The 69,095-nt window shown below is 41.8% G+C and overlaps 7 protein-coding genes and 2 long non-coding RNA genes across 10 annotated transcripts in view; 2 read left to right on the forward strand and 7 right to left on the reverse strand.

The window, feature by feature from the left end:
* Positions 1 to 3,802: 3,802 nt before the first annotated feature.
* On the reverse strand, positions 3,803 to 7,276 carry LOC118792595 (cdc42 effector protein 2-like). Its single transcript, XM_036550475.1, has 3 exons — positions 7,081 to 7,276; positions 6,701 to 6,833; positions 3,803 to 5,243 (listed from the first exon to the last, which is right to left on the reverse strand). The coding sequence occupies exon 3, from the start codon at positions 5,147 to 5,149 to the stop codon at positions 4,589 to 4,591; it is 561 nt and encodes a 186-aa protein (XP_036406368.1). The 5' UTR covers positions 5,150 to 5,243; positions 6,701 to 6,833; positions 7,081 to 7,276; the 3' UTR covers positions 3,803 to 4,588.
* Positions 7,277 to 13,330: 6,054 nt separating this feature from the next.
* Positions 13,331 to 16,820, reverse strand: LOC118792567. The gene is made up of 3 exons (XR_005005605.1): positions 16,660 to 16,820; positions 16,219 to 16,310; positions 13,331 to 14,315 (listed from the first exon to the last, which is right to left on the reverse strand). It is a non-coding gene; the product is annotated as an uncharacterized LOC118792567 (long non-coding RNA).
* A 2,963-nt stretch (positions 16,821 to 19,783) lies between these two features.
* On the reverse strand, positions 19,784 to 23,022 carry LOC118792658 (GTP cyclohydrolase 1 feedback regulatory protein-like). The gene is made up of 3 exons (XM_036550552.1): positions 22,893 to 23,022; positions 22,274 to 22,368; positions 19,784 to 20,282 (listed from the first exon to the last, which is right to left on the reverse strand). Exons 1-3 carry the CDS (start codon positions 22,926 to 22,928, stop codon positions 20,153 to 20,155), a joined length of 261 nt encoding a protein of 86 aa, XP_036406445.1. The 5' UTR covers positions 22,929 to 23,022; the 3' UTR covers positions 19,784 to 20,152.
* Positions 23,023 to 26,688: 3,666 nt separating this feature from the next.
* LOC118792506 (regulator of microtubule dynamics protein 3-like) lies at positions 26,689 to 33,973 on the forward strand. 2 transcript variants are annotated; one of them, XM_036550375.1, is made up of 6 exons: positions 26,689 to 27,454; positions 29,008 to 29,176; positions 30,058 to 30,213; positions 30,574 to 30,838; positions 31,989 to 32,069; positions 32,590 to 33,973. In XM_036550375.1, the coding sequence occupies exons 1-6, from the start codon at positions 27,256 to 27,258 to the stop codon at positions 32,659 to 32,661; spliced, it is 942 nt and encodes a 313-aa protein (XP_036406268.1). In that variant the 5' UTR covers positions 26,689 to 27,255; the 3' UTR covers positions 32,662 to 33,973. The 2 variants fall into 2 exon arrangements, with proteins under 2 accessions (XP_036406268.1, XP_036406269.1); XM_036550376.1 differs by having other exon boundaries at positions 29,011 to 29,176.
* Positions 33,974 to 34,244: 271 nt separating this feature from the next.
* Positions 34,245 to 42,646, reverse strand: rad51 (RAD51 recombinase). Its single transcript, XM_036549894.1, has 10 exons — positions 42,477 to 42,646; positions 41,291 to 41,399; positions 40,667 to 40,804; positions 39,468 to 39,585; positions 38,159 to 38,250; positions 37,543 to 37,637; positions 37,190 to 37,303; positions 36,567 to 36,696; positions 35,862 to 35,983; positions 34,245 to 35,216 (listed from the first exon to the last, which is right to left on the reverse strand). The coding sequence occupies exons 2-10, from the start codon at positions 41,372 to 41,374 to the stop codon at positions 35,093 to 35,095; spliced, it is 1,017 nt and encodes a 338-aa protein (XP_036405787.1). The 5' UTR covers positions 41,375 to 41,399; positions 42,477 to 42,646; the 3' UTR covers positions 34,245 to 35,092.
* A 1,178-nt stretch (positions 42,647 to 43,824) lies between these two features.
* Positions 43,825 to 50,407, reverse strand: knl1 (kinetochore scaffold 1). The gene is made up of 17 exons (XM_036549328.1): positions 49,805 to 50,407; positions 49,559 to 49,709; positions 49,362 to 49,423; positions 49,173 to 49,271; positions 48,898 to 49,013; positions 48,274 to 48,364; positions 48,040 to 48,156; positions 47,837 to 47,924; positions 47,043 to 47,126; positions 46,875 to 46,914; positions 46,627 to 46,731; positions 46,380 to 46,480; positions 46,017 to 46,085; positions 45,773 to 45,882; positions 45,189 to 45,310; positions 44,554 to 44,679; positions 43,825 to 43,921 (listed from the first exon to the last, which is right to left on the reverse strand). Exons 1-17 carry the CDS (start codon positions 50,405 to 50,407, stop codon positions 43,825 to 43,827), a joined length of 2,181 nt encoding a protein of 726 aa, XP_036405221.1.
* A 5,608-nt stretch (positions 50,408 to 56,015) lies between these two features.
* Positions 56,016 to 56,686, reverse strand: LOC118791888. The gene is made up of 3 exons (XR_005005579.1): positions 56,655 to 56,686; positions 56,265 to 56,304; positions 56,016 to 56,076 (listed from the first exon to the last, which is right to left on the reverse strand). It is a non-coding gene; the product is annotated as an uncharacterized LOC118791888 (long non-coding RNA).
* A 735-nt stretch (positions 56,687 to 57,421) lies between these two features.
* Positions 57,422 to 62,264, forward strand: knstrn (kinetochore localized astrin (SPAG5) binding protein). Its single transcript, XM_036550629.1, has 9 exons — positions 57,422 to 57,525; positions 58,460 to 58,526; positions 58,623 to 58,758; positions 59,276 to 59,305; positions 59,391 to 59,484; positions 59,877 to 59,991; positions 61,098 to 61,150; positions 61,722 to 61,796; positions 61,892 to 62,264. Exons 2-9 carry the CDS (start codon positions 58,466 to 58,468, stop codon positions 62,027 to 62,029), a joined length of 702 nt encoding a protein of 233 aa, XP_036406522.1. The 5' UTR covers positions 57,422 to 57,525; positions 58,460 to 58,465; the 3' UTR covers positions 62,030 to 62,264.
* Positions 62,265 to 62,412: 148 nt separating this feature from the next.
* Positions 62,413 to 69,095, reverse strand: part of adgrg11 (adhesion G protein-coupled receptor G11) — a 7,258-nt gene continuing 575 nt past the window's right edge. Inside the window, exons 2-14 of the mRNA XM_036550611.1 lie at positions 68,389 to 68,442; positions 67,569 to 67,622; positions 67,202 to 67,388; positions 66,924 to 67,083; positions 66,441 to 66,578; positions 65,347 to 65,454; positions 65,185 to 65,224; positions 64,875 to 64,975; positions 64,495 to 64,619; positions 63,926 to 64,194; positions 63,736 to 63,826; positions 63,297 to 63,580; positions 62,413 to 62,685 (exon numbers count right to left, since the gene is read on the reverse strand). Of these exons, the coding sequence (XP_036406504.1) occupies positions 62,549 to 62,685; positions 63,297 to 63,580; positions 63,736 to 63,826; positions 63,926 to 64,194; positions 64,495 to 64,619; positions 64,875 to 64,975; positions 65,185 to 65,224; positions 65,347 to 65,454; positions 66,441 to 66,578; positions 66,924 to 67,083; positions 67,202 to 67,365 (1,617 nt within the window). The 5' untranslated portion in view covers positions 67,366 to 67,388; positions 67,569 to 67,622; positions 68,389 to 68,442 and the 3' untranslated portion in view covers positions 62,413 to 62,548. The remainder of the gene's footprint in view (positions 62,686 to 63,296; positions 63,581 to 63,735; positions 63,827 to 63,925; positions 64,195 to 64,494; positions 64,620 to 64,874; positions 64,976 to 65,184; positions 65,225 to 65,346; positions 65,455 to 66,440; positions 66,579 to 66,923; positions 67,084 to 67,201; positions 67,389 to 67,568; positions 67,623 to 68,388; positions 68,443 to 69,095) is intronic.

Consider the following 69,095-nt stretch of genomic DNA (forward strand, 5'->3'; position numbering starts at 1 on the left):
CAAGCACAAACTATTTGATTACCTCTGTAAAAGCCTCTAAGTCTTCAGTAGTGCAAAGGGTTTCAGGTATCTTCGGCTCATTTTGGTTTTCGCCAAATTGGCTTGTGTCCTGGAAACAATTTGTAAATAATTTGTAAGGTAAAATACAGGGAAAATTAGTTTGCTGTAGTTCGATTTGTTTTAGCTCAGAGTGGTGGAAACAGACATCGGATTTCACTAACATTTAAAACTCTTCTAAAGCAAATCTGCTTTAGCAAGACTGGAATATCAGCTTTAATGCATACTTACACTTTCTGTCCATGCGTCTGTCCTCCCCCCTGAGCCGATGTCAGGGGGAAGGAACCGACAGACAGATCCAAAGCCCTGTGGGTCCTCCCCTTCACAAAGTGACGCTAGCGAAGAGGTAGAATCGTAAGCATTACATTTTGCTCCTGTAATTACCCTTCAGATACCTCATTTTAGACAACGGAAGTACCTGGAGGAAACTAATCATCATAACAATAATGAAGACAATTTCATTTGTTTTCCGTTCCGTCACGGATTAATTTGGGGAGAAAAGTGACATCTTAGCTAGCAAGCTACTTCGTCAATTTCATAGTTCCAACTCATGCTTTTTTTACACCCGGAGTAGCTACCTAAACATTGATCTTGTAGCTAGAAATGTATGTCGATAATTTCGGAAAAAAATATTTAGCTAGCTGGGTAGTGCCATGTTGTTCGCATTAATTACACTCCTGCAGGAATACTCACAGTAAAATTCGTTGTCAAAAAAACGGGGTACTTGAACTAAATTTAAAAGTAGTAAAAATATGTTCAACCGCCAAAGGAGTCTTGTCATTTCCTGGCGGTATCTGGTTGTGGACGCGCCATACTAACACGGTCCGCAGAGGTATAGTAAGCTGTAGTATCTTTCTCAAGTGATCGAATTGTCTGAAATGAGAAACAGTCTAATTCCGTCAAATATATACAGTTGAGTACATTCGAATTATGACACGTAATAACGGTATTGTGACCGCACAATAGACATTCTGCTGAGAGAAGAAACGGGCTTGGATTAGTGAAGAGCCCGGAGATTCCACCTACCCAGGCCGAGGTCGCAGACGTGCACAGAATCAAGTACACTTTGCAGTTTCAAACAAACACAATGGTCAATAAACCCGATATTTTTGTCCTTGAAAGATGCATCAGACAAGCAAGCAAATTATCCCAAAATCAATGTTTGAAATATAAAAACAGTAATATTGATATGTGTAAAATTTTCACTTCATGTTCTGTCTTGCTACGGGCCTGTCAAAGGTATGGTGTTCCACAGATGTGTTGGTAGTAGGCTATTTCTTTTTTTTTAATAAACGGATTAGTTTATTTCATGAGGTAATACGTGTTATGATACAGTTGTGGCAGAGTATTGATATGAATTTCAGAACCAGCCTTTGAATTATCAAAAGTGTCCCTAACTTTAATTTTGAAAAATATGGACCGGATAGCCTATGTCTCTTGCAGCCAATTTCTACATCGATATGTAGAACTGCTGAAAGTCAGAAATATTTAAAAGTTTCTTTTTGTGCTTGAACATAGGCTACACTACTATATCTCTACTTCTTCTTTATTGCAGAAATGTTCACTTTTTGGCCTTTTTGTCTGGGAATAATTTTAGTTTTCTTCCTCCTGTACTGGCATCATACTAATTGCCTTCATGCAGTTAAAGGTACAGCCAAAGCAATCATCCCAGCTATCAGACACCATCCAGTTTTTTCATGCTTTCAGAATGATGTCACAGGTATTATGTATGACAGGAATTCTTGCTCACCAGAGAAACTTACATATCTGTGGTTGTTACTGTTATCTAATGCATTGATTCACTATCTTCTGATGTGTAGCTTCCTCGAAACACACAAAGCATGCATGGCAGGGTGAAACTGGGGATGGGTGGGTGTGTCTGCTGGTTTTTGTTCACACCAATTAAGTTGGTTCAGCTACATGTTTAGCTGTATACATTTATGTTTTTATATAATTGCAACTTTAGTTGAAACAATGCATTTGCCAACATAGTTTTAGAGAGTAGAGGGGTCAAAACCACATGCACTTCACAGGATGGGGGTCAAAGAGAACATTTTACCCAAACTACAGTCCCTCCGCCATTTTGAGCATCGCCATCTTTATTGGTCTTCAGATCTCATTCAAGCCTCCAAATCTGCTTCCACGTGGAATTAACTTAAGCCAGGAACTAAAGCTTTGTGTCACTGTCTTGGGGGTTCTCTTTTGTCTGTTACTTTATGTTATGAGATCTAATGAGTGCCACTAACCTGGTGTAAGTATGGGAGCTGGTCCTTTTGGTCAAATTGAAGACTCAAGCTCTCACGTAGCTCAGCCATTCCTTCTTTTTATTCCAGTCCCTCATCAGAGCACTTGGACATTGTAGTGTGTACTGTACTGTTTACAGGGGGTAATCTGATATGATCTAGAACTTCATCATCCTGTCATATAAAGTACATGTAAACATGTACTTTGCTAGATCAGCACTAGATCAACACCACTAACCAGATCCTTGTACTTTGTACTAATCTGTGCAGCGATTTCTATGGAAGCTGTATGGACTTTCACCAGTAGATGGCATGATTTCCCTTTTACCACCTCAAGTTGTTGACCTTCCTATGCTATTTGGAGCTACTGATGATGAATCTAACTGCTTCGTGCAATACCAAATAGTGAACACATCCGTTCCAGGTCCAGGTGCTTTATACGGCTTGTACATACAATAAAACCTACCGAAAAACACTGGTCCACATACCATACTGAATTCTGGGTGATACAGCGAAAAATTCTTTCATCCACCTCATAATCACTTGGCTGGTCGAATTGCCATTTCAACAAGAGGCACATTGCTGCTGATAGATTGTCGCCCCACGCAAATTGAGACACTGGATCACTTCGCAGAGTCACGGTATGTAATTGTTCGGAACCAGTGGCAGTTTCCTCTCCATTGACGGTGTCTCCGCCTCGCATTCTTTCCAGCTTGTTCGCTTGTGGCTAAAAAGTGTGTCACGGAATCTTTCCTCGGGCCCCTGCGTGTAATGAATCACTCACTCATGAGCGATTCATGGACAATCTCTGTATGTCCTGAGCACCTGCAAAGGTACAGTATCACTGTTAAACTGCTGGAGCGGAAACGGCGGGGAGGGTCAATTTCACAATCAATTAAACAACACCGGCGTAGAACAATGACTGGTATACCGTCTTGGATTGAGCCTGTTACCGAAACACAGGTTTACTTTGAGCGCGCCATAGCGGAAAATTTCTCATGACATCAAAACAGTTTTCGACAACGCATAATAGAAATACACACTGTTGATTACTCGCCGAAAGGATACATGTACTATCAGTGAATTAAGTTCCGCTGTAGTGCATTTTCCTTCACTTGAATACAAATTGTTCGCTACTACTTTCAGTGACGGCCAAATTCACAATGATGTGGGGAACAAAAACGAATTGTAATGCTTGCTTTAATTTACTACTCCAAGTGGTACAGGAAACACCATAGTGGTTAGATTTAACGCGCCAAAAGGTCGATAGTCATTTATGGGTGTGCCATGTCCCAGGGTAAATATTTTAACCTTTGGATCAATGTTATAATAGGGAAACATTTTTTTTCCGCATGGGATAAAGTTCACGTTCCTCTGGCGAAGGTAATGAAGTTAGTGAATTAAAAGTATGCGACTCCTGCCTATTTCCTGGTATTCAAATAATGTCACATGACCGTCAGCAGTATTTTTTTAATAAAAGTTTTTTATTGACATACTGCACATCGTTACCATAAACTGTGTCAATAAAGATTCAACCAATAGTGTAGCCCAGGGCTCTAAGCCCTTCCTTATAAAATGTAACGAAAGTCACAAACCACATGTGGTTTGCAAATATTACTATGACGTGGAGTCCACATTCTGACATGTTTTTGCATACTGTTAACAGTGAGAGTGCCGTCACTGGTGTCCATAATATGAATATTGCATATGCTTTCAAATCTAAATGACAGATCAGCATCATAGGAACACGTGTCTCTAGTCATCTACCTAATGCTGCAGGAGTTAAAGACAGTTCAAAGAAAGTGTGTGACAATAGTCCCATATCCATAATTGAACCTTCCACCCTCTGTCTTGCTATGTATGCCACAGTCTACAGCGCCAGGACTGCTGTCAGGCGGTCTTGTGACCACAGAAGAGCACAACGGTACATCCCACATCTCAAGAGAGACATGTCTCATTGGGGCTTTCCCCTTGGACACAGAAAAGATGTGCTTCCATTGCAGTCAGGCTACCAATAGCAGCTGCCATCATTCCACTCTTCCAACCAATAGTGTCTCAAATCAGTCCACTGACTTGGCCAGTAGTGGCTCAAATTGGGATCTAGGGGGGCATCCAGGTCTGAGTTCATAAAATGTCAGTTGTGTTCCTGGAACAAAATGCTCATGTTCTGTTCATACCCTGTAAGGGGATTTTGGAAAGGAGGATTGCACTCCATTGCTGGTGTGTCCTGGCAGGACAGAGAGAAGCCCACCACCGAGGATAAATAAAGAGCAGGGACATTAATGTTGTCAGTGGCTGAGTTTGTCCATCACTTGCAGAACGTCATCCAGGATAGAGGGGCCTAGGTCCAGGCTGAGGGAGAAGGGGCAGTCGTCCTCAGCTCCTTCGGTCTCGTGGTGGCTCTGGGGGTCCTGGGCAAGGCCTGTGTCCCCACTGGAGGTGACGCTGGGGAGTGTCTCCACTGCAAGCCGCTCGTCTGCCTCCACGCTGTCCAGCAGAGGCATGGAGTGGCACTTCTTGTGCCTTTGGTTAACGTGGTGTCCCACGTCCTGGCCCGGGACATCTACGGCATCGGGGATGAGGCGGGGGGGTTTCGGGGGCGGGGGGGTTCCGCCGGGCCGGAGGTCCTGCTCGCTGAACGAGGCCCGCGGGGGCAAGCTGTTGCCCCTCTTGAGGAAGGAGAGATCCCCAAAAGCATCACCGTGGGCATCAAGCCCGATGTGGGACAGGTGGCGGAAGTCACCCAGTGGTAGGCTGATCATGTTGACGGACAGTGGCTCCCTGCGCTTCTGTTTCCGCGGCCAGCGTGCGGTGGCCGACTTCAGGTACAGTGACGATTTCAGTGGCATCTTGGGAGACTTGGCTAAAGCTGGCGATCACTTTGTGCACATGTGAGATCACAACCTAGAGGCCACGTTCCATTTTACTGTGGACAATCAGGCCCTGCACAAAAGAAGCACAAAGAAAAAGTCAACTGAAAGTCCTCACCTGTTAGTTTCAGTATACAGAAGTGTGGAATTGTGCCTGATGTACCTCAGCTTGTAACCTGTCAGCTGCAGGTTTGAAGGTGTCCCGAGTGAACTGTTACGTGGCTCCCTAGCTTTGCTTTTTGTACTTAGGCCTATGTACAGTATATGGCTTAGAGAACTGTGGTGCACATTGTGCGTTAATGCATAACCAGGTGGTTTATCTGCCTTTTATGTGAGGGTGATTATGTCTATCGTGGAGCTGATAAAAGCACTTTCTTTTGTTCTTTCGCTTGTGGCGGTCCTTTTATTGGCCTCCTCTCCCTCAGTTCCCATCAGAAGTGAAAAATCAGTCGACATCAAATATGATGTTGCAATCAGGGCTTGTTCTGACTGGTATTGCTACACTCCTCAGTTAGTGGGTGTTGGATATCTTTTAATATTTGAATATAGTATTGCTTGCTTGCTTTGCAGAAGTATTGAAGAAGGGGAATTCCTCACACAATTTTTTGACCTTTGAACTACCCCACCACCAAGACTGTCATAACATAGTTGGACTCTTGCAGTTATTGCATGAAAAATAACATGGTGACTTTGTGGATGTTTTTTTTTTTTGTTTATTTTTTTTAAAAAACGAGTCTGAGGAGACCGTGTTTTGTAGATTAGCTGAAGATATGTATAATTGCCGCAGTGTGATCTCTTCACTGAGATATGATTTAAGTGAACTGTATACACTCTAAATACTTCAGAGTCTGTAAGCAGTTGACTTAACCATGCACTGCTGCTAAATGGTAAACATCTCATCTGTAACCAAGGCAACATTAGCTGTGTTGTTTTCTTATGTGACATAAAAGGTTTCATCATTGTATTAAACGATAGATAGATAGAAATGATACATAGCTATCTATGGATATACTGTAAATAATACATAGCTTGTTACACCTGTCATTTCAATTGGATTACATGCTTTTACATTGTTTTGCTTTTTAACGGGTTGATCTTCCTTATAGAAGACCAATATTTGTGATCTGCCATATTCTCCCATAGAAACCCACAATGCAAAGCCCATTTGTCTGGACCGGAGAGGTGCTTTTGCCTCTCTCAGAGCTGAAATACTGCAGACAGGTGAGAGTGGAGTGCAACATTCCTTTCTGAGGCGTAAAAGAAGTGTTACACTTATTTCAACTATGGAGACAATGTTTTCGGAAATACCGCCCCCGGGTCTCTCGAAGGCTGCAATGAAGAACTTGTTTTTCGATTCTAAGTTTTCAACTAGTAGCACTTTTCTGGTTTTATGATTTAAGGAGATGGTTAAGTAATGTGTACATGCAAAAACATAGGTAGGGATTACATCTTCTTACGTCTGGTTTCTTCAGAACTGTTTCAATTACATGTGATTGGTTTATTCAAGCTTTACAGAATTAAAGGGCTTACCTGTTAAAGTGTGTCCTTCCCTGTCAGATGGCGAGACTTGCACTGTCACCAGTGAGTCTGTAAGGAAGCCAGAGAATCCAACAGGCAGTCACAGCACTGATCCTGAGTAGTAGTTGGTCTGGAGCTGGTCCAGCTGCAGGTGAATAGAGAATCAGGGGTAGAGTAGAGTAGAGAGTAGAGAATCAGAACACACTGAGCAAGCTCCGTAACTGAGGGACACAAGGGGAGTGCTCAGCGGGGTGGGATCACAGATCTTTCTGTCATCTTGATGGTTCCTCATAATTACCAAGCCTCCTGTATTAGCCAGTCCAGGCAGTGTAAAGTTTAGTGGATCAACACTGTATTGATTCACATATTAAAAAGCAATCCCATTAACTCACCTTAGTCACAGATTGTTTGCGTAAAGTGATAAAGCTCTGTGTCCTCTGCTGGGTCTAATTGTGTGACATGTCCTTAGCCTTTGTGTCCCAGGTCAGCAGCCCTATATCCCATATCCCACACTTCAAAATCAGCATACAGTGATACTGTCCTGCTCCACACTAGTCCCCTCTGTCTGTGACCGTGTGACTTAGATGCAGGCAGGCACGGCAAGATGTGGTCGCTCGAGACCAAGCTGCCTTCTCTTCACAGAGGAGGGAGGGGGTGGGCACAGCCCATACGGCGTGGTGACACCCAGCTCACAGCTCAGCTCAGCGAGAGTGGAGTGGAGAGGAGGAGAGGGGAGGGAGTCTCTGATTCCCTTCCTCAGCATTTCACAACCAGCCACGTGGGCCCACAAGCCATTACAAGTGTGGAGCAGCGAAGAGCATTCCTTCTTCTGGAGCAACGGGGTGTCTTTGTTTGTTGCCTGGGGACAGAATGGGGAGGGGGGTTTATGTGCAGGACGTCTGGTTATCTTCATAACGACTTGACCCAGTTTTCCTGTTCTCAGCCGGTTTTCCCGGAACCTGCTCATCTATGAGTAGGGTGATTAGGGCTGAGACAAAGCTGGGGGGGGGGGGGGGGCGGTCCGGCACGCATTTTGCATGACAAGGGTCCCCTTGCTGTGGGGCAGGCTGACACGCCTCTCCTCAGGTCAGCAGGTCTCTTCCTCTTTATTTACAGGCGCCACTTCCTGCTTTTTTACTGAGGAGGCGTTGACAATCCAAGACACCCCTAAATCCTCCTGCACATAGGAGGGCTTGTAATTTTCAGAGAAATGTGTCCCCATATTTGTAGTGAAGAGTAGTCAGTAGTGTAGTGAACATTTAGTGAAGGTTTACATGCACTGCAGATTTGGAATGTAACTGCTCAACATTGTTATGCAGACGATGTTATGTCTCATGTGGCTTTTTGTCTGCCTTTAATGATGAGTCTTTTGTTTGTAAAATAAACCACTGCTGAGATTGTTATGGCCAGGGTTCCTGAAATGCTGTATAACGAACATTTGCATTTAGCCACTGTTTAGCATTCTAGTGGCCATGTATCACACCGCACACTTACTGATCAATAGCGAGAAGCTTCTCAAATATGTTTCCTGAGAACTATCTGTACACTGATCTGTTTTGCATGGAATGGCATTCATCTCAGAAACTACAGGCACGCGGCATGCAGGTGAAATTATGTGTGGTAAGAGTGCTGATAACAGTGGGTGCTTCCCGTCAGCCTCACCTGTCGCCTTCCACCCTTACAGCGAATGAGGAGTGGCGCTCTCAGAATGAGGCTTCCTGAAGCTGTCATCGCTGCAGAATCCAATGCAGGATCATAAAGTATGTTTGCTTAGCAGATGCTTTGTCCAAGGCAACCTACATGTCTTAAGGATGGGTGGTCCAGTTCAAGCTAAGTACCTTGCTCAAGGGTTCAACAGCTGTGCCCCACCTCGAACTCACAACCTGTGGGTTACTTATGAGCCCTGCTTTTTAACCAATATACCACACTAATGCATCACTTCCTGGTAGAGTATTCCAGTCCTTTATGAGTGTCTTTTTACCAGGACAGGGACATGGGGTATGTGTTTCTGCTGTCTCCCTTCCTGACTAGTCAAACCCACAGATTGTCCCCAGAATAAGGGTGGCTTAGAGGAGGTCAGTGGTCTGAAGTTATCTCAGGCCTGGTTAGAATAACTTCCAACTGCCTGCAACACCCTGATGGCTCAGTCTGTGAGCCCCTGCCTAAGGACTCATGCAAGAAAGGACATTTCCTCATGTCTTTGCTTTCTGTGCTTTTAATTTCATAATTATTGTGTGTGTTTATTAGGGATGTAAAGATACCAAAAACTCACGGTACAATAATGCCACGATAAAAAGTCTATGATACGATATTTATCACGATATTAAAAAATGACCTTTATTAAATAATAAATCAGCATTTTTATTTGTATAATATTTGTTTTTCCTTTTAACTTAAGGTGCTTCTGCTTTCCTTCTTTAATAAAATAAAATAAAAGTAGCCAGCCATGACCTAAGCATGTGCAAAAATTGGCATGAATTGTCTTTGTCAATGAATGATTGAGCTTATGTACAATACAGTGGCGGCTCCTGCCAAATCTCTCAGGGGGGGTGCAATTGTTGCGATGATGGCTAATGTGACCCGTTCAATGGGTACATTAACAGCTAGCTAACTAGACATTGTCACATTGCATTGAGCAAATTAGTCAGCTAGCTAACTTGACATTGTCAAATTGCAAACAAAGTGTTAGCTACTTCGCAGCCTGCTAGCTACGTTTTCCGCTCATACCAGCTCTGCAAAAATCCCCCCTTTGTAGATACTTGCTTGATGTTTAAATTTGGTCTGGGTGGTCCTAATTCTTTATTTGCCAATTTATCCTGATTACTACGATGACTGAACGGTATTTCTCTTAATGACACGATCGAGTTGCACTGATTTGAGGTAACAATAGCCATGAGGACCTTGAATGTGACAAGATCACTGGCTGCCCCGGCGATCCCTTCACCAGGTTATGTATGACAAAAGCACCTTTGTGTAAGCCCACCCAGAACCCATACAGATTGCATTGCAGTGCCTGCAGTTTGAAAAAAATTGCCTTAACATCAGAGCAATCTGGGCGATTTTCAACCAGACTGAAATCGCTCAAAAGGAGTGGTACTCCACGGAACACGACTTGACACTGATTGGACTATGATATTCAGAGGCAGGAAAAACTGTCTAGAAAAGTCACAGCTAGCATAACACCGTGGTAGAATGTGATAGAAAAATTCCCTCCCTTTCCCCCTTTGGTGGTGCATCACCCGACTGCCCTAAGGAACAAACTGCCCCTGGTACAATTGCAAAACAAAAACAATACAATTTTCGACAAGGAGAGATAGTAGAACGCAGCTATACTAGCGAAATAACCATGTAATATCCTGGTAGATTTTGTCACAATCCCACAACAGTATCGAGACATTTCACGATATCGCGAAATTCGATATATCGTTACATCCCTAGTGTTTATACTAAATGTCCTCGTAAATGGTAAAGGTCAAAGCACCTGTTGTCTGTGAGATGACGAATAATCGTTTGATGTGTGTTAAAGCATCTTTTCAAATTGAAAGTCACTGCCCCTCATTATTACGTGTGGCAGCCTCAGAAATTGCAGACCCTCACTCCTTTGATTCATCCATCATCCTCCAGTGGCTCCAAGTTTTTACTGCATCCCATTGATACAGACAAATAGACGGACAAAACAAGTCAAACACAGTGTCCATGGGTCCAGAGTGACAAGCACAGAAAGCACACCTCAAAGCCTATAGGGGGCGCTGTTGTGGCCTACGTCATTGGTGCCGCTGGTTTCACTGGTCTTCCAAGCCTGGTTTTCTGCACCACATATGAAAGAAACAGCATCAGTATGTCTGTGCAGGTTGAGTCCTTCACTATTCCATTACTGGCAGGTTTTGTTCTAATGGATTGCCTGCCCTAACCATGTAGAGCAGTAAGTAAGCCCCATTTAGAGGTAACAAAAACAAGCCAGGAATTTGCAAATAAGCTTTCTTATATACTTTTGTAGATACTTCCTTTGGCTGTGATTAACTCTACAAGTTGACAAGTAAAACCGAAAGTAAGAGGTGTTAAAGTCCTTTCAGTCTGGGCTAGAGTTTGGAGAGTTGAGACCTCTAATGCTGCCTGAGGCGATGTTGGTGTGCACCACTGCCAAGTCAAAAGGCACCTATAGGGGTTCTCTGATTAGGTAAAACCAAGAGAAAGGGGTTGGTTCTATAACTATAAAGATATACTTATATCTTCTACACTCTAAGTAGACTTCTACAACTCTGCCTGAGTCTCCTGATCAGTTGGCGCTGAGCAGGAACAACCAACAATTCCCTTGGGATAGTTTTCAAATCCTTAATTTTTCCAGAAGGTCTTGTGGTTTCTAAGCAGGTGTATCATTTGGTGAAAGCGTAAGCGATTGGGGGTTGAAACCCCCCTTCACGGCATGCTCTAGACCCTCTCACTATTGGCATGAGTCCAACAGAAACCTGCCCGTCCGACACATGGCTGGAATGCTTCCACGCATCGATGGCATTGCATAATGCATGCTGACAAACAGAAAAATGCAAAAACGCTGAAAGGAAGAGACAAAATGTCCAATGCCATACTCCAGGCCCCAGGAGCCGTATCTCATAAATCTTCTGCTTCTGCGGGTTTGGAGTGTGAAATATTTGATTAATTCGAAGTCCTGCGTACATATAGCCTGTTACGAAACTTTCTGGTGCTGTCATTTGTGTTTGCTTTGAGCCTGTGAAGCCCTTTGTCATTGTTTGACTTTGCACCTGTAACCTTCGGCATCAGTGCTAGTCCATCCATTAGCATTAGGGTATTTATTAACAACAACCAAATTCCTTCTCTACCAGTACCTTTGTAATAAATGGATTTTCCAGTTAGTTGATAGAAGAGCTGATTTTGCTGTCTGGCTATTCGGTTAATTTAGCCTTTTTGGGTACCTCTTGATAGTTATACACCTGCCACTATTCCTACGAAAAGTGTTTTATGGTTGGTTGGTCAATTTTGGAATTTTATATGAACACGATAAGGAGGAACACATTCTGAATCCGAGAGTCTGTAGAATTGAGCAATATGCCAAACTTCTTCAGTATTGCGTCTGAAAGGAGAACTCCAAAAAATGTTTCAAAATGTATGTCGTTCCTTATTTAAAATCTTACTTCCACCTTCTTTCTAGTCTCGATCTAAACTGTCAGGTCAGGAACTGAAATAAATTGCTAGATATCTGTCACCTGGAGATGATATTGCATGGATTCACTGCCCTGTTCATCCAACTTTTCATTCCACTTTATTGTATACACTCTGAATTAATGCTTTGTATATTGCTCTGCTAAAGGAGCAAAAAGTAACAGTAAACGAAATTATGAATTTTGGTTGTGTCAAATTTTATTCCAAAATTGATATTATGAATGTATTTTATTCCTTATTCCAAACTTCTCATCACATCAAGCGTTGCTTTCTTATTTACAGTAAATGTTTTATAGAGAATATTTTCAGAAGCGCTTCAGTCAATGTGTATTACAGGGTATCCTGCCTGGAACTTAATTTTGTAACTTTCTAGTCACAAGTTTAGTTTACTCATGACTTGGCAGTATGCTGTAGTGGTGAGCACGGCTTACAATATTGTGTGTGTGTGTGTGTATCCCAAACATAATCAAATTTGGGTTTGTCAGTATTACCTGTAAACAAGGGTGTGCACCAGGACTGTCTGAAGTTTGGTCTGTGGTAATCTTGTTTGTTTTTGTATTTCCAGTAATTGTCAAAAAGAACCGTGTTGAATGAGCCAAAAAGAGTCGTGAAATTAATGTGCTTTTGCAAGAGAATTTCCCATTTTGCATCGAATGGCTGGTTTGGTGATCTGAGCTGGTTAAATCTTCACCTGTCTAAAATGTGCCATGTCGTTGTCTGTGCATTGAAATGCTGGAAAGGTCTAGATATAAAGGTCTCCTAGCCTTGAACTGTTTGTGATTAATAAATTAATTGTCGAGCATGTTGTAATGTAAATACTCTGAGTGGGTCTGTGTTCCAGCTAATGTTTGCTCAACAGTCTGTTGATAAGGAACCTTACACACGGAGGTGCTCCAGGGAAGAAAACACTTCTCCCAGACCATACAACAACTGAAATTCATTGTGCTCACAACATCTCTTTCCTTCAAAGCTGCATTTATAATGAAAAAACATTTTATTGTTTCAAGTCCATGGAACACATACCAGTCCAGCATTTCTGCAAGGCATTTTCTAAGGACTTGCTGGCATCTGAAGCTCAGTTATTGGTTTGCAGGTTGGTGAATACGATCCTGCAGACTTGGCTGGCGGTTTACACGTGACTGTTCATTTTTAACGTAAAATTTACACAAATGTTGTGAAATGTGTGCGTGTTCTGGGATGTCAAATGGAAAAAAAATGTGAACCTGTACCTGGAGATTGATGAGATCACTGCTTAGGAGCAGCATTCATGTGATGTTCACTTTGAGAAATATCTTGCAGCTGGGTGCCTGAAGTGTATTTGTTACTTATGAAATGAGGTGATGACAGAGGAATGTTAACCCTGTAAGAAATATGCATAGCACTGACTGTACTCACAGGATACATTCATGATGCAAACATAAAGCACAGCATTGTTGCATAATAATGAATGCAAGTGGTATTTATTGCAAGTCTGACAGATCTTGATCAGGACATTTCATTTATTTCAGCAGGAGGGCAGGCTGAGAACCCAGTTCACTTTCATAGCAACGACCTGTGGAAATAAATCATAAATGACGGCAGGCTAGGGCCTCTGATGAATGTTTCATCTGAAGAATGGTATCCACAGTGCTGTGGCACTGGATTTATTGTGATTGGAGTACCCCCTGCTGGCCCAACAATGTCAACTCCACCATGCTGATAAACAGCATGTTTCTTTCATTCTTTTCAGTTTTTTACCTTTAATTCCCACCATTCTGGAACATGGTGCAGTTGGTCTTCCTATTCTCTATGCATTTGCCATTTTAATTTGCTTAGTTCTCTGTTCTTGAATGCGGGACATGCATCTCTAACATCAGCTGAAAGGTAAAGATGTTTCTGGAGAAAAATCTAATTCAGCTCTTCCAGCATTGCTGCCAAGTACTCCTGAGCCCAGCCTGGACCCTTATTTCAACAGTTAATGTGAATACACAGAAAACAAGTGCATTGTTACAGGCACCTTAATGAATTTATGTAATTATTATGGAAAACAAGCATGCAAACAAACCAAGTCATTTTTGGCAAGCTTTAAAATCAGGAATGTCTGACCTCTTCCTACACTCCCTCCCACCCTAGGCTGCAGTTCTGTGGTTGATCCTGGGAGCTCCAATCTCTTGTGTTAGGGGTGTAGACCAGTTTTTGGTGGCAGAACCTATCTAGCATTAGTTTTCACATTTGGCTGAAATAAAGTATGGGGTTTGGATTAGGGGTTGGTAAACTGATGTTGAATCAGTTACTGGGGGCTGAAAGCATCCACAGTCACTGTAAAGAGGGAAAGCTGGCAGCCTCCTTGTACAGGCACCACACCATTATGGTATTAGCCATTACGCTCGTGCTCAGCATCCGGTAACCACACAGCTCCAGCTTGTCCAGGACCTCCCGGGGTCGGTTTTCCACAAAGTACACACGCTGGCTGTGAGACACAACACCACCCTATCAATATGGTGTAAACAAGGGCAAACACTTTACATTCAGCATCTGTTTGTCTACATTCGATTGTCGCAACTTCATTTGCTGCATACCATACTTTTGACCAGGGTTAGATCAGTTCTGTATTGAATTGTGAATTGCTGATAAATTTCTGGAAGAATTTCTAGACTTAATTCAACAATATCCCAATGCCTAATTTATTTCATTTATCACAATAAGTAATGTTTACTTTGATTATCAATGGCATATTGTTACAAGGACTATATTCGAAATATGACTGAAGCATTTCATTTTAAAACACACACTTAAGATTTTTAAGACCCACAGTTGTTTGCTAATATTTAACGATAGGATTGTATATAGCTGAAATTTCAAATTTGTCAAACATTTGGAAAAATACATTTCCCAGAATACATTGGATCAAACATTCCTGAATAAAAGACACAACTGATCCTTAATCCTGATCCAGGCCTATAAAGAGATGCTAAAAATGCTTCAGGGAAAGGGAAGCAGAGGAGGGTGGTGGTGCTGTGAGATGTTTTGGCTTGTGCTTGTTACGGTAGTTTTGATTTACCGCCTTGCTTTTTCTGACCCTGGATTGTTTGCAGAGACTTCTTCTTGGTCACCCTTTCCTTGCTTTTGAAGACTACTTGGGAGTTTCAAACAATGATTCTGGAGAATTTTTAGACAATCTCTACACAGTCAGCAAACCCAAACCATCCTCAAGTAACACCTGCCAGTCTTGATTCACACTTCAAATTGGACTGGGACATTGGGTCATGAAAGAAACAAGCAGATAAGCTCACCTGTTTCTGAAGATGACTGCCATATCAAAGAGTTCTTCAGCCCCACCAAGGAATCAGACAAAACTGTCTGCACATGTGAACACTAAATTCACCCTCCCCCTACCCACCCATGGTTGAAGCTTTAGATGCAGTTCCAACTTAAACCTACCATGCTTATCTGGGGACACTGATCCACTGGTCTACTACATACCTGCCTCATCCACTCCTTTGGAAGGAATTTTCAGTGTGAAAGAAAAGATATTTAGACCAGAAAGATGCTGTTTAAATGGCAAAGTAAGTATACAAATGATTAAATCTCTCTGTTGAGTATTTTATGATTCCATCTCATGTTTAAATTCTGCATCCTAGAAGCTTATTCAGTTTTAATTCCAATTCCAATCCAGAAATTGAACTGGAATAAATTCCAAAAGTCTGGAATTTTCCTAAAGTTTTTCATTTCACTTTCTGGGCTCCGCATACCGAGAAGGAAGTGCGCTCTCTTAATAATATGCACAGCTCCTTAATAAGTCTTTTTCTCTGTTAAAGCGAGCCTCCCACAGTTTGCGGACCGTTTGCGTCTCACTGCTTGAAGATACACTTTTTTCGTTAACTGGAGGTACCTAATGATTAGATTACTCATTTGTCTGCTTTTGTCTACTGTCATGAATCACACTGTGAATGGTGAGAATGCACTGTGCTCTGGAACACTCACAGAAACCCTACGCCGATTAAGACACGCCCACTCCTGGAAAACTCTACCCAGACTCCACCTATACACTCCCACCCTGAAAAAGAAACCTGAATATAACAATTATCGAGCTGGTCTTTCACACTCTCTTTTTCGGCCTCTTAACATAGCCAAAAAAGATTGGCTAATCGGCTCTAAAAATATAAAATCTACGGAACATGTTCTTGTGAGGCAAATGTGTCAGTAGGCTATAAGCTACGCATTTACTTGAAAACAGTAATAAATACAGACAAAAACCAGCAGCATCACATATAAAATGGAAAAGTCTTTTCCATTTTTCCTGGATGTCAGTTATTTAGAGTCCTATTCATGAAGGTATAATTATGAATACCAGTAGGCTAAGGTCCACTCACTTGTTTCCCCGGACATATCCTAGTTTTGCTCCAAGCGCTTGCATTAAATCTCTATCGGATGTTGTGTCTCCCACTGTTGTAGGTCCAGTTTCCTGAAACAGTACGTACGTACACACACAGACGATTCAGCAAAATACAGAAATGAACTTGAACGTCTCTTCGGCTGTTTCTAGTCTTGAAAAACGAAAGTATTGCATGTTACAACGAAAGTCGTCCGAAACATTTTGCGGCCTACATATAAACTTAACACATACATTTTATATAAATAGTGTCAAGCTATTGACAAGACGAATAAACAACCTCAACTTCAGAAACAAGGCTACCCTTGCGAACGTGTAGTCTATTTTAAATTTTATTTTAGAAAGCGTTCTGATTGAATTCTGCAAAGTGTGCTTCTTGCGCGCATCTACGCTAGTTCTCACAATAAAATGAAATACTAACCAGGGGAAGCTCAGAGCTGACAAAAATATAAGGCATGACTAGCTTGCACGTTATCGTCTCCCGGAAGAAACTGTCAAGTGGAAACCGCTATTGTCAAACGTGTCGCTGTCTTGTCTTCGCCAGCACTTTCCTCAGATGCTCGGTTTCGGAACGGCAACACTGTAAACCCATCACAATAGACAAATCAGGGTATACAAATGTTTTTTTTTTTTTTTTTGCATCGTCATCAGACATATAACGCAGTACCTCACTGCACCGTCATTTTAAATTAATGCGTTAACAACCTCAAAAACAATCATACAGACGACACATAAAACATCAAGTTGACTTGACAAAATAAAATTCCAGTTATGCATTTAAGCACTATACATAAAAACAGGGGTAATCACTCTGTTGGATTTAAAAAATAAAAACATCAAGTAACTTCTGTGCCTTTTTTGCTTTTAATTGTTTTAAACCATTCAATCACTACAATATATGTTCCCCTGTTTCAACCGAAACTAATTGGAATTAGGCTAAGGTTTCATTTTATGGATGTGGTACATAGCCGGTAACGGCAACAAATCAGTAATACACACAATTTTTGTCTTATTACCATCATAGTAATAAAGCAGTATAGCCTATGTCAGACACCCTCAAATCATCTATAGTGTTGTGTCTAAGCAATACTCAAACTCATTTCTCAGTTCACCTGCTTAATTCAGCTGCGTAGTTCCATTTTTCGTAATTTCCTTCTCTCCCATTCCTGCTCCACTCTCCTGCCCTCTCGTGACATCACTACGCAACTGCATGCGAAACCTCACATAACGCAATATTCAGATAATCTAGTGAGCATTTAGCTGGAAGAGCTCATCCGTTCATCCATTGTCTTGAACGAAAGCCCTTTTATTCTGGTAACATTGTACAAGTTAAATTTTACTATTTAAGTTTCAAAACATTGCGTTCCAATAAAATCTTGGTGGTGGGATGGTGATTCCACAAGACAAGATTTTTCTTTTTATTAATTTTCTATTGATTGTCATTTATAATTTATCTAATCCAATATTTTAAATGCAGAAGGTCAAAATTCAAACTACTGTTATTTAGTATTACAACTAATGTTTAAGTAATGTGGCTTATTAATGTAAAAAAAACATTACAAGGTATCTTGCAGAGTTGTTTTTATTGAAATTTGTTGGAAGAGATAATGTTTGAGAAATAGACTGGATGGGACAGCAAAACACAGCTATATAAGGATATACCTCTAAGTAACCAAGAGTTATGTTTTCTTTGTTTTCTCTAAAATTGGATCAACGTTTAAAGTGTATCTTTGAGTTTTATCCTTACAAATTTTTCACCTAAAAAAAGGGGAACAACATTTTTGATTGGGATATCCAATGTCCCAATGTCCTGTGTAGCCATATTTATTAATGGCAAACAACTTCAGTATATCTGAGTTTTCTTTCAGAAACTCATAGGTATCATCAGCTAGCTGGCTAGTTTTCAGCTCTCTATCAAAAAGCATACTCCCCTGACATAAATCCCTACTGATATGAAATACTGAACTCTGCATGGCCAACAAAAACAGAGAAATAGGAAACCCCTGCTGTACTCCCCTTCCAAGGAAAACCCTTAGGGAGGTTACATTTGCTTATTTAATAGGACTGTTACAGCCATTAAACAATGTATGGTATAAGACAAAAGTACTCTTAAGATACAGACAAAATGAAAGGTACATGCATGTACTTCAATTGAGAACTACTCTCAAGCCTCTTCCACTAACCCATATCCCCTCTTGACTGTTCACTTATTCTCAAACTCTCCCTGTTATTGAACATGTACATTTTACGTTGCTCTAACATCCCAGGGTTCTGCATTTGTATGAGACCTCAGTTTATGAATTCTAAGTTCATAGACTGGATATGTCACTTATTTGAAGCATGTAAACTCAGCTCTTTTACAGCAGTGACCTGGGGGAACAAGGTGGGTAGGGAACGTAAAACATTTTGATGCCAGTCAATTGTAGGAAGACTACAGTTACCACTCCAACTCTTTCTAAAAGTACCATGGAATCTTTAATAACCATGGGAGTCAGGGCCTCTCTTTAACATCTCATCTGAAAAATGGCACCTATGCCACAGGGTATTGGGGTTATGACGTCTGGAGTGTCTCCTGCTGGCCACTGTTCTAGGTTACTGCTGATATATATACTTTGATCTCCCAAACCATACCTGCCCGCTAGTGGCACATTAACACCTGACAATTAACACCTGGGACATGGTATGTTTGAAAATCTGTTTTTGTCTCTCTGTGGCATCACATTTACGAACATTTTTCCAACAGGCAGTACAGTACAGTTAGGTTCGTTACGTAACGGTTTGGTACAGTAAACCCTGGTGCGGCTTGTGTCTCCACTGCCAACCGTACCCTACTTAATAGGCGGGGCGTATGCTGGATGGCGATTGCTGCGTCAGCTAGGTAAGTAGCGTGACATCATAAAAGCGCGCAAAGAACGCAACACAGCAGAGACGGCTGATGAATTTTTGTGTTTATTAGGGCTGTCAACGTTGACGCGTTAACGCTCGTTCGCGATTAATCTGGAAACTTTACTCTAAACTCTGGAAGCGTTAATGTTTTAACGCAAATTAATCATATTACCAAGTTTGACCACAACTTCCTTCCGTAATTCCAGCGCGGATATTTACCTGGTCCACCATTTGAGAGTGGACTGCTGTTGCATGCTGGGAAGGGACAGCCTGGTCTTCGGCTTGTGTGAGTCCCCTTCACTGCTGCAGGAGCAGATTCTGGAAGGCTGTGCAGTTGGTCTTTCCAATCTCTGTGCAGTCACCATTTTAGTTTTTTTATCCCTCTGTTTTTAGATATAGGACATTCTTCCCTAACCTCAGTGGGAAGGGCGTCTCAGTGGAAAAACCTATTTCAGCCCTTGCAGCATTATTTCAACAATCAAGCAGTTTATGAGAACACACAGAAAACAAGTATATGCACAAGTACTGTAATACATATTCACATTATTATGGATAAGTAAACAAACATCCAATGTTATTCTTTGCCAAGCATTAAAATCGGGAACATAGGATCACACCTGATTGGTCAGAGGAACAAACGAGTCATGATGTCTGTGGGATTGTAATATTTTATTGGAGTGGAATTTGATGGTCTTTGCAGCTGCTTTATATTGTGCCTCAACCCAGAGTCTGATCAACTACAAGCAGGCTGTGCATCTCATAACTGTAAACTACATCTGAAGAATGCATGAATTAGTTGATGTTACACAACATGTTATCTGTATTATTTAACACTGCTTTCCAGTATCATAGACCTGGCATTCTTTCTGGTTGTACAATAACAATAGGTGGGAAACAACAGGATAAATACATCAGTTCTCACCTTTGGTTTAAAAAAAAAATGGGAGGGGTTTGGATTAGGGTTAGGCAAGCTGATCCTGGATCAGTTGCTGGGGGCACACATTATGCAGAGTGGGAGGGAGTGCCAGTCACATGGTCACCTTGTGCAGGCACCATGCCAGCGTCTGACCCATCCCGGTCATGCCCACCACCCGGTAACCAATCATCTCCAGCTTGTTCAGGACCACCCGGGGTGGATCGTCCACGTGGTACTCAGAGCTGCAAGGCACAAGAGCATCTTGTCAGCAAGGTCCAATCAAATACATACGTAACCGAGGGCTGATCCATTGAGTCCCTTAAAGGTTAGTAACAAGGTCTTGAACTTGATCCAGATGGACTCAAAGAGAAATTTGTAACATTTCTTGACTGGTATTTGCCCAGGAAATACATAGTTGGGAGTGTCTTTGTGCTAACAAAAGGTTACAAGTACAGGCAGTTAATTCAACATGTTTTTGCCTGTATCTAACGCTTAAACAAATCTGAGCTTGCTGTCTCAATTAAGCTTAATTGAGTGCTTGGTTACATGACTAATTAATTATAACTTAATAAAACAGTTCGGTTTTAATGGAAAAGTTTTTTCCATTTGGTTTCTGGGCTCTGCATACTGCTTATTTATGAATTTATGTGTGGATTTTAGGCTGCTGTCTTAATTAAGTTTAATGTGCTGTTAATTGAGAAACTAACTAGTCAAGGTGAATTTGTATCACAAAGTTCTACATGGACAGAGAAAGCAACAGAATAAGTAGAAAACTTCACTGGTATCTTTCTGATAGTACTGACACCCTTCCACATTTTTTTTAAATTTGGAATACCCAGTGCTTTTCCCATTTTTCTCCCAATTATGTCCTTAGACCCTGTTCCTCTTGCTGCAGCCACAACTGTCAATACATGAGAGTGTGGACAGACACGTGATCTCCTCCGAAATATGCAATGTCAGCCACTGATTCTTTACATACTGCAGTGCCCATGATAAGCTTGTTCAGACCTGGACCAGTGGAGGACATTTCATACACAGTTGCATGAAGGGAGAACCGCAGGTGCCCAATTGACCAGCAGGGGCTGCTGATGGGCAATGAACCCTCTCCTACCTGCCCTCCCCTATATCCCTCAGTGGACAAAGCCAATTTGTTCCTCTGCTATGGACTCCTGGGCATCAACAGCTGACGACACGGCTGGGATTGAATCTGGGCCACAGTGCTCAGGGGGGTGACCGTTTGAGCCACTCCCTCCACATTTTGGAAGGGTTAAAAGCAGATACCGACAAAGTGATGTGAACCCCATTCACTTAATGCCTTAATCAAACCAAGCCCTCTGCCACATTCATTAGCAGTGTCTTACTGTTCCCAGTGTGCTACAGCCCGTCTGTCTTTTATCTTTGGTATGTTGGCTTCCATCTTTCCAACAAAAACTTAGACCAGCTCAAATGGTTTCCATTCTGTTTAACAAATGCCCTCTTGTGCCCCCTGAGACCTCCAAAGAGCTGTTGGCGGTCGTCCCATATTTCTACTATCCAATCACTCATATATGCACTTATTTACATAGAGATGGTTGAGGTATGCCTGCTCTGAGAAAACTCTGCCCAGCCTCCACCCACCCCCACTGAGAAATTCACACAACTTCATTTTCAGATTGACTTTCTTTTCCAGGCTCTTCGTATTGCTAAAAGACTTGGCTCTTTCTATTTCTGTGTTAGTACAAGCTATAAAAACAGGTAAAACAAGGACTTAACCAGTGTACACCAAGGAGTAAAAGACACCTCAAAGCCTCCTATCATTTATGTCATTTTGTCTTCCCATCTTGGAGGTGTGGCCGATCAACCTATTAATCAAATACAGTTAAATGCCTGGCTGGACACACTTTCCCATGAACACAAAAACTTGACATGTGAAAAACTTATTACAAGATTTGAAAAAGTGAAACATCAGAACACAAGTTCATACTAAGTACAAATATTGACAGCATTATTTAAGCATGCCATCATCACAGTTAAAACATTTTTGAAAAAATCATTGCTTTACAGAAAGATAGACAAGGCAAAGAACATGGTCGAAAATGCCCCCCAATATGTTGTTTTCAGCTCAGCGGCTATCACCCAATAGGATGCATGTAGGTGTAGAAATGATGTTTTCACTTAATCAACTCCACTATTCTGTTGTGTGTTGTCTGTTCCATGTGTAACATTCCCATTAATGCCAATAATTTCCACTCACAAGTTGTTGCCCAGCATAGTCGTCTTTCTAGCTCCAAGGTAGTTCATTACATCTGGATCAGAATATTCGTCTCCCACTATCGTAGGTCCGGTCTCCTGAAAAAGAAAACATATTGTACCGCTGGCCTGAATGTCTCTTTTTATTATCCTCCCTCTTGGATAAAGAAAGAAGAATTGCTGAGGTTCACATTACACCTCTGACGTCTCCTACATTTGCAGACAACATATTACCATAATTTTTATATAAAGCTTCCGGTGGTAGGCAACATACATACAAGATTAAGTTCAGACACAACGTGAACGTTAGTCTTACAGAATGTAAACTGCACAAATAATTGTTTCCAGATGATCTGACAGTCCCCAATATATCATTCCGTCACACAGCAAATGCAGCCAGCGACAACGTTCAATACAAAACTACAGAAACTGTTTTGTCCGAAGCCGAAGCTTTCTTTTCACAAAACAGCGGAACGTGTTACTTCAATGGATCATTGGAAAGCGTAGTCAATACAACACTGAACATGCGCTTTAGAAAAAATATCCTTCGCACCAAAGTCTCTTGGTGGAATGTGCAAGTCCCGAACCCATCTAGCTGTCAGGAAAAACGCTGAAATACGTACCAGACGTATCTGAGTGCTGATAAGAATGTAAGGCATGACTGGCTGGCGCGGATCTTTACAGTTTGTTCCCCCGAGGAAAACTATTTAGTATGTATCCCTAGTGACAAACGTGTCGCTGTCCTTTCTTCTCTCGCTCTTTGCTCAGCTCTTCGGGGTAGAATGATAACACCCATCTCAATAGACCAATCAGAGACACCGGCTGCTTGGGCTTTCCAAGCGCTCAGGGGAAACCCTTTGCCCGTAAACATCCATAAGGAATAATATGAAGAATAATATGAATAATATGACCGTGAGATGAGGTGTGTGTCAAAGCAGGGAGGAGAGAAATCGGACGAATAATAGCTAAATTAGCGGGGGATTAACCTCCAGGTTTAGCCCACTGAACTCTGTCTTGAGGAGAGGAACGTCTGCTTTAATTCACAGATTAAGAAGTTTCTATCTTTTACTGTCTACCCTAACAAGTTTTTCACAGAATTGTCCATACTTATTCACATAAGGATGCTTTCCATTCGGTTTTTATTTCGGAGGAAGGTGTCTTGTGACCGTTCGGTCTGCGTATTCTGCAACCATGCGTGGTGTGACATATTATTATTTAATTTTTCCCCCTCTATTTTTTCAAAACTGTGCAGCTGGTAGGTAATATCGAAACAAATGGCAAACTAACTGCGTCCAGATCTGAAACACCTTTCCCACTATAGAGATAATGCCCGCGAGTCGTAATTTCCTGGAGGCGAGATGCGCAAAGATACTATCTTTAATATCCTCAAGGTGGACCTTGTGAGTCTGCTCAGAGAAAATGATTAAAAATATCAGACAGACGAAATGAAGCCTTTCATATGCAAAATCCGTTCTGGGCGTTGATGAAAATCTTGACGTTTGTTTGTGCTCAGAAACTGTTTGTGCTCAGAAACTGTTAGTATTGGTTTTGGACCATGCGAACATTTGAGATAACTGTGCTGTGCTGTCATTAAATCTCAGTAAATTGATATGAATGTCATCGGTTTACAATACCGAGGTTTACGTGGCATATAAGCTTAGTGTACATTTTACGAATGCGCTGTAGCTGTTCTTGCTATAAATGCACGCAGCGTATTTTGTTTTATGGAACATGCCTCGTTTTAAAACGGAGCTGACAAAGGCAGCATTTTTGGTTATATACAGAACGCATGCAATTATTTTCTGTTTAACATTTCATAATGTAATGTAACAGTTGCATAATTTATGTTAAATTCAAATGAACATTCATACAACTACCTATACTTTCAGTGACAGTTTTGTGCGTTACAATAGTGACAAATGTGCGTTACAAGGAAAAAATGCTGCACAGGGCGCACATAACTACATTGCAATGCTCTCAGTGAGAGGGAGAGCAGTCAGTTCATGCTATCAGTTCAGAAGGATACCCAGTGCTCTAACCAGACCCAAGTGAGAATAGGACTAATATAAAGCACTGTCTATGCAAGACTGCGCTTGTCGTGTGATTCCACAGAATTTTTGTTAATTTCAGCATTTAATGGGGATATGTAATGGAATTCTCCCATGGTTTGAAATAATACTCTCAATACAGCGAGGCATAATATGACAATATTTGGAATTGTATAGCGTTACTGTAAGATAAATTGCGTTGCATTTATGAGCTGATCCAAGTCCGTTATTGTGATCTCAGCTCTGTGTTTGGCACATGCATGTTCACATATAGTGGGTAATGTCCTGTTGGTACAACCTTTCATGCCACTTCAATAGATAGACTTTGTACTCAATAAATTTCAATCAATTTTTATTTGCTATAGGACATTTTTATGATCAAGATTGTCACAAAGCACTGTACATATGGCATAGTTCATTTTCCAGAAGGAAAAAAACAAAAAAACAAAAACAGAAAACCCAGGCCAGTTGGGAAAAAAATGGAAAATTATTCCCTGATCCCAGGAAAAGGCAGTTGAGAGACTCCTGCAAAATAATGGAAAAGATAACATTGGTATAATACATAAACCCATAAATTCATTAAAGCAGTTCCATGTTACAGTTAAAGAGGTGGATCAGGGCTGGCATCATGGCCTTGGGCAGGTTATGAATATGGCCCTCTTTGTACATGGTACAGCAATGGTTCAGGCACTGTGTTCGGTCAATACAGCAGGTGGTGAAGCCACAGATGCACTTGCTGCTCAGATGGGAGGAGAGAGAGAGAGAAACAGAGAGAGAAGGGGAGAGAGGGAGAGAATGTAGTGATTAGAATGAGATGACCAGGGAATTTGGGTCAATTATGGGGCAGTGCGACATTAGGCAGAATCAGTAGGGATAAACTATGGCAACATGCAAGCAGGTCGAGCCGCAACTGTCAGTCACTAAGATGGCGAAAGAGAGAAATATTTACTTTGAGGGACAGTTAGCGTGGACTAAGTCCAGGGACAGGTGGCTGTTGGCCCTCTGTCCCTCACAGCTGTATCCCAAACCTTCCAGGGAAAGAGAACCAAAGAAATATTAACATTGTTGTACTTCACACAAACATGTATTCATCATAGTGCTACCAGAGATGAGGATATCTGAATTTTAAACCAGATAATCGACTATTGATACAGCATTAAATTTAGCTGGCCCACAGTTAGGAGGCCATTAATACTCCAGGGTGGACAGCTCACCTGGGGCAGATTTGTGTGTACTCCAAGAGGGACTCAAAGTTGGTGTCTGTGGGACATATGCATAATCACAGGCCTGCTCCCTCTCGCTCCCCTTCCATCTTTACCTGGGACAGCAGGACAAACTCTTGCAGCTCTGGGTCTCAGTCTGGCAGCAAAACCGATCCAGTGGGTGTAGGGTGACGGGGGAGCTGGGAATCGTAAGTGACCCGCAGGAAACATCTCTGGAAGGCGGTCACTGGACATTTGCAACACAGTACAGTAGAAACAGCACGCTAAAGCAGAGTGCCCACACTGAAGGGCGTGAGTGATTGCCCTTCTCGGGATTATAGGGTGGAGGTTAGAGGGAGACAAGATGCAGGACAAAGTGGGGGAAAGAATGGGGTTAGCTGGAGAGTAAAAAAGATGGGAATGAAGAGTAGGAATTAGGGAAAGTGAGAAGGATGGAGGGAAGGAAAGGAGTGGGAGTAGGGGGGATGTGAAATTGGGGGATGAGAAGGAGGAGGGAATGAGAGGGAGATGGAATGGGGCAGTGAAAAAGAGGGAGAAGGAGGAGGAGGTAAGAAGGGAAGGAAGAAATAAAAGTCGTTTTCTCGTGATAAATTATCTGGTTATTTCGAGAAAACGAGCTTCGTTATCTCGAGATGAGATAAATTAACCCGTTATGTCGAGAAAACGAGCTTTGTTATCTCGAGATAACGAGATAATTAACTCGTGATCTCGACATAACGGCATTAAAAAAAGAATCGAAAGAACGGCCGTTCTCGGCTTCCGTAAATTTGAATAGATACATCTCTATTTTTGAACCCTGTTTTCACTATGGGTGAAATGAATAGGCCTAAACACTACATTATTACTTATATTTCTCCAAATATCACTATAATACAGATGAAAGTTTAAACGTCATTGTGTGCATAAAAACACTAGGTCACTTACTTTCACCGTAATTGAGATTACGTTATATTAAAGATGCGACAATCTGCAACTTGTATATTAGCTAATTAATTTCACATTAGTTTTTTATTTTACTTTAGGTATCACCTATGAAGGACACAGGCATTCTAGTTTGGCGAGGAAGTTATTTTAAAAGTTAACAAATCGGAGATATTTCACTATCTCCGCTACCACCTCACGTGGTTTCATCCGTGTTGTCCATCAAGCCTCTCCGCCCATGAAAGCGAAAGTACTATACAAGAAGTTTCGTACGTCAGGTGGACTCTTTTTATCCGTAGCACGCAGTGATGCATTGCTCCCAGCAAGCATTCAGGGGACAGACACGAGTGCCTGAAGTGGGCAGCGACAGCAGAACACGTAGCTAGCAACGCATACATGATAGCTAGCTGCTAGCTACAGTGTCATGCATGAGAATGCTGCTGTACGAGAGAGACCAGCCAGACCGTTCTAATGTCTAACGGTATTAACGCATTTCGTACTCGGTCTTCTCACCAGTTCTAACGGCGACTTGATTACAGAATAACTTGTTGGATCTGTCCTTTAGGCTACCGCATTTTCTTCAAACCAGCCAGCTGACTAACAGCATGTTGCTAGCGAGACAATATAGGCCTAGCGTTCTCACGTTTAATAAAAAACTAGTATCGCTACCCTAGTTAGTGGTAAAAACGTAACCAGCACCTTGACAACGAAACAGTTAACTTAGCTAGTTGTTTTGTTGTCTAATTCTATAGCTTTGCTGGATAAATAGTTTGCTAGTGTGGCACTGCGTCATTATGAACAAGTTTGGAAGAAGTGCTTGGATTGGACTGGGCGTTGGAACTACTGCAGGGATCGGTTTGGTTTTATTTATTATATACAAAGAGATGAAACGAAGAATAAGTCAAAGATTGTCCATTCAGAACAATTCGGATACATTCTGCACAGATGGACCGAGCGCAGCTATTGCCGACTCACAAGTGCCAATGGCGCAAGGTAAGATGGAAACTCTAGCACAGACAGCATTAAAACCAAATTATGCAAATGTACGCGTACGTATTTGAGTATTGCTTATTTTGTCGTGGTTGGTTCTTTAGCAAGCGACGTTTTAAAACAAAACGCACAGTTCATAAACTGCTTTTTGAGTTACTGCAGGGGATACTGCAGTGCGGGACAGTGACGGTGTTGGTAAGAATCAGCTGTTCCCTAGCGCTGACCCTGGATCAGCTTTATGTCATGGTTTGTTTTTAAATGAGACAGCACGATACAAGAGGACAGTCTTCGCTCTGAACAACGTGATCGATTACCTTTCCTGGGACAGTGAGGCTTGTGGGGTGCAGGTGAGAGGGAGACAAGGTACAGGACGGAGTGGGGGAAGAATGGGGTTAGATGGAGAGAAAAGATAAGAGTAAGAACTAGTGATAGTGAGAAGTTGGGAGGGAGGGAAAGGGGTGAGAGGTGAGATGGAGAGACGTATAGAAGACAAACTGACAGACGTTTATGTATCTCCCCCAGTTACTGATTAATAACCAGTCTTAATAATAACCACTAAGCTGTAAGAGTCAGCTTAGTGGGAGGGTTACACATTGTTAACATATATGAAATATAAATGTCCATTTAACAGCACTCAATACAACACTCTCATCAACTTTGGCAGGATTTCAAATACTCTGTAAACCTGGACTGGCTCAGTTTAGAGAACTGTATATTTTAAGTACATAATAAAATACATTACTGTATCTAATTTATGTAAGTTATACTAATTGAGATGTATCTGGCTACATATTTCATTTGAAATCAACATTTCTGCCAATAAATCATTGTACTATATATGCAATGATGCATATATAGTACAATGATACACTAATGCCCAACACTTAGTTAGGAAATATCCTCCAATCAGCTCTCACATATGTAGCGACCCTGTCAAGTGTGTAGTGTGCCTTTATTCAAAGACAAGTATGGGTTGGGGTATTCACAGCAACCGGAAGGTTAATTTCTAATCTGTTATCTGAGTTCATGATTGTTTAAGGTTCATTTTAAGGCATCCTTGATCTGAATAATCTAAACGAGTTTTGATTCTGATGTTGACAGATTGCTGTCCTGAGGCAATCAAAGCAAGCATATATGAAATTGCTGCTGGAAAATCCCTAGTCCTTCTTAAATATCTTCTTCTGAAACACTGCACATCCATATAGTAATGGAAGTGGCCTTCTTGATTAGGGTTGGGCAAGAAGTATGGAGAGGTGGAGATTGACACCCATTGGTGTGCTCTGATTGGCTGGGTCTGACTTTTGGTTCACTCAGTCTTAGGTTCAATGGAGAAGCAATGTGTGCAGTCACCTTGCTGATAGTACCTCATATGCTAATCACTCTTAGTGGACCAACACTGACAAAGCCCTGCTAGTCTTCCACTAGCACACCAACAGGTGTGTTAGACCACCCCCTTCTGGCTTTGTAGGAGGAGTACGCAGTATTAATCAGGTTAGGTAAACTTGTATTAGCTAATGTGGAAGGAGCTCTTGCAGCTGACCGGAGGGTGTGTTCAGCAGGGTCATTGCCAGGAGCGCCTGCCGGGGGGGCCGGACGCGACCTTACACCGGAGCTGAGGAACGGGCTGGAGGACGTGCTCCGGAGCGTAGCTGACCTGCGCAGCGAAGTGGCCTCTCTGCAGAGCTCCTTGCAGGGCATCGCTGCACGGATCGTCCAGGACGTCAGGTGAGCAGAGACGCAGGAGAAGATCCCAGCTTCAGGGTTCCGTCTGTTCCAGCTCTGAGATATCAAGCTTTTAGCCGTAAACACTTAAAGGCCCATTTCAAAGAATTACTACACTGACGCACATTAAGTTTAAAGGTCATTACAGGTCTTAGCAAAAACGCTTGACAAAGAGTATTCTTGTGTTAATTAATTTGTGATAAAAATATCAACCTTCAAAGGATATATTGTATTAAGGGTTTTTCTGACCACGATAAGCACAATTTTTTGGCTACATTGAACTGTTGGAACAGTGGGGGGAGTCACTGAAAATAGCCATTTGAGGCTATGTTTGATGACCGTGGTCCTCAGGATTTCCACTGGGTGTGGTTTTCCTAGCTAAGGAAATTTTAGGCACGTGATTCCAAATCACCAGCATTTCTGGGAAATGACAAGAATATACAGTATTTCTAGAACACCCTTAAGATGGCTGCCCTTGATGAATAGTTTTTGCCCATTTCTCACAAGCAGAGAAGATGTTAAATATACCTGATTGGATCCTGTTAAGAGAGCAGTGGCAGGGCTTCTTCAGTGTTTCTGGTGAACAGAGACTTTAGAATTGAGAGTGTTTTGCTGGCATGCACTGCTGAATGCTACAGATGGAAGAGTGAGGCCTCATGAATATAAGTGGAGCTACAATCACTGACCAATCAAAAGATCTCTGTCTCCATGGTAAAAAACTATGATTGGTTCATATCAGTGAGGTGCATTATGGCTCCACCCATTGTGTTTCTGAAGCCTCACTGCTGAATACTGACTGCATGCCCATTGGCCACTTCTGTTGGTTCTTTGTGCCCATTGGTTCTTTCTGTTGGTTCTGGCATCCATTGAAACTTTCTGTGTAGGAGTGGCATAGAGGAGAGCCAGAAGGCGGCGCGCCGTCGCAGACACCACCTGCCGCGGGAGCGCACCGACTCCATGAGCTCCAGCTCCATCTACTTCACTGCCAGCACCGCCAGCGCCGGCAGCACCCACCCCTATGACGGCGAGAGCGAGGGCGGGTAGGTCACACGTTGCACCATACTCCCACTCTCCACCCTAAATGTAACCCCGAAAAATGGTCCACCAAGAGTTCATAAAACTTGGCTTGGGATGGCTTTCTACAGTCAGCAGCATTACACCATAATTTTCCCTCCAGTTTTGGTAATGTTTGTAAGATCACAGCATATTCTGTGCATTATCAAAGAGTTTCACTGTTCCAGAATATGGTCTAAAATACACAATTCAGTATTTGGTATCACTAAATAAATAGTTTGTGCATACATTTTTAAGTACAGTAACTGCTTTCCTCCAAGATACTTGCCTTGTGAATAGCAAACACAGACATGTTAGGTTTTATGTTCTTCTTCCCTCTGTCCCAGGTACATCACGGCTAATGCTGAATCGGACTACAACGGTGAGGTGGACACGGACAAGGAGACAGACGAGGAGGACCGGAGCTGCCCCACATCCTGCACGCTGAGGCAGGACTCCTCAGACGTGGGGGGCGAGGAGGACGAGTTCTTGGACACTAAGGTGCCTGGTGTCACGCCCGTGCAGCTGTCGTCGCAAAGCAAAGGCGAGCGCCCGGCCCCCGCCCGGGAGAAGGCGGCGGGGATTGAGCCGCTTCAATTAAACCGGGCCCTGGTGAGTGGGACGTGCGAGAAGGGGGAGGAGTCCAAGGCTGACACGGAACACGGTGTCTGATTACAAGGGCAGGGCATAATCATGTGGGCGTGTTGCGAGCGACCCTCTTCAGTGGCCTGGCTGCCCTGGCGATAAGATGGAACTTGGCATTGTTTCTGTCCAGCTGTTAGACAAACGCCCTCACAAAAGGCCTCTCTGGGCCCGCTCTGGGAAAAAGGAGCATTGTTTAGCATCTGTAACAGTGATTCATAGTGCTTTTCTGTCTACCCAGAGACAAGCCCACATCCAGTTTTAATTGGGAAAAACTACTCAGTTCTTCTCTGAGAGTAATTTTCATTTTTGTAAATACCACATGGGAATATGAGTCTTTGTCACCTATGTGCCCTCTGTAACTTGGAAAATATTTAGCGAAAGAAAAAAGAATTTAGTACATCATTATTTAGCAAGAGCAGAAAAGAGTGAAAATATCAGCTTTTCGAGTTTGGGGAAAGCAGTGTTTTATGGTCTGAACTAAGCTGGTTTTCTGCCCTTTTAAGCTTCTGATTGTTTAAAGATACTACCTGGATAGGAACCACGTCTCAGGCTCTACAGCTGGTCCTATATTAATGAAATGACGACATTATCAGTCGAATCCCTTAGGATTATTAACCCTTTCACGCGTACGGTCACATCAATGTGATTAGCCATTTAGCGCATATGCTAAAACTGGTGCGAGTAGAACATTAGATTAGAAAAATTCTAGCTAATTTTAGCTTTGAGGAAACAGCAATTTAATGTTGAAAAATACAGCAAATGTGGCGGTGAAAACTATGAGAACCTTAATAACGCTAATGAAAACATAAACCATGTAACGTAACACGCGTGCTACATAGCATAAAATAAGTTATGTGCAAAAGGGTGAATTTAAAATGTCCTCAGCTGAACCAGGAAGTAGGTTAGAGCATGTATTCCTGCTGGTGATAAACATGGCCCCTTCATCCTGTCTCAGATGTCATACACCATCATGAAAGGGCCTGCAGGTTGTGCACAGGCACAGTCACGAGTCAGCCACCCCCAATTTCAGCCTCAGGGGCTTTATGCTCCATGATTGGTTGCCTTTCAGCTCCGCCTCCAAGCAGAAACCTTGATTGTTCCATGCCATTGTTTCTAGTGCCATAAGGAGGCAGGAAGCATTCCAGAGGCCGAACACGGGGCAAACCCAGCCTTGGAAACACTCGGCGTCTGTACTGAGGTGAGTGCGTGCTACAGATGGATCCAGGTGATCTTCTCTGAACTGTTGCTCGGAAACCAGACGGGTTCTGCCCAACTTCCCCACACCTTTCCCTCTAATGGTGACAGTGATACTGATAAGTGTTTGCACGCAAAGCAGACCTCCCTACACACACTGGCAGCAGCTTCCATCAGCACACATTTCTTAGGCCTGTTATTGTGTCTGTCTACCTGTGGGCCCTCTGAACAGTGGTTGAGAGGACTGTGCATTCTCTGGCCTGGCATACAAAACATTTTCATGAGATTAATCAAAAGGGATTTGATCAGTTTGGAGCTGTCCTCCTCGCCAAAGGCAAATTCTCAAATATCAGTACCATTAGTGCTTCCCTTTACCAGCTACCCCAAAATGCATGACTACATTGAGAAACATTTGCACAGAAAGATCCCTGTGGCTCCATGTGGTGTGTACTGTCTTAAGTGTTGTCTCCCACCAGCTCTGTAGACAGACTGTTACATCACCTCTTGTTTCACGGTCTCTCCAGGGTGTAGACGGGACCAGCTGGGAAGACGCACAAACGGACCAACAGGACTCTGTTTCCAGTGGGACTCAGTAAGGCCACACACAAGCAGGATCCGAGCACGCTTGCAGGACCACAGCCATCACAAACCCCAGCTATTTTTTTATACCGTGATCCCCTGAACGCTGTTTGCCTGACGTCTTGGGACGCAGAGCAAGGACCGTTTTCTTTTTGTTTTGATTAGGTTTGATGCGTAGTCACGAGTGATGGATGTCTTGGATGCCAATAATCTTGCTTGCTTGCAATCCGTTCACTGTGCATCAGACCTGTGCTGAGATTTTGCTCGCCATTTCCTGATGAATGTCAGTAATGTTGATACTAAAATCACTCCGAGTTTACTTGAAAAAGCTTGATTGACATGTGGAACGCAAGCTGACCAAAGTTTATTGTTTTTTTGTGTGCCTGGAATGAAATTCCAACAGATAAACATGGAAAGAATGGCAAGATGCTTGCTTTGGATAGCTTGTATCACAGCTGGACCAATTCAGAAAGTCAGATTAAATCTAAAAGCTCTGTGCTTTGTCCTGAACAAAGAGTCACAAATGTATGGTTCATTTTGAATTCTCATTTTCCTTTTCAGCAGTTGCCATAATTTATTATGCAAAGTTCATGACAAAGCATTTTGCAGTTAGATTGAATCTGAGCCTCAGCCTTATGCAAAGCATCTGTGATGTCTTTCCAGATGCCATCAAGAAAGGTGGCTAAATCCTTTAGGGAACATGAACCAAAACATTGTCATTTTACATTCCCTGTCCATGTCTGCTTTTTTCCATCTTAAGATTCTGTTAAAAGCGACTGCTGATTCCTTTCCCCCAAAGCACTTTGTACAGCACCTGCACTGTAATTAGCATGTTCGCTGCTAGGAAATACTAATGAAGTGTTGTATTTATTATTCTTGACCAAATGTGTGCTTAACTGACATAACTGTTTGTATGGTGTTTCCTTTTCATTCCCATATTGATTGTATACTAAAGATACATGTAACATGTGCTAGAGCAGACTCTGTGGAAAAAGAAAAACACTAAAGGGTGACCAAATGTCCAGTTGTCCAACTGTCGGCACAGAACTCACAGTGTTTACTGATCAAGGGTATGCTTTCTTTTATATGATGTGCAACAGGACCATTTGAAAATGTGTGGACTGTTACGAATACAGATTAAGGGGATGTGTTCACTAATGTTGCTTTCTCTTACATGCAAATAAGAGTATGAGGTGTCAAACGGTGTGTGTTGTTTTGGATTTTTTTGTGAGCTGAGATACTGGGGTGGGTGGTCACTGGTGTCTTATCCGGTCACAAGAGAACTGCTTGCCTGGGGTGCAGATCAGCTTTGCCAAAAAAAAAAACACCTGATTAAATAAAAACCAGCCCCTCTCGATTGTCTGGTCATCTTTAATGCTGCCATTTTCAGTTTTACCGACTTCACATGCAAATCATAAAGTGCAGTTAGCATGACAGCTGTGCTATCGTAGCATAGACTGTTTTGAGCATCATCTGAAATAATCTAGAACATTTCACTCTTATCTACTTGACTTCCACACCAGAAACCCAATATAAAATTATTTTAATAGTGAGTATCTTATATACAGAAAGTCAGACAAAAGACAGACAAAAGGGGAGAAGTTCAAATGTACAGAATATCAGCCACACAAAAAACCAAAAGGAAATGTACTTGGGAAGCCCCAGCGAATAACTAAACAACTTGGTGGCTGTTGCTTAATAAACCTAAAAATGACAGGAAGCGTTTTTTTTTTTTTACAAGGGCACTGATCTGATGATATTCCCTTGCTTCTTCTGAGCATAGGAGCACCCAGAAGAAACATGACAAAGATGCTGCTGGGGATTAGTGCTTTTTCCCATGAAGCCTTGCAGTATGCATCTTCCCCTTTCCCTCTCTCACATCATCAGGTATGAAATCACTTCCTGCAATGCTTTTAAATAAAGTTTCTCCAAAAGCTTCTTACCATTTCTAAAATTTCACAAAACTTTCTAGAAAAGGAAACAAAAAAGCCCCAAGGCTGGGGCAAACCAAGCAGACCATCTTGGGTGTAGCGTAAGGCAGGTGTATAGAGCTCAGGTGCTGGAGTGCCAGTGTGTGTGCTGGCTTTCGCTCCAAGCAATTCCTGTGCTTTAAATTACTCTGAATAGTTCATTAGCTATGTAAATGTACACCAATACATTTCCCGAGATGTACTTCAGCAAAACCTATGACATCAGTGCACATGAGTGATCTTCTGCTATAACATGTCCTTTCATTGGAAAATGCCTAGTAAATGACTGGGATGATTAAATAATTATTAAAGAGCCTGTGCTGGAACAAACTGATGTACACAATGATCCCTCTGAAAATGATGCCTGACACTCCTGCAGGACTGGCTGGTAAGTGGTGACAGCGCCCCCTTTATCTGTGTCGGTGGGAGAGCACTTTGGGCCTGCACTGTTCCGCCCCTCAGTCCGAGGCTGCGCCCCTCAGTCTTTAGCATCGCCCACTCCGTCAGCATTGATAGCGAACATGGCCTCGGCCTCCGGGAGACACGGCGAGTCGTAGATCTTGCATATCCTAGTCTCTCCTCGGCCTTTCCTTAAGTACAGCCTGTTCGGGAGGAGACAAGGATGTGGTACGGTGCTGTAAGACCAGATTTATTCAGAACCACTATGCACTTTCCCCTTCATGTGGAGTCTGAACACAGTCTGTGCTTATGACAGGACTCTACAGTTTCTTGGGCTGTTTCCTGTAACCACAGCCATATATGTAAAGCATGCAGCTAGCATTACTCGTGACATCTAGGGGTTAAACAAGGTACTGTTGTTTACAATCAAGTAGTAAGTGAGGGATGCTACCATTTCTGCAGCTTTGTCCCTTATCACAGCTAAAAATCTGCATTGCCACCTTCTGCAAGGTACCCACTGGCCCTCAACAGTGCCTGGAGTTAAGCAGGCACTAAAATATACTAAAAATGTATAAGACTGAAAAAATGCACCTCTTAAATTTGTAACTAAAAGTAAAGGACAATGTAGTGTGGACCAAGTGGGACTGATCCATACCATGCCATCCAGCTCAAATACACATCCTCCAGTACCTTGATTCAGGGCATTTGCTTAGTCTCGATTAATGGTACACATCACATTTACAGGAAAATGTGAAATTTGCCTTCCGGTACAGCAATATCAATGTAACTCTGCATTAACCCCTTTGCAGGGGAAGATGACAGTGTGAACGGGGGTACTGGGGACACACCTGGTGGTGGAGGCATGGGCCAGGATGTTGCCCCCAATGGGCTTCTTGGGATCCGCAGAAAACATGGCAGCGCCATCCACCTGGGCCACCACCTGGTTGGTGATCACCACGGCAACACCAAACTGTAGTGAAGCAAAAAAAAAAAGGCTTTTCACACTGCACACAGCCCAGGGCTAAAAGCATTCTTTCACACTGGCACAATCCCGGCATATTCTAAAGTGGGCTAACCCCGACTTTAGCCTAGGCCCTGCTGGCCCTGCTCCGGAGCAGGGTTAGCCCCGAGTTTGCAGGGTTATCCCCTGAAAATCGACTAACCATGGGGCTAAAAGCTGCCAGTGTGAAATGGGGCTAAAGTAAACAATGGACTTTGCGTCACGTTTTTGTTGGCCAATCACACGACTTTTGTCACGTCATTACAGTACGCACGTGCTTTATGTTTACGTTGTAACTACCACGCTACTAACCGAAACCGGCAACATTCAGATGTTAAAGGTACCTAGCAAGCTAGCCAACTTAAAACAACAATACTAAGGATAGCCCCAGTGTGAAAAGCCTTAAACTGAGAGTGACCTGAGCAGAAGGAGCGACTGTTCCAGCTTACACCTTTGGTCAGCTTGTTCTTTTGGCTCCTGAGCGTTCCTGGCAGGTAACCTTTGGCACGGTCCTCCTGACCGTGCCGGTGCGGTCAGACCGTGTTCCGCTTACCTCGTCAGCCAGCCGCAGCAACATGCGCAGGAACCTGCCTAGGTGACCCTGCCGGGCGGAGAGCTCCCCCCTGCCGGAGTAATCTGTCCTGTAGAGGGCGGTAGCGCTGTCCACGATCAGCAGAGCGTACCTGAGCGGGAGAACAGGGTGACCGCATTTCAGAAAAGGAGAGGAACGTCCATAAAGCCTGTAAAGCTGACTGGCCCGGCCCTGGCTCCCTATACATCACCCATCTTTCAAGACTAACAAGGCTTGCACACCTGTGAGTGATTTTTGCTGCTTTTTAACATGCTATTACAATGTTTTACATACCAGCAGGCTATGTAATCTATCCAGTTTTCTTTAATATGTCCCTTATCGGATTAGCCAATTTCTACTCCACCAGGGTAGAATCTATCTATAAGCACTCAGAGACCCACCCCGATATTGCTGCTATTTACATCATGCTGAAATTGGTGCACTGCGGAAACGTTGAGGCTTACTGTGAACTGTTGCAGGTAAACACTGCTTTTGGGACTGACTAACTGATGCTCTCTGGGAATCTTCGCAAGGGACCTGTCCAATATCTTCCCCATAGGAGTGATTATCAGAGGACAGGCAGTCCACTGTTGTATGAAACTCACCTGGACTCGGCCATCATGGCGGAGGCCTGGTACAGCAGCTGGGTCTGGTGGTCTGTGTTGAAGGCTCGGGCGTAGGCCACGTTGTCGAGGACGTCACTCCCCACCAGTCCGTACCTACCAAAGGAGGGGACGGTTACGCCCTGGGCAGCACACCCTCGGTGAGGGGGAGAGCCCTCCTTAAGGGCACGGATTTCCAGACCCTTCTCCCACAGTTTATCTTACTTGACTGCAGCAGTACTGGAAGAGTGAACTCCACGCAGAGGGTAAGAGGGTCGCTGTGCTGAAGGCAAACTTTATCGCGCTCTCCTCCTCAGCTGGACACACAGAAACGCAGCCAGTCGGACCAAACTCACCTCTCTGCCACGGCTAGCAGCCTCTCGGGTCGGAAGGTGCCCTCCGTGTCGATGTACATGGCCTTGCCCTCTCCGCCGCCCTGGTCGATGGGGAGCTGAGGGAAACAACAACAAGGCCCCCCCTCAATCTCCACTGCCACAGGCTAATGATTCAGCCCTGAAAACAACACACAGCATGTAACAGTGTGCTCCAGCCTCCTGTTTCTTCATGCACAGGGGGTGTCTGAGTTGCCGTGCGACTTCAGGACATTCAGAACAGCGCAGAGATCTATTCTACATTTGGCATACGCGGCAAAGGCTCTGCTTGGTTTAGTAACATAAACCGATTTCAGTAACCGGAGCATGCATCTACTATCAGCAAAATCTGAACTCTATTAGATACAACATTCCAGTTTTGGTCAGGGCACCAAGGGTTTCCCTTTTGTTCATTTATTATTTAGTGTTGGTGATGTAATTTATCACTGAAACAGAGATAAGAATGTTGGAATGTAATTATCCAGATACAGCGCTAATAATAAATAACATCAATAATAATAATGATAATGATAATAATAATCATCATAAGGCTGTGTAGGATTCCATCTGCTCCACAGGACACACGGGTAGAGAAGATTACCTGGCAAGTAACTGCCAGGGTGTGGCAGAGCTGTGTCTTTCCTGTCCGAAATTCCCCAAACATCTCTGTTATGGACCCGGTTTCGATCCCACCTGGAAAAGGGCAAACAGAAAGTAGAAATGTAAGTACAAGTTTGCACTGGGGGGGGGACTTAACAGCATGTAACAGGTATTCTCATTACATTCATCCAATACTTTAACACTAAAAGTGTAATGGTTGCAACAGTTGGCTATTGTTGAGTAAAACTCCACAGCCATAAAGACAACTGTTGCTCTGACAGTTTACATCAATGTTTTACTGAAGGAAACACTACAACCAATTAGCTATAGTATGCTGACCATATGCTATTCTTCTGTATACAGTACCAGTCAAAAGTTTGGACACACTTCTCTTTATTTTTAGAATTTTCCACATTTTAGCATAATAGTAAAGAACTATAAAGAACGACAAAACTATGAAACAATACAAATGGAATTATGCAGTGACCAAAAAGTGGACAAATAAAAATATTCTAGATTCTTCAAAATAGCCAAAAAATATTTTTTTAAATGAATTTCTTTGGAAAGAAAATCATACATAGGCATCAACTTCACAATTTATATTTGTCTAAAAAAATTCAAGCGTTTAAGTATAAGTCTTTAAATCAAAGTGTTTAGGTCTCTGAATGCATGCTTCCCATTATCTTAATCAGGTGTGTCCAAACCTTTGACTGTTAATGTATGTATACTGTATGTGTACACTGACATATCCTTAACGGTCATAACCAGAGGATCAGTCCTCTTTCTAGATATCTAAAACTGGAGTTTCTGTTGGCTTCATAACTAGGTACCAACTGAATGTATCTTTATATGCTAGCCCATCAATGCTATTGAGTTACACTGGATGGCCTCCACTGGCTCTTAATCACAGACTGTCTAGCAATAAAGGACAACATAGCAACAGACCACAGATTCGTATTAGCTAGCTACTCAGATCATGTGCTGCCTGAGGATGTCACTAACACTGTAAAATATAAAACTGAGTTTTTAAAAGTGTAGAAGATTAGTTTATGGACAGGTCCATCTAAAGCTGCATAACGTCACCAACTGTCACCTGTGAGTGGAAAGCTACAGGAGGAGATAGTTAAATCTTGTGGTCAGAAACTATAACCATCACCACAGATAGTCCTGACAGGCAACCATAGTGCCAGCATGCTTCACATGCTGACTAATGACGTGCAGTTCAGTGACTCACCTGAACAGAAAGCAGAACGAAATAAACATGCATTAGGACATGCTCCCTCCTCTGGCACGGCAGCGCAGACACTCACCTTGCAGGAGCTTGTCCAGCTCTTTGGACCCGGTGGAGATCTGGATGATCTCGGCCCTGCGCTGGTGGAACTCGGTGGCTGTGGTGAACCCCATGGGGACCAGCTTGGCTGCCTCTGCCTGTCACACGTCAAGGGGAAAGGGGTGAGCAAGGGACGTGGGGGGACAGGAATATGAAAGGGCACCCCTGGCGTGCCAAAGAGGAAGACACCGTTGCCTGCAGTGACAGCCTCAAGGAAACAGCAGACAGTTGGCTGCTTGCTTGTTGCTGTTTTAATGTTGATGTTTGTGCTCCCTATTTATACCCACTGAATGTTCTCAAAATTGCAAACCACTCTGGTTAGGAGCGCCTGGGAAATGCGTAAATGTTACATAATGTATCAAGCAGGGGGTTATGGCAACGCTGAAACCCTGGCTGTATCCTCATTCTTCTTTTTGTGGCAAACCAGAAACAGTGCCTGGATCTGTTGTGCTTTACAGCAAACCGGCACAGAGAATCTGAGACCTGTGAGATGAAAAGGGCTGAAGACGTTCCAGTCAGATTACTCAATTATGGTAAATCACATTATCTCTGTCTGATTGAATTTATGGAAACCCCATAGCAGGAGTAGGTGTCCCATTCCCTGGAGTGACACAAGGAGACGTTTCAGATCTCTAAACAGTGACATGCTGAGAACCTTGAAAAAACAGTGCTGCCTGCGTTCACAGAGTTTAATAATTTAACCAATCATGGAATAGAGTTTACATGAAATGAACTAGAGGCATTCCAGGCACTTTACCAACCTACCCCTCCTCTATGCATGCTCATAGTGATGTACTTGCTGAAATGGGTACAATTCTGTTGTTCCCTTCACTATGAAAAAGAGTATGTCCTAGTCAATCAAACAGTTACCTCCTCATAACAGCATACTCCACTTTACTACAGAGCTATCCTCAGTGACATTACGTACTCTTGTTACATGCATACTCTGACACACATGGCATCGCACCACATGCATATGCCTTTATCAGGAGTCTACTGCAGTCATACTGACGGCAGGTGCAGGTTGTCTGCAATGAAACGCTGGATTAGTTATAGTTATATAAGTTTGGATTTAGTTATATATATGTATATGCGCGTATTAAAACAAATGGCAGAAAACAACAAGCCAATATAACAAAATCTAACAACTACTGCTCTAAGCATAAAATAGGCCCTTACCAGGACTTTCTCTGCCTTGGCTTCGCTGATGCCCTTGATGTTCAGCAGCTCCTTCTTGGGCGCGTAGGCCACGGCCTCGATGGTGTGAAAGCCAGCGTCCTCCAGCTTCTTGATGTCACTGGCACTGATCCCGCATTGCTGTGTGTGAAGACAGAAGGGTCGCTAACACACAGGCAAGAGTGCTGAGGTGCCATTACAACGAATGGCTTCACGGATTAATGATTACGGATCCACGACAGACCTATGTAAATACAGTCCATCAACATCCTTTCGGTCATTCACAGCAACTAATTCTAAAACTAAATTGTTCAGTTTCTTACCCTGACATGTTGATTGTGTGGCTTATTGGTAAGCCCAAGATACATTAACAACAGTTTCAACAGTTTAAAACTAAAAACATAAATTGTAATCTATTCAACAAGAGGAGTGCTCATTTCCCCAGCACTGTGAATTTATTCCTTGACATTTGGCCACCACCCTCGAAATGTTAATGTCAATTTAAAATCATGTCCGCCGGTTAACAAGTTACTGTTTGGCTCTTTCACACAATAAAAACCGTCTTGGAGGCCCAAAAACACCAGGATCGGTGCATTTCAATTCCAGTTTGTACTTTTCAGCAGCTACCTCCAGTCTGCAGAGGGGTTGAGGCCCAAAGCTCTCCTCTTCCTCCACCTCGGCTTCAACTCTGCTTTCGCTCCTCATCGCCATGTTTGATCGTAAACAGCCGACGACGCTGTGCAGAAAGCAAAGAAAGTGGACAGCACTGGGGTTAGATTGTGCATTTTATGGCGACCACAGTCGTGGTAGTTTTGCTCACTACAGGGAGTCGGTGAACGGTACTTCTTCGGCCAGGAAACCTTGCAACAGCTAGCTAACGTCAGCGACGTCGGATTAGTTTTATTTCACATTCAAAGACAACAGTTTTACTGTTGAGTATTACCAGCATGCTAACGTTACATGTGACAAATCGTGTTTTGCAAAATCGATTCAGTAAGGAGTGTAAATGTACGGTCGGGATTACAAAAGAAAGATCCAGCTGTCTACCTAGCCAAACCGAGATTGGAGGCTAGATAGTTACCGCGTTGGTCGCAATATTTCTGTCATATTGTGGCGATGGGTACTTTTGTAGACGAGTCACTGAATGATGGCAACTACGATCAAATGTCAAAACGTGTGTCACTATCGGCAGTACAATTTTCACTGTTACTTGTGTGTTTTACACAAACCATGTCGATTAATATGTCTTTATAATATTATAGCTATTAAGATGTTCAACACAAAACGTGCTTCACGACATTACACTACAAAGGCTTGTGTACGCTAGTAAGCCAGTTAGTTCAGATCAGATCAGAATCAGAAACATTCCTAAATGCATCGCTCGAACAGAAAGGCCATGTTTATGTTGCTAACGTTAGCTAGCTCTGAAGTTAGCCCTGTGAGGTATGATCCCCAGCTAGCTTATCTGTTTATTTAAAAGCAATTATAACGCATAATTAAAAACACTTATTTCAGTTATCTACCCAGCTAAATCCACAGGTGAACTCCAGTTGTGGTCAGGCTGATAAATAAAAAAAACAATTTCGTAACACACCCAGCTCCACAGCCTCTTAGGCACTGGATGTGCTACTCTAGTTAGCCGGTCGGTTAGCTAGTCCCAGATAAGAACAGCAGAAGAAAATAGCTAGTTTTCTGGTTAAGGAAAGATTCGATTGAAGAGATTAGCTAGCTAACAGAACCACGCAGCTCACTGAAAGACCTGTTTGTAACCATTAGGGAGCTAACATTAGCTAGTCCATACCCAAAAACTTACCTTCTTAGCTAGCTATGATGGACTTTGATGCACACCCCTCTAAAGTACGTGAGATTACAAATGACTGTTAACAGAAGGCTGACATTCCGGTATTGCAGCAGTTATAAACTCCTCAGAAGTTTAAGATATAAACTGCTTACTGTTACGAAAGCTGACATCCAGTATCCGTCTCTTTTCTATGTGCACCGAAGTTCCCGCGCGCTCAGCTGCGTCGTGACGTAATGACGCATGACGTTTCTTTCCTCGTTTGAAGATGCTGTCGCTGAGCTTGATGGAACCGATTTCTTCAAGCTGAGAATTGCGAAATGAAATCCACATTTTTCCACATATGTAAAGATGTAACTGCGGATATATAAATATAATGACATGTAGACTTACATTTTGCAGTTGCTTCACCTATCTAAATGAGATGCTAGACTAGGTTCTTCTAGGTTTTTTTTAATTAAATTTATTATGTTTATAACAAACACCTGGGGGACACGGTTATGTAGTCTTGAAAGTCAAATTACTTGAAAGTTCTTTACAGTACATTTCAAAAAAAATTTAAAAGACTTTTGAAGGCCACTTTTCCCATCCATACATGGCCCAGGTTAACTCAGATGTGAACGTGCCTGTTCTCTACCTATTTTCAAGAAGTCAATGAAGCAGTGTTGCAGGGGTTTACATTGCTTCCAAGACCCACTCCATTTTTCAGAGGGTCCAGGGGGTGGTAACACCTTTGAGATACAGTACATTCAAAATGTTTGCTTATACACACCTGTGGATACTCTTAGTAGGGAATATCAGGCACCAATTACTTCTTGTGGAGGGTTTATTGTAAAAATCATCAAGATAGCCAAGTTGTTAAAAGTACGTCCACGGAAAAGGACATAAAGCTAGAGAGGGATTGATGTATGTTGCTGTAAGTAAGTAATGGATTTTTACTTTTTTTTTTTTCCCCAAAGACATTCAGATACTTGACCACTTTCCAGGACTCTTCCTGGATGAATTTATCATCAAGAATTTTCAGTGACTAGGAATTATACGGTATAATACGGCACATAAAATTATAAACACGTTCCATACAATTATAAACTCGGGATCCGTTTCCTTTATAATGAATTTTATTACAAATGATCATTATATACGATTTACATATTCAAAGAGACAAGACTTAAGGATTAATAAAAAGCAACCTTAAGAGGTTTTCTAAAGATAAATGCACCGTCAGATGCATGCTATATGACAACGCGAAATAAGCAAACAATAATTACTAGAAAAAACATACAGAAATATATACCACTAAGATTTTTTTAGACACTGCATTAATCTGGACCACTAAACACAAACACAGTCAATGTTGCTCTTCTCAGCACAATAATACATCATGGATCTTCTTCACGATCCTGGTCAAGTAGCTCTTAGCAGGTGTTACTGAGGATACAATTGCTTCCACTTGGTCGATTCTAAAAAGAATAAGGTGAGGAATAAAAATCAAACTTTTTACAGTTATAGTGTCAATACCATGGCATTTAACAGGATCACGTTTTTAGGGTAGCACAGAATGCATGACATGATTGCAACGACAAATACAATGTGTGTGAAGACATTAAAAACAAATTCCACCCATTAAAATGTAAATATAAATATACATGTTATGCATTTTTGTGATATAAGTGTTCCAAGCATTTCAGGTATGTCAATGTAGACAGGAAAGGTAACAAGAGACTACACAGTTCTAAGAACGGCACTGAGTTCACTCCACCACAGAGAAGACACAGAACAGGAAGAGACTTAGGAGCATGGTCTGTACATTCTAGAGCTTGACAGGCAGTATGACATTAAATAGACAGAAGGTAAGTAACATATGGGTAAGTCTAAACAAAGCTTCTGAAATATTTCTGTAGAATGTATTTAAGGCAGTCTCACGTCAAGTGTGCATTAGAGGGTAGAGCTTAAGTCTGGCTTTTAGCTCTGAAACTGTAGACATCAGTTTTATTGCTGTCCGTTAGTTACCTTTTCAACTAAAGAATACAGAACAGAAATGTTGGTGGGAAAGTGGCAGGTTTATATAAAAAACCAGCTATATGTTTCTTACCTTGTATTTCCAATGAAATTTTGGAAGCACAACAACTGAATGTTAGAGAAGGGGTAGCCTGAGGTAACTTCCAGCGTAATCTCAAACTTGGCAAATGCATTAATACTGGAGAAAAGAAATCTTATCCTAAAATAAAGAAATAAAGGAAGAGGTCAAGATGAATTCAAGGTTCTACTGCAGAATTTAAGAATGGTGCTGACATATTTAAAGGGCACGTAGTGTAATTCTGTGAAAAAAATGCCCAGTCACCAGTTAAGTTTAGCTAAGTTTAATAAAGAGTATTTTTTTCACAGAGCTACACTAGGTGCCCTTTAACATTTACATTTGAATGGAACATCAAACTATGTTAATTATGAAAGAAATCATTGAGCATTTGATAAATGCACACCAGATCAAGAGGCCTTACAACAGTACACAGGAATAGATGGTAGATCCAGTTCCTTCCACTTCCTGAGACTTATTTTCACACCACAACCAGTTACTTTGAAAACAAGCACTGCACAGATGTTCTATTCTCAGTATGTTCATGTTCTCCCTCTCATTTAATTAATCCGAATAGCATTTATCAGCTTGTAAGATAGTGTGGAGCAGGAGGTCTAATGAGCAGAGGTATCCTCCTATGGTGAGTGACTCACTGGGTGTCCACGCAGTCGATTTCCAGGATGTCCAGACTGAGAGAGCCCCACTTCTTCATCCGGTGGATCTCCTCCCCAAGGAGGCGGAGGCGGCTCACCACCAGGGACACGTTATGGAGGAGCTGAGGACAGGAGGGCAAGGAGATGCGGTGAGCCCAGTCACTCACCCCGAAAACAACAGCCTTCGCTCAGCTCAAGCCGGACAGCAGTCTTGCGTATGTCTAGCGGCAACTGTGCATTTAATCAATTTAAATACAGACTACTCCGAAGGGAGCGTTTCATTTGTTACCTGCAAAATGCCTAATTACACACTGACTGTTTCTAATTTATCAGCCTTCACGTATGCCTTATTTCAGGTTACAGCACAGTTGTGACTAGATGAACCGGCATGTCTGATGCGTGATTGGTAACCGAGGCCCAGGTGAAGCCACTGGCTTGTCAACACTGACCAGTTGATCTTCAGTCACTTCCTTTATCAAAGAATTGTAAGTGAAAAGCACTGCTGTCGATGATGACATCAGTTAAAGCATTTCATTTAGTTTCTGTTATTACTTTTGTAGGATTCCTGATAAACAAATACTTGCCATTGGGATATGCTGCTTTGTTGGGTACATCTGGACCCAGCTGCTCTTGCTCTTTATGAACTGGGCTATCAGTTTGTGAACCATGCGAGCGTAGCACTCTGATGTTTCATCTGTGAGAAGAAGAGGGAGAGGGAGAGAGGAGGAGAAAGAGCATGAATCAGAAAACATCACTTCCTGTTGCCTTAGAGATCCCGTGAGAAAGAAGCTTGATCTGCCATAAAAGACAGGGTTTGGTTCTCCTCACCGTCCAGCTCCAGTTGAAATGTAATATCTGCAACCTTCTGGTCAGTCTCTGTGGCAGCCATAGTCTCACCTGCATTCAAGAGGAAGTGGCCAACAGATTTACAGTGATGTAAATCTGGATTTACCAATAATCGTAAAGTTCTATAGACCAGTCACTAAACAACTGATTCTGAACTCCCTTCAGCAACAAGTAACTATAAATCAGCTGCAAACAGAGTTTATTTAACAGTCAGAGGGCTGAAATTATAAGAAGGAAATTCCTATTGGAAAATTGTCATGGATTTCAGGTTAGCAACTCTGACTGAAGCAGACATTTGGATATACATAAGAAACCATAGTGGCATTGAGAATCCCATCTGCTTACCAGTCGGCTTTTCAAACAGCACCTCCAGCCTCAATGATTCATACAGGAAGGTGAAGACTGCTTTGTCATCTGTCATCTCACCCAGTTTCCATTCGGTTAATCTAAGAGAGGACAGTCCGAGATGGACAGGGGCTTTGTCATTTAACACACAAACATTCTATGCCGCCTTCATTTCTGAACGGTAAACTGCAGGGATGAAAAAGCAACACATTAAATAACGTGTCAGTAACTTCAGCTGGACAACGACCTGTCCAGGACTTCCGCCTGCCTCTCCAGTTCCCTGGTTTTGTCACACGCTTTTCTCAGTTTGTCCTCAGTGGCCTTCTTCTCCAGCTCCAGCTCATACGATCGCCTGGAGAAAGAGAGGGTTTTCTTTTTGGAACGTTTCATTTCCTGAAAGGATGAGTGGGGCCACAAAAGCCATCCATCCTGTGGGTATTGGTGCCCAGCAGAAATCAATTATTTAATTACCCCCAAAATGAAACTCACACTTACCGTTCATTCTCAGCAATGTCTGCGTTGAGAGACTCCAGCTCTGCAATGACACAGGCAATTTATGTTGAAGTGAAACTTTTAAAAGAACGGTACACAAACGGCACCCTAAGGATGGAGAATTTAAGCAGTAGAAGAACAGCACACACAGGTGTGGCTTTCGGTCTTTACCTTGTTGTTTGGCTTGCAGGGCAAGCTCTGTTTCAGATTTTGTACCACCTTCTTCCACCTCAGCACAATCCATGGAAGCCAGTTCTGTGAGGTAATGAGAAACAACACAGCTAATCAGTCCCCAATTAACGCAAGCAACCAACTACCTTTCTGGTGCAAATTCACAGCTTTCTCCAGAATGTTCCGAGAAGTGCTGATTAACAATGGGTTTCTTGCGTGTGGGTTACCATATGCTGTATATTGACATAGCATGCAGGCTGCTGAGCTGAATTCAGCTGCAGGACCTCTGAACGATCCATATTCAGGAATGGCAGAGACATTCAGGATATATTAATCAGACGAATGTCTCAGAGTGAGAATTACATGACTTTACATTACAGGCATTTAGCAGAATTCTCATAAAGGAAGAAAATTTAATGAACTCAAGACTCAGGTCAAATGGAGCTACTTTAAAATTGAGAACTCCTGGACAGTGTCTTTTGGGTCTTTTTTCATTGTTTCACTGAGAGAGACAATCAGCTCCCTGTCAGTAAAACATTTATTTGCACCAATGCCTCACACAATCAAACGAATGTTCAATCAGAAGCAACTTTGTGAGCCTAAGATGACCAACAGTTATTCATCGAGATTATGGATATTGACAGTTGGATTTTTATTGGTTGCTGAATTTTTATTGAAAGTGATCAGTAACGTGAGAGTGAAACTGAGCAGGCTGTTCAGAGCACTTTTTTGCCGTGAGTTGCTCCAAGTGTGCTCGCTTACTTAACACAGCCATAGATGAAACCCATACATACCAGCTTCCAAGTCATGAATACATTCATCAAGATTTTTCAGCAGCTCATCGACTGCCTCAATCTTTTCTGCCAAGTTGTGTTGTGCCACCTGCAAAGAGGAAAAGTTGGGCAGCCAATATAAAACCTGGCTAATGCTGCAGTACTTTTCCTCTGAAGCACACAGCACAATGGAAAATGACACTTTGTCTCTCGCCGGCTCTTACCTGAGTCGCATGCACTAGTTTGGAGTACAAACCGGTTTTCATCTCATGGGAGAGTGCTTTACTTTTCTTTCGGAAGTGTGTCTTGCTCTTTCTCAAATTGGCCCCAAAGCTCTGTAACTGAAGGTAACGGATACAAAAGGCAGGAAAGTCGCATCTCTTCAAAGCAGCACTGTACTGGAACATAATGAGGTCTACATGAAAAATGAAAAAGGCGGTAAGGTGTTCCTGGAATACCTGCTCCTCCGAGTAGGATTTCACCACTTCCCACAGCGATTCATTAGTGGCTTTTAAAGTGTTATCTTGATCTCTCATCCGCGTTTTTAACCTGCATGAAAGACAACCCCCCCCCCCAGACATGAACTGATGAACCACCAGTCTTAAGAAAATCATAATACTCTTGACAGACTTAGTATTAAGTAGTAAATAAATAAATAAATATACTAAAAAAAAAAAATCCTATTTGTGTTCTTGCACACACAGAACAACCAGCGTTCTTGCTTACTGAGAATGATCTGTCTTTTGTTGAATTTTGTAAGCATGGATGGAGAGGAAAAAAACAAAGCAGAACAAAAACAAAACACTTGTGGCAAGAAAACAAATTATATATATAGTAATCAACTGTGCATTGATTTCCAAATTCTGTCTTCTAGAGTTTGCTATGCCGCAGCTTCCACCGACTTATTCAGTGCTTTCTTGGAGGAATCTGACTTTGCAATTGCAACAGCATCGCAGCAGCATTTGAAAAATGAAGAGATTGCACAGATGATAAACAATATGCACCATATCCATATCTCGGGAACAGCTCCTTGAATATCTGAATATTTGCATTGTTCAATTTGGGACATGCCAAACGTATACCTCTCCACCATTTCCGTAAGTTCTTGGCAGTCCTCTTCATACACCCTTTGTTTGGGCTGACTGATGTGCTTCTCCATAAGAATCACTTCTGCGCTGCGCGGCAAGTCTGTTGCAAACTGAAATTGGTCCAGACACAAGGCAAAACTCTACCATCAATTTGAGCATAGAATGACTTTCATTTTGAAAGCCATTTAGAAGCAAAATGACAGAAAATGAAAAATTATGACATAGTGTAATCCTTTTAAAGTGTTTGGGGGGGGGGGGGGAGTGATTACTTTGTCAGGAAGGACACTCTGTCGAGGTTTGTGGATGTTAAAGTCAATGCCAAACAGCCTGAGGAACTCCCTCACAGTAATGCTGCCATCTTCCAGTTTCTGAAACGGTGCAAAAGAGAGAAGATTATGGAAACAGTCAACATTTAAAATAACATACATGGAAACTAGATGCCAGGCCTGGTCAATTACCTTTTGCAAATGTAGGTTGTATGGTTCCTCAAACTGGAAGTCGTATTGACTGCTTCTGTGGACTGTGACATAAAACAGTTACTTTAGTATCTGACCAATAAAGCATTGAGATAAATCTGCTGACTGAACCTAAACAAATACAGTGCCACCAATATTAAAGCTTAAAGCTTTAAGCACGTAAGTATTTAAGTCCTTACCACTGGTCTCAAAGGTCCCATCACACCTCTGGTTGGCTGAACTGTTACTGAAGCTGGTGCTATCTGAAGTCTTTGTCATGAAGTTATGTGTGTTCTCTCGTGCCATGCCCATTACATTGCTGTCCCACTGAACAGCATACATGGGGGGTTCCTGCATTAATAGAGCAAACAAATATTTTTTTAGGCATTGCAAACTTGCTTTGTTAAAAAAAAAATCTAAGCTTAAACAGTTAGTGCAACACATACCAGCTCTTCACTGAGAGCAGAAGGGCTTCTCATCTTCCTCTCCACTCCCATGTCGTCTTCGTGACCGTCCACAGGGGAAGGCCTTTTCTGGCCTTGTGCCACATTCTGGACTGGTTGAGCGAATGTTTCTTCCACAGCAGTTTGTCCCAGACTGTCCTCAAGATTGTGCTCCTGGTCATGGCTCTCTCCAGGAAAGTCGCCTTCATCCAGTTCAGACAGGTCATCGCTGATGTCGGCGAGCACTTCTTCTTCGATGTTTTCAACATCGCCGTCTTTCTGTGGGGCACTGACCCTAGCTTTCCTCAGTACCTTCCCAAAACTGCTGAGCCCTGCAAGGTCCTCCTGATTTGGATCGAGTGGCTTGCTCCTCCGTGGGAGCTTCGGCAGAAAACCGCCGACAGACAGCCGGGCTGCCCAGGGTTTGCTTTTCAAGAGGTTAATAGGCTCGGTTACGTTGATTTGTTGGTCCCCGCGTGAATTCTCCGGTTTATCAGACGATGTTTCCACATCGCCACTACCTCCAGGGTTTTCAATGCCACAGCCTGCTGTTGTTAAGCTATCTGCAGCAGCTGCTTCCTCAGTCTTGGGTGACGACGATGTCATCAGCTGAGGTACAGGAGCTGTGTGGAATCCTTGCGTGACATCGCAACGTTCAGATAACCTATGCCCAATGGTTTGAAGTTTTGACTGAAGCTCTGCCAAGCTCATCCTCCTGGATTTATTCTGTTTGACCTCTTCTTTTTCACTTTGACCCATTTCTGGGGGATCAAAAGAGGCCCTTAAGTTTGCAGTGTGAGCCCTCTCTTCCTCACTTGCTGCTGTAAATTCTACAAAGACAGCATTGCTATTTGTTTCACCAACAGCTGTTAGCTCAGCAGATTTAAGAGCTTTGCCTTCCAAGCCCCTCTGGTCACATGGCCCTGATGTTCCTTCAGCAATGTCAGTGTGTTGATTCGGCTGATCAGGGGTATCTCCCGTGGGCAAAGAGCACATCAGCCTTTCCTCTTTATCAGCGGTCACGCACCCGTTGTCCGCAATAGGAACGGTGAGACATTTGGTGAGCTCCATACCATTGTCATCTTCAGAAAAAACAAGGCTTTTGTTTGACACAGGAATACAGGATGCACTTTTTCTCACTGTGTTAAGTGAAATGTCTGACATCTCACTATTTTTGGTGTCAGTGGTGATGGTCTGGCTTCTTGTCATTTCCATGTCATCAGCAGCAGTCTGGCAAGTTGCTTCTGGTTCATCAGAGGCAATGGCATTACTTGTAGCGGGAGACTGACCAGCCACAGTGTCACTTTCAACTGTGTGAAAATTCCTGCTTTCCATTGCCGAATCTGCGACAGCTTCAGGAACTTCCATGGAACTGCACCCTGCTGAAAACATGAGGCTTTTAGAGAATGCAGACATACTTTTTCTTGAAGTGCTGAGCAAGGGCTTAAGCATCCCACAATTTTTGGACTCAATAACAACAGTCTGGCTTCTTGTCATCTCCATGTCATCAGGATCAGAGGACTCGGCTGCCAAAACACTGCTGCAACCTATGCTTGCGGTTTTGCCATTCTTCCATTCCCTAAAATCAGGTCCGCTGGAAGATGGAAGAGTTTTTGTCAAAGGGTCCAGTGTCTCATCTCTGCAGGTGGAAACACAGGTATTCCCCCCAATGTGTGCAGTGATGGCATCAGTCATCTCCATATCATTGTTAGCCTCTGAAAACACAACAGTTTTGTCTGAAGCTGGCATAAAGGGCATGCTTTTTCTTCCTTTGCCGAGTAACAGATTTACCATCTGGCAGTTTTTTGAATCAATAACCACAGTTTGGCTCCTGGTCATTTCCATATCATCAGAGTCGGGTGTAGCTGGCTGAAAAGTGGTTCTACGGGTGCGAGTGTCTTCCTGGCTACTCTCCACTTTCATCCCATCAGAAGGACACGTGGCAGAAACAGTACTTATTTCAGAAAACAAAGCCTCAGTTTCACCTCTTTTGGTGAAAGGGAAGCTTTCTTCAATGTTCCCTGTGAAGGCAGTGGTCATCTCCATATCACAGTCAGCTTGTGAAAACATGACAGTTTTGTTGGAAGCTGACAAGGAGGATACACTTTTTCTTGCAGTGTTGAGCAAAGGCTTAACCATGGGACCATTTTTGGAATCAATAACCACAGTGTGGCTCCTTGTCATTTCCATATCGTCTGGACTGGAAGACACAGCTGGCCACAAACTCTTATTTTGAACATTAGTGTCTTTCTGGCTTTCTCTTGTCAATTCCATACCATCAGACTGAACTACATGAGAAATGGGCTTTTTTGCAGTGAGTAAGCAGGCCCCTATTCCAGCTCTATCACTGACAGAGTACTTGTTTTCTTCTATATGCCCAGTAAATGCATCAGTCATCTCCATATCATGGTCTGTTTCAGAAAACATAATGGTTTTGTCTGAAGCTGGCATGCAGGACAGACTTTTGCGCCCTTTGCCAAATAACGGATTTATCATCTGAGAATTTTTGGAATCAATAACCACAGTGTGGCTTCTGGTCATTTCCATATCATCAGAATCAAATGCTGCAGCTGGCCGCAAACTGTTGCGAACATTAGCATTTTTCTGGCTGCTCATTTCCATACCATCAGACTGTTTGATGTGAGAAATGGCATTTGGTGTAGCAAACCAAGCCCCCGTTTCATCTCTATTAGTGACAGAATATCCGTTTACTTCAATGTTTCCTGTGAAGGCAGTAGTCATCTCCATATCACAGTCAGCTTGTGAAAACATGACAGTTTTGTTGGAAGCTGACAAGGAGGATACACTTTTTCTTGCAGTGTTGAGCAAAGGCTTAACCATGGGACCATTTTTGGAATCAATAACCACAGTGTGGCTCCTTGTCATTTCCATATCATCTGGACTGGAAGACACAGCTGGCCACAAACTCTTATTTTGAACATTAGTGTCTTTCTGGCTTTCTCTTGTCAATTCCATACCATCAGACTGAACTACATGAGAAATGGGCTTTTTTGCAGTGAGTAAGCAGGCCCCTGTTCCAGCTCTATTACTGACAGAATACCTATTTTCTTCTATATGCCCAGTAAATGTATCAGTCATCTCCATATCATGGTCTGTTTCAGAAAACATAATGGTTTTGTCTGAAGCTGGCATGCAGGACAGACTTTTGCCTGCTTTGTCAAGTAACAGATTTATCATCTGAAAATTTTTGGAATCAATAACCACAGTGTGGCTTCTGGTCATTTCCATATCATCAGATTGACAGTTCTGGGAAACGGCATTTGTTGTGGCAAGCCAGCCTCCTGTTTCACGTCTTTTGGTGGAAGAGTACCTTTCTTCAATGTTCACAGTAAAGGCATCAGTCATCTCCATATCTTCATCTGCTTCTGAAAACAGGACAGTTTTGTTGGAAGCTGAAGTGCAGGGGAGACTTCTTCCTGTGGTGCCAAGTAACGGATTTTCTGCATGGCAAGTTTTGGAATCAATAACCACAGTGTGGCTTCTGGTCATTTCCATGTCCTCTTGATCCTCAGAAGCTGCAAGTGATTTGCAGTTAAACAATCCTTTGCTTTCTATTACAACTGTGTGGCTTTTTGTAATATCCATGTTTTCCTGTTCCTCAGACAGCATTATTTTGGCAGTGGAATGGAGACTCTGCTGCAGTGTGGACTTCCCTTCGGGTTCAGACTTCCTTATTGCAAATGGAACTTGGTTTTCTTGATCAACCCCTGATCTGTGTGCATGCAGCCTGGCGAAGAAACCTTTGGCATCTACCTTTGGAGCGGGCGATGAAGCCACGGTGAATGGAATCACCGAGGTTGGCAATTTGGGGTTTTCTGCAATGCTGCCAGAAGCACATGTCTGTAACCGACTCGGAAGAAAGTTCTCCATGTCAGATTCTTTCATTAGCACTTTCTGTGAGGTCAAGAGACTCTGCAAGGGTCTGCCACGCTCTTTCCTTGAATCATTGTAACCTGAAGTCTTGTCTCTCCTTTCACTGGGAGTAAAATCCAGGTTTCCATAGCCAGTCACAGCCCCATTAGTCGCATCTACAGCATTGTCAATAATAATTGTATGACTGTGGGTCATGTCCATGTCGTCCCCAGAAAACACCATCGTTTTATCACAGAAGTCTGTCTGGTCATCATAGTTGAAAACATTTTCCTATATGAAACAGAAAGAAAATGGAGTCACATATTAAAGGATTTTTTCTGCTATACAGCATGACATTTGCTAGAATAAGAAACGCTACAGTGGATAAAGAAAGCCTACATGTGTAGACTTACTAGATCCAGTATACATAATGTGACTGTTTTTAGGTGGCACTTTATAAAAAAAAAATAGATATAATCTTTTCCTACTTGCTGTGTATCTCACATTCTGCAATTAGTGTTCTAAGACAATAACCACATAAAAAATTGAAGAAAAAAATAACAGCAATAAATAACAGCAACAAATATCAACAATTAAGTCTTCTCATGGATAATCAATGCACTGTTGTGGTTTTTGCAGGAAACTTAACTTCCCACACTTCAAGAAGGTATGCTGAATGTGTTTGTATTGCATCCCACTTAAATCTTACCTTATTTTGTTGTTGTGGAACATGAAGAGGAGCATTGAGCAAGGTCTCCATGCCTGAAAATAGTATGGGTTCTAATTAATGTGATGACATTCAGTGAATTCCCATTCAAACATATTTTAGAAACAACATTCATAGACATTCCATATTGAATCGTTCTAGATAAAAACAAGGCTAAAAGACTGAAATGTTTTGACATATTGCCTTCATCTGTAAAATGGTGTTACTGATATTGGCTCTGGAAATCAGACACTCAGATTTAAATCTGACTAAGCAATCAGTGCCACTATTGTCTAGGGCACTGATAGATGTTCTCCATTAATGAATGCAACAATGTAGAAATAATCTTATAATAGACATTTACTGTGCTCTTATTTCACAAAAGTGTGTAGATCAAAAAATTCAACAGCTACACTCAAAAAAGACAAAGTTGTTGTATAAATAGAAAGCTGAAGGACTTTAAGCATACTGCCTTCACCATGAAAACAGCACTCCTGCTACATTTCTCTACATTGCATCTCAACATATTTTAGAAACAAATAAATGCATTTTGATATGATATTCAAATAATGTAATTATTGTACAAAGAACATCTGTTTAAGGTCATCCTTACCAATAATCTGCTGCCCCCCATCTCTGGTAGCACAGACCACTCTGGTGATGGAAAAAAAAAAAAACAAGAGAAAGAGAAACATGAGACAAATAAAGTACTATAAGAGTGCTGGAGTTTTGTTTTCAATGTAGACCAGGAATCTATAACATAAAGAAAGTTAGATAGTACATGCATTACAACCCAGGACTATATACAGCATCACTGACATCAACAAAAAGAATTAACACCACCATTTACTTATATAGGGCTCAAAGTGTAAAGGACATTTATCTAAGAAACGTGCCATCATACTTACTTCTCATCCAGCATTTCTTCTCCTGTTGAGGCAATACAAATAATATTGTATGATAATGAGAAAAACAACTTTGCTGTACATCTATCACTATAGCAGCTGGACAAAAACAGCGTCATTTCAGTCCATGATACATTTACAGAGAGGAGGAAAACCTGCCTTCTGATCACAAATGATACCATCTGATGTACATTGTCATTGTACAAACATGCCCATATTTATTACTAAATACTAAATTATAGTTTAAAAGATAGCAAACTAAGATTATTCCCTTTGAATAAAATAATGAAAAATATACCTGTAGCAGAAAGATCTTGCAACAGATTCTCCGCTGCACAGCCATTTTTAAAATCTCTGAAATTTTAAAACATTTAGGACGTTACACAACAGTCATTCTTTATCTTCTTTAGTTTTAAATCATTACATAAATTAAGACACTCACAATATCTTCTTCTTACACCCAAAATATCTATATTTGGTCGCATGTGGTCTTATTTGTTCATCGTATCTGATATGGACTATGTGCAGCATGCGAAGGTATTAGCTCCTTACTTTATGAACACATGAATGTCGTTGGTTGTAGCAAAACTGACTCTTCGAGAATTCCTCTTCTTCTCAACTGGCTTGGTTGGTTCCTCCTACGTGATGATCAACACAATAAAATAACCATTGATCACGACCATGCCATATTCCGCATTCTGCTTTTGTTGTCCAATAGTGGCGAATTTTACCTGAGCGTCTTCGTTATCTGAGCCAATAGATTTCAGCGGAGTCCGAGGCGCCTTCAAGATCTTAATGTGAAAAGTAACGGGGGATAATATGAATATGAGAAATGCAACCCATGAACACAGTCAAGAAATGTTTCTGCCTCTTCACAACAAAGAAAAACAAACCGAATTACCCCTCTGTGGGTCTGATTATCAAGCGCTGAGACAGAGAGACGCTTTCTACAGTTATAGATAGACACGACAACACTCACCGAAGAAATTCTCCTCTTTGAAGGTCTGAACTGATCTCTTCTAAAATAAAAAAAATAAATAAATCACAGATGAAACGGTTAACGTTAGCCAGATAAACATCCAGCAATCCGCTAACTTTGCCACTTTAAAAGCAGCTGTCATTACATTAAAAACCTGCGTATAAGGTCGGCAAGTAGCACGTAACCTCCCTTCAACCATACACAATTTATTTGCCAAGATGTTCGAAATCACATCGATTAATTTCGCTTGCTGCCGATGCGTTAATTATAACAAAAACGTACTGACAGCGTAGTATAGCAACCTTGCTAGTTTGGTTTAAGAGCGAACTGGCTAGTAGTTAGCCATCTGGCAGTCACTATCAAGCTAATGTCAGGTAGCAAAGAACTTACTCTGTTTTTGTTGGTTCCGGGACTTCCATGTTATCTTATCGGCTATTTCAAATACTGTTGGGAGAAAAAAAATAGCAACTGCAAAATCGACTGATAATGTAGCTAGCGCAGATGGATATCCATACTCGCCGACGACGTTGGCGTGGTAGCCCTTTTCCCAAAAGGACACATACGGTGACAGGTTCGGCTACAGAGCTAACGTTCGCTAAATTGACATCGCTAGCTAGCTTGCTAGCATATACAGCCAACGTACACCCCAGTGTAATTTGATATCTACCTACGTGGGAAACATTCAAAATCACCGTTGCACTAAAGTGACACTTACCATAAGCATAAGAGTTAATCGTTGTTTGTTCTATCAGCACTGTGCTTTGACACCCCGTGTATTTGACAACTGAATTTCCATTTCCCACTGAAAACACTCGCTCGCTTGCTAGCTGCTTTGTTTTTGAATTTAACCGCGTTCTCCAGGCGCATGCGTCATTTTCTGGACACTATTTCCGGTTTCTAAAGGAGAGTATTTCTGGTTGGGTGGACGCCTCTAATATGTAGTTAAATTATAATATGACAAAATCTAGTGAACTAGCGGGTTAATTTTCAGTACAAATAAAACAACTAATCACTAGCCAGCTTGCTACAGTAAAATTGCGAATTTATGAGTTATAGTCATTTCCTATTGTCAAATTAAAAGACGGAAGTGACGCATTTTTAAATTTAAGAGCGGTTTGTTCACCATGAATGTTTATTAGTTAGTGTCGATAGTGTCATTCTGAAGGCAGTTTAGGCAGTGCTGTTGTTGTATGTCGTTTTTTTGTTTCTGACAATTGATCAAGCGAAGTGGGTAGCTAGCCATCGTTATCCATATTAACAGGTATGGTACCCTTGTGCTACGATCGATTCGATGCCCGACACACGGACCTGTTTTTGATAAGATTGCTTGAATCTAGAGACGTGACGTCTCTATCGATATGTAATGTTTGCTAGTTTGTTATATGGTCAGATATCGATTTAGCTAACCAATTTATCAAAAGAAGACCTACCTCTTTTTATTGTCTAGCTATGTAATGTTACACGGCACGGCGATTGTACATCGATTTGGGTAACATTAACTCTAACTATCTTTAGAGAAAGCGCTAATTTGACGAATCTTCTTGATGTCAACAACGTTAGTGGCACAGCAATTGTGTAGCTACTGTTTATCTGCATATTATTTTAACACACAAGGTATTTCATGCGTGACTAAACAATTTGGCATATTCTCTATAGTTTAACCTTGGAACTTTTTTGCAGATGTGTTTACTGAGTTGTATACATGTGAGCATCGTTAACGTTTTTGTTCCTGTTTTATTGTGTACCTTATGTGTTAAAATAATATGCAGATAAACTTCTAAAACCCAAGCCATGCACAGGTACAGACGGACATACACACACTAAAAGAAACGAATAACGGACAGATGTACAGAATGGTAGGTGTTACAGGAGACGTAATTCTAAGCACTCCCATCTGCAGAAAATGACCTTTTGCATATGTATTGCATTGCTACGTGATTTTTTATTTTTATTTTTTTGAGACAATAAAAAAGAATTGACAGACCGGTTTATTTCAATCAAAATTTTTGTTTCAGGATTTATTATTGGCCAGGATCAAAGGCAACACCCCCCACGCACCCAAATAAAGACGTTAGTAATACAGCACATTCATGATGTGGCTGAGTCGTAGTCGTAGGACTTATTTCTATGGCATACCTGTCCTCAGAAAGTGCTGAGAGTATTCCGTAATTTTTGTGCTCTCTTTTTCTTTGCAGGGAGCAATGTCTTCAAAAATTCCGGTTCAGATTGAAAATCGGCAGAAAGAAAGGACAAAACCGAAAGGTAGTTACTTTGATGACTGCCCAGGTTAATTAGATAATTGGTAACCTTTATTGTCTGTTGTCTGCTATATAGCTAATTTGCATCTTTACCTTCCAGGCCCTGTTTGTCCTGCTGACAATATGAAGAAAGAGGTTCATAAATTTGAATTCAAGGAAACAACCATGCCACCTAATTTTAACTTTGCCTCAAAAACAGAAAATGGTGTACTCAAGCCTCAAAACAATGTCCCCAGGTATCGAGCAAGTTTGTTACATAAATTTATCGGTCAACAAGTTAATTTAGAATACATTTTAAGCCTTGCAAGTCACTGTAAGGACAACTAGTTTATTGTAGTAGACAGGTGTATTTGACTAGATGCACCATTGTACAATAAGCGATATTTATCATAGCTAGCTAGTATACTTTCTTGTACCGTGGTACCACTTTGAGATGTACTGTGATAGCCATTTTACCATTTACTGTGTACTGTGTCTGTACCATAATTTACTGTGTAAAATTATGCACCATTATGTATATATTCTGTACCATAACATTTACTGTACTTATATTTTTATATTTTGACAACTATCATAAATGATAATTGTTGAGTTTTAAAAACTGTAGGTAATCATTTTCAAGTGTTAGTTGGAACAAGAACATGCATTTACACAAAAGGCAAGTTTGAAGCTTCTCCAACTGTATGGACTGCTAAATGTTAATTCATCAAACTTTCTTTACCAATTTTGTTGCACTGTATGCTTTTCTTACAGAAAAAAGCAGACAGCCAAGGTTTACAAAGGGTAAGACTTCACCAAAACAAATGCTTAACCTAAAAAAAAAAGTTTTTTCCTAGCAAACAAAAACCTATTCCTGTTCCACCAACAGACCAACAGCTAGACTAGAGGCAGAACTCCGAGACCAGAATCGACTGTTGGAAGCATTGAATGTAGACCTGCAAAAGAGTCTCTCAGAGTCCAAGGTAAATAGCTATTATTACTTTGGTGTTGTATCACACAAGACAATTAAACAGCCTGGCTGCTTCTCAGACACTCTGAATGGTAGGAACAATTACTTTTACATTTGTTCTGGTACTTTCAAGCATTTGTTCTGCTGCCTGGTAGTCAACTGCTGTATATACTTGGCAAGTATATACAGCAGATCAGTATAACAATAGGTATGTACTTGTTTTTTCAGTTCTCACAATATTTTTGGGAAATTCTTTGGCTCACAAAGTGAAATTTAAACTGTCACACAAATTAATTTAATGCATATTCAGCAGTTACGGGACAAGTTTCCCTGTGCCGTCATAGTAAGTCAGAGACAGTTAGGATTTATTACATGACTAAATGCCTGCTGAACTTAAAATTGCAGGAGAAGGTTGCACAACTGGAGAGGCAATACACAGAGCTTCAGGGGGAGAACAGTGAGATTCAGAGACAACTGGAGACTTACCGCCTGTTGTTGGTTTCTGGCGAAATAGACCCAAGTGAGTAATTAGATTTTTTGGGAGATTTGTTTTTTGATTTGATTAAAATTTTATAGTGAATCTGTTGAAATGGAATGCACACAGTGTACCCTTGCATTTTGTAGCGGTGGGAGAGTGAGTCTGCATGAATCCTTGGATGGGTAGGGCTATGGTGGTGTTAACCGTGACTTAATGATATGAAGTAATTTTAGGCTGTGTCCCAGTAGTGCTAAATTGTGTCCTTCCCTCAATTCCTGCATCCTCGTGTCCTCTGTGACTGAAAATCAATCATTGGTTATCTCCTTAAGGAGGATTTCACTTCTGTAGGAGACATATGAAGGAAGACCTTGTTTGTCTCCTCTGGGATCAGATGCATTGATGTATCGTCATGCAGAAGAGTTTTTCAAGAATCTGATGCAAACCGCCACATGCTGGTCACATTCCATACATTTTCTTTATTTCTGATAACATAAACAGTCACCATAGAAATACAAAAAATGCATTTAGCATATGAGTACAATGACTAATCACAATACAAGCAAGTTATATTGCGACAACAACTTCATTCATTCATCTTAATGGATTTTTCAGTAAATATTGCATCACATCTTTATGCACTATTTTAAACCTTTCTTTAAAAACTATAAATTGGGTTTTTTGTACAAATCTTATGCATGACATTTTTCTACCAAAATAGTTAGATTAACCTAAAATTCCATAGAAAAATATTTTCCCTGAAGAGGGAAGGGATTCCTACCGAAAGTCATGGAAATGCCAAAGTTCAATAGAACAAGGATTTTCCATTCCCCTCGCCGCATTAGGGACCTCCTTATTTTCTCCTCTTATCTCTTCCTCTTCTCCTTGATGGACATTGCCATGCACTTGAGTAGGAGATGTGAGGACTTTAGAAATAAGTATTGGGACACCCCCCTAGCCTCTGCTGTGGGGAACAGTCTTGGTTGGTTCATCCAAGTCAATGATTGGTAGCACACAGTAGCTCCACCCATTATAGAATTCAAGAAGCTTTGTTTCTCCACTAAAAACCTTGTTGGTTTTATTTCAAGGAAGGATACAGAACTGTGTATGACTGTTGACTATGCTGTGTGTGTGACTGTTGTGTCCCTTAGTTTCAGGGGAAAGAATTGCTGAAATTGCTGAAAAGCAACGGACAGATGTGGTGGTAGGAATGTATTTTTTTCCTGAAATCAATTCAACAAATTTTGAGGTAGCAGAAAAAAGTAAGTTTTTATATTTTCAGAGAAGTGATACTGATAAGCAAGTTTTATGAATTATCTGATGCATTTCGCTGGCAAAAGGCTCTTTGGTTTATCAGAATCACAATTTCAGTTCAAGGTATCACGAAATGATAGCGTTTACATTGGTATGAAATAAGATGGCAAAGGGGAGCTTAAACCAGTGACTGCAGTATAGAGGATGGAGGTCCTGCATGCACTTTGTCCTGAAATGGAGTTTTCCTGGGTCTTGAGTGGCACAGCCTGGTATTTGCTAGACAGGTCTATTTGCTGGTACAACACATCTGTTAGTATTTTGATTATTACAAGTTTTTTGACACTCTCCAAAGAAACAAAAACTGTTTGGATTTAGGTACTGTATATGGATTCCTACATCAGAATGAGAATCAAAGTTTTGAAAGTTGGGGTCGGGGGGGTGTCTGGAAGGGCAGAGTGGGAGGATGTGGTCTACCAATCTTTCTGCCACTAAAAGTTTTCCGACTATATCTGATGCTGTAGAACATGTCCGCGGAGCTGACAAGCGAGCTACTGAAGTTCAGTGAACAGTGCGTGGAACACAGAACGCAGCTGGAGGTAACTGCGCCAAAACAAATCACACACAGACAGGCAGACACACACACATGAAAAAATCCCATTTTTTCAAATTCAGCATTCTGTCTCATCTGCAGCAGCAGCAAGAAAAAATGAAGGCCCTGACAGAGGTGCGAGAACGGCATGCGCAGGAACGGGAGGCTTTCTCGCTGGAAGTGCAGGAAATGGAGAAGGCTTTGGAGGAGGCTGAGCAGCTGTTGCTGGAGGAGCTGTAAATTTTTGTCTGTCCTTTTTTTTTTTCGTACAGTACTGGAAACTTAAATAAAGCTCTGAAGTCTTTGCTGCTCCTTGTGCAATGGTGTTTGGTAGTTAAACAATAATGCTTCTATGCTCAAGTGTGTGTTATTTCAGACAGTCCACAGTAAAGAAAGGTTTTACTTAGCATTGTAAAAAGGCTTGACAGAATATTGAGGAAACATGTTGACCACAGGCATGTCCTGTAGGTGGGTAGTTTATTAAACATGAGTATATTTAATAAACAAAGATGCATTTCTACACAATATAAATACTTAAACCATCTCATTATGCTGAAATAAATTATTGTACTGAGGTGCAAAGTTATCTAGAATTTATATAAAAATTTCACGAGCTGGAATTGCTGGTTAATGAGGCATTTGTGTACTGAGTACAAACTGATGCTGAGAGATGTTGCTGTGAAAGGATTCTTGGTCATTAATTACACTTTGACTTTACCCCTGCCCCCCATTCCCCCTTTCCTGAATACAGGGTATGTTTTAGGCCTTATTTACGTAAGGGTTCTGGGAGTCCACGGTGGTTTTGATAGTGGCTGTACTGCTGCTTGATAAGTTCGAAGCCTTTTCATCTCCTATGATCTTGCTTGTGTTGTAGTAATACAGGAACAGGAAGAATCCTGAAAATGGAGATATATGAACTCAAGGGATACAAATGAGTATATGTCACTTCAGTTTAATCTCAAAGTGCCAAGACTCCATTTGAGATTCTTCTAATAATCACTTTAATTTTCTTAGCTGATCTACCAAGCAGATGCTCTAGTTCTTAGCAACTTGCGTAGTTCAGATGTTATACAGTGCAGATAATTACTAAATTGATTTGTGTTAAGTACATTGCCCAAGGGAATACCATTAGAGAATACATTATAAATGCCAGCATGTGTGATCAGGTACATGAATTTGATTTATGCTTCAATTAGTCTTATGTATTCTAATGTGGTTTATGAGATTTCATTTAGCCCGTACAGCTAACTTGCAAAAGGACTTAATGGCTTGGCATGAAAGTATATGGTATGGTATACAGATCAGCAAGTTGTAGTATAACTGAGGTTCACATTTAACATTTATTTGCATGCATAATCTGCTTGATTCGTTCAAGTGAAATCTTTTTTAAACACCCCACCTGTTAAAGAGTTGATGTGGATGTGCGTGAGGTTAAAAGTCAAGGCCAAACGGCGCACCCAGCTAGCTGAGTGCCCAACCACCCCAGCGCCCAGCCCTCAAGCCCTACCTTGGAAGGAGTTCAGGATGGTGAAGATGTAGTAGGACGGTATCCGGAGGGGCCCGTAGGCAAAGAAGGCAAAGCCCCAGGTGACCCCCAGCAGGCAGCACAGGCCCATGATGCTGCAGATGTTCGCCGGGCCCACCCCCTTCTGGGCTGCCTTGACGTCCCTGCCCCGCAAGTACGTCAGCTGCCGCGTGATGATGATGAAGACGGTGAAGGTGAAGAGGAACACCAGGGCGTAGTAGCCGATGTTCACCACGTAATGGACCGTATCGTCAACGATCCAGCACCTGAAAATCGGAAGGGGAAGACAGGTTGCAGGGGAGGTTCAGGTAGGCTTCTTGGGTCCACAGGTCCAACAGTTTCAAAACATATGCAGTTATGCTTTTTTTCCAGACAGATGTTACATTAATGCTTTTAAAATCCCTGGCATAAGCATACTTACATTTGCACAGATTTCCCATTGTCAGAATTTATGCTGCGGCCGCCATACTTTCCACAGATCAAAATGATTATCACCACCACACAAGGGAGTGCTGAAGAGACAAGCAATACCATTAAGAACGGTGTCATGAAGCGACAGCTTGGAGCCAGATCCTGAACGCATCTGCTCATCAGTGGCCTGCTGAACTCACCCCATCCGCCGATGCACACCTTCAGGAAGTAGTGCCGGATGCCGATGTTGAAGGACTTGGCCAGGTGGAGGCACAGGTGGAAGGCCTCGATGGCGAACCAGGTGAAGGTGGACAGCATGGAGTAGTGCAGGAGCGCCGCGAAGATCTTGCAGGCGATGAGGTTGCCCATCCCGGCGACAGCCTCGTTGGACAGGAAGGTGAGATCCAGCAGGAACATGGCTAGGAAGAGGTTCATGAGGATCTGGGTGGCGTCGCTGGACTTGGCTCTCCTGGGGAAAGGATGGCAAAGAACACGCATTTGATCGCGTACATTACACTACATTACATTTAGTCATTTAGCAGATGTTCTTACCCAGAGTGACTTACAAAAAGGTTAAGCTAAGAGCAGAGATGATACTAAATCATAAGTGTCACAATCCGCTAGGAGAAATCAATGCGTAACTTACACTCTGCTGAGTGCCATAGTTCTGCATGAGGAAGTTTGAGGGTATAGGAAACTCAGGATATAGCTATGGCCCTTGCATTTGCTCTGGTTGCCATTTTTATCAAGTGGTTAGAGAAGACCTTACCTCAAGAGGAAGTGCATAAACAGAGCTACACCTAAGAAGAACATTGACAAGCCACAGCCAATATAGGTGATGTAGGAGAGAGACTTCAGGTCTGAGTTACTGATGTTTGATTCACTTGGGCTGGCCTGGGGAGTCACAAAGGAAGAAGAAGAAGAAGAAGACTGATTTCCAATCTGTCAGCTTAAAAAAGAATGCACCTTTTGTTCAATGAACCTCTCAGAGCATGGATTCTGATTATGGCTGAAGTGATTGCATGGCTACAATTCCATCAGTAGGCCATTCAGAGATGCCACAGCAACAGTTTAAATCTTGAGGGGCATGAACTGACGAGTAAAGTAAAACAAACACGGAAGGCTTCCATAGAAAACAGGGACCCTCACCATTAGTATAGCAAAGAATGTCAGGTGAGTGCATTGGCAGATGACGGTGCCATTGCTCACTGTGGTATTACACCCATCAGTTGTCCAGACGGGCCGATCTCCTGTGAAGGATCACACTGCTTTTGAGTTTCCGTTAGCATTTATCAGACAGAAGAAATAGAGGTGGTTTAACTGTAAAAGAAATACTGTCAACCCCATCTCAACTGGTCAATGAAAAACACACAAGATGCCCCAATGCATATACAGTATCATTCACATGTGCGATCACAAGGAAGCATTTGAGGAGAGATGACAAGAAATGTGGAATTACCTGTGCCGTTCCAAGAACTGCAAGACATCACGGTGTTGCCCTAAAAGTATTTGTGAAGTGTTAAGTCTTACTTCTGTTCCCGTACCCGAAAGAGTTGCCTTCTGCTGAAGTTAATTTACACTGTACATTTTTTAAAAAGGAAATGAGTGTTTTGTGACTTACTGCGTTAACTTGAAAGGTAATGTTTATGCTATCTGTGAGATCCAAAATGGGAGTTCCCATGTCAATTGCAATGACCTCATCATTGAAAACCGTGCTGTTTTTCTCATCCTGACAAGGAACAACAAAACCAACAGCAGTATATTAAATACAGTTCAATTTCAATGCAGCTTAATGTCCATACACTCCAAAATATTTGATGCAAAGAAAAATGTACAACCAATGTCTTCCTGTTTGATAAGAAATTTGTTTAGACTATCCATGTGATAATTAAACATGGCCCCAGTGTTTAGAGAATATTAGAGTATCTCCAATATTTAGAGAACGTCTAACACAAAGCCTATTAGCCCATCCTGAAATGCATATTTATACATATGTATCTGTGTGTTTGTGTGTATACACACATACACACACACATATATATATATGTGTGTGTGTGTGTGTATATATATATGGACAAAAGTATTTGGCCACACCTGTTTTTCAGGGTTTGGGCTAGGCCCCTTATCTCCAGTGAAGGGCAATCTTAATGCTTCAGCATACCAAGACATTTTGAACAATGCTATGCTTGCAACTTTGTGGCAACAGTTTGGGGAAGGCCCTTTTCTATTCCAACATGACTGTGCCCCAGCGCACAAAGCAAGGACTATAAGGACATGGTTTGATGAGTTTGGTGCAGAGGAACTTGACTGGCCCGCACAGAGCCCTGACCTCAACCCCATCCAGCACCTTTGGGATGAACTGGAATGGAGATTGTGAGCCAGGCCTTCTCGTCCAACATCAGTGCCTGACCTCATAAATGCTCTACAGAATGAATGGGCACAAATTCCCACAGAAACACTCCAAAATCTTGTGGAAAGCCTTCCAAGAAGAGTGGAAGCTGTTATAGCTGCAAAAGGGGGACCAACTCCATATTACAGTATATGTATTTGAATACAATGTCATTACAATGTAATGGTCAGGCGTCCAAATACTTTTGTCCATATAGTGTATATATGTGTGTGTGTGTGTGTGTGTGTATAAGAATGAGTGATTTTCCTGTAATCAATTGAACCCCTTGCCTGAATTGAATGAATGTGAATGGATTTTTTTTTTACCTTGGACATATTTGGGAATCGGAAGACGGCAGCAAACGGGCCACCCTCGAATGATAGGTTGGCCTTATTGAATGCTTCCTTTGAGATGGACACTGATCCAGGAAAGTCCTCCGCTGCCGAGACCTTGCTGTTAACAATCTGTAAAAATGTAAAAAAATAAAAAAAACCTGTTGTGCACACACAGAGGTGCCCTTCCAACCCTCCCTCTTCAGTTAAAGGTTGCGCTTGCAGCCTCAGTTGTGGCGGCCTTCTGAAACGCAACTGCTGGTGCTGCTCTACAAACCTGCATCTCCCCTAATTTCAACACGTATTGGCCTCCAATATTTTTTCCGTTCAGAAGAGATTGTCAGAAAGCTATCTTAAAGAGATGGTTGCCATCAAATAAATCCTCCATCTAACTAATTAGCTAAAATGTGTGCTTTGTCATCCTGTCTGGCTACCTTGGTTACACAGGCCTCACACGCTGCACCATGTCACACTTACATTTATGTCGGAATTGGAAGAGAGTCCAAAGAAAACTTCTTTGAATTTAGCATCCTTCCTTTGTCTTGTGAGTATCCCTTTCACGGGGCCTGCTGTGATTACAGCTGAGGATTCATTTCCCAGCTGTGTAAGGAGGTCGGACAGCTTCTCCATGAATTCTCTGTTAGGATAAAAAACACAGATGTACTGAGATGTGTTGTGGTGACAGCTTCAAAAATCTACTACTACTACTGCTACTACTACTAATAATAATAATAATGAAGAACGAGCATTCTTACGAGGCAGCAGCTGCGTTTATGTCACCGTTCTGTGACACAACTGTTGTATTAACTCTTATATTCACTGAAGGAGCTTCTATGGGGTTGCTACAGGTCACACATTTTGTGACACTTGTCAAATTTGACAATTGGCATGAATGATTTTTGGTAATGTTGATGAACATGATGAGTGTATTTTCTGTCTGATCTGAGAAGTAGAAAAAAAGGGGTTAAAAACAAAATATGCACACAAACACATACACACACACTAGATAGACTTTAACAAAGTTTAAGGGCAAACAGAAAAGTCTTTTACATTATAGCACAAGCACTAAATTATTTATCAATATTTGAACATTAGGATGATCACAGAGTGAATAAAACTTACCACTGCATGCAGCTTTACCATATGGTAAATCTCCTTGGCAAACACTGCAGATAACTTTCAGAATGAGATTAGGAGCATGGTTAGTACTCTTCAAACAAATTATATTTAAATGATGTTATTCCCCAGAACCAATGATAAAGACAAAATCAAAAAACACACATTTACCACTTACAAAACATAGGGCTCCTGCAGTCCTGTGATGTATACATTATGTAAGTAAAACTAAATAGAAATACAACTGGGAACAATGCACAACAATAATCATTATAACAACAACACGTGTTGCTACTACTACAAATAATAAGAAGAATAATAAAATAAAAATCCAACCATATTTTAATTTCAACATATACTATCTTAACCATTGGTAGACACAAATATTTCTGTAACAGATTACAAATATCAAAAAAATTCCATGTCAGATGAGTGGTAAACTAATAGTCATCGACAGCTCCCCTCTCTCAAGTCTGTATTATCAGACTGTCAGATTGTATTTAAAAGTTTGCTTTTTATAAATGGTGCAATGGAACATGTATACAGCATATTTCACTTACAGGACTCACAACCATCCAGAATGATTTGATTCTTATAAGAGACTGATTCTACTATCAATGGATAAAGTGAACTTATGTTCTAAACAACATTTTTAAAAATTGATAAAAAAACAATGATAAAAAAGTATATTAGTTTTATTCAATTGCTTACAAAATTAGTAATATGATGGGCAACAATTGAATGCAACCATGAGAATTGCTTTGTTCTGCAGTTCTGTCTAAAAGTCTAAAAGGGCACAGTGCTATTTGAGTTCAACAAAACCTACCATTGCCATGGTGTATACCGCTGCCAGTAATGTCAGTCCGTAGATCCGTAAGAACTGCAAAAGAAGAATTATTTTGTTGACAGTCAATACATTGTTATGAGCAGTTAAGTCATATTCAAATACTTATGTTCCACTTCCCAAAACAAAATGAAGGGTTGCGGCATTAATATGGGCATAAACAATGTGTCATTAAAATACAAAATGATATTAATAATAATTATATATTAACTACATTATTAATTATAGAATTAGTAGTAATAAATAAATGCAACAATGTGTAGCTTTAGAATATTTTTCATGATTCTAGATATGTAAAAATAATTTTGTAACAGACAACTAGTCAGTAACTTTGACTTACGTAAACATCCTATCTGAAATGAATAATGTACTAATACGAATGAGGAGACATACAGGTGTGATAACTCCCCTTTTCAAGTTGGTATTACCTGACTCGCATATCATGCTTCAATGTTGTCTTTTACGGCTTTTATAAACAGTGAAATAAAATTACATGTAGAGTGCATTCAATTCATGAGCATAACATCCATCCACATGGATGGCCACATTTTAAGCTGTATCTCATTAGTTGTCAGTATCTTAAAGTAAGTAAAACGTTATTTTTCAGAGTCTTTGTGATAAATAGTGCTGTATAGGGTACAGAGCCCGACCGCAGCCATAGGTGCCTAGTGGCTGGTGCACCTTCATTT

Source organism: Megalops cyprinoides, chromosome 17, assembly GCF_013368585.1.
Source record: "Megalops cyprinoides isolate fMegCyp1 chromosome 17, fMegCyp1.pri, whole genome shotgun sequence".
NCBI lineage: Eukaryota > Metazoa > Chordata > Actinopteri > Elopiformes > Megalopidae > Megalops > Megalops cyprinoides.

Coding starts and splice junctions, on each gene's coding strand:
- LOC118792595 (XM_036550475.1), bottom strand. CDS start 5,149: ATGCCACTGAAATCGTCACTGTACCTGAAGTCGGCCACCGCACGCTGG.
- LOC118792658 (XM_036550552.1), bottom strand. CDS start 22,928: ATGCCTTACATTCTTATCAGCACTCAGATACGTCTG. Junction 22,369..22,892: donor TCAGCACTCAGATACGTCTG/GTACGTATTTCA, acceptor TTTCTTTTTCAG/GAGACCGGACCTACGATAGT. Junction 20,283..22,273: donor ACTATGCTGGGCAACAACTT/GTGAGTGGAAAT, acceptor TGTGCCTTGCAG/CTCTGAGTACCACGTGGACG.
- LOC118792506 (XM_036550375.1), top strand. CDS start 27,256: ATGAACAAGTTTGGAAGAAGTGCTTGGATTGGACTGGGCGTTGGAACT. Junction 29,177..30,057: donor CGGATCGTCCAGGACGTCAG/GTGAGCAGAGAC, acceptor CTTTCTGTGTAG/GAGTGGCATAGAGGAGAGCC. Junction 32,070..32,589: donor CACTCGGCGTCTGTACTGAG/GTGAGTGCGTGC, acceptor CGGTCTCTCCAG/GGTGTAGACGGGACCAGCTG.
- rad51 (XM_036549894.1), bottom strand. CDS start 41,374: ATGGCGATGAGGAGCGAAAGCAGAGTTGAAGCCGAGGTGGAGGAAGAG. Junction 39,586..40,666: donor CCAAGGCAGAGAAAGTCCTG/GTAAGGGCCTAT, acceptor GACGTGTGACAG/GCAGAGGCAGCCAAGCTGGT. Junction 38,251..39,467: donor GCTGGACAAGCTCCTGCAAG/GTGAGTGTCTGC, acceptor GCCCTTTTCCAG/GTGGGATCGAAACCGGGTCC.
- knl1 (XM_036549328.1), bottom strand. CDS start 50,407: ATGACATCGTCGTCACCCAAGACTGAGGAAGCAGCTGCTGCAGATAGC. Junction 48,365..48,897: donor CTTACGGAAATGGTGGAGAG/GTATACGTTTGG, acceptor TCTTTCATGCAG/GTTAAAAACGCGGATGAGAG. Junction 43,922..44,553: donor AATTTCATTGGAAATACAAG/GTAAGAAACATA, acceptor TATTCTTTTTAG/AATCGACCAAGTGGAAGCAA.
- knstrn (XM_036550629.1), top strand. CDS start 58,466: ATGTCTTCAAAAATTCCGGTTCAGATTGAAAATCGGCAGAAAGAAAGG. Junction 61,151..61,721: donor AGCAACGGACAGATGTGGTG/GTAGGAATGTAT, acceptor CTGATGCTGTAG/AACATGTCCGCGGAGCTGAC. Junction 61,797..61,891: donor AACACAGAACGCAGCTGGAG/GTAACTGCGCCA, acceptor TCTCATCTGCAG/CAGCAGCAAGAAAAAATGAA.